General features: G+C 48.3%; 1 protein-coding gene and 1 long non-coding RNA gene across 3 annotated transcripts; one reads left to right on the forward strand and one right to left on the reverse strand.

Annotated features, from left to right (window-relative positions):
* Positions 1-5494: 5494 nt before the first annotated feature.
* On the reverse strand, positions 5495-7252 carry LOC144146041 (kelch-like protein 10). The gene is made up of 3 exons (XM_077677996.1): positions 7238-7252; positions 5710-7052; positions 5495-5603 (listed from the first exon to the last, which is right to left on the reverse strand). The coding sequence occupies exons 1-3, from the start codon at positions 7250-7252 to the stop codon at positions 5495-5497; spliced, it is 1467 nt and encodes a 488-aa protein (XP_077534122.1).
* Positions 7253-10637: 3385 nt separating this feature from the next.
* Positions 10638-45101, forward strand: LOC144179135 (uncharacterized). 2 transcript variants are annotated; one of them, XR_013324160.1, is made up of 5 exons: positions 10638-10888; positions 15199-15481; positions 22718-22805; positions 27086-27253; positions 44547-45101. It is a non-coding gene; the product is annotated as an uncharacterized LOC144179135 (long non-coding RNA). The 2 variants fall into 2 exon arrangements; XR_013324158.1 differs by lacking the exon at positions 27086-27253 and having other exon boundaries at positions 10641-10888.
* Positions 45102-71774: the final 26673 nt, after the last annotated feature.

The following is a 71774-nucleotide window of genomic DNA, read 5'->3' on the forward strand; positions in this document are numbered from 1 at the left end:
CGGGAGAGGGGAGAGAGGAGGACTCCGCTGAGATCGCGAGGCCTCTGTGTCCTTGAAGAGCGTTGAGACGAGCCTCGCCGGCAGCCGCCGAAATTTTGAAATGCGCCGAAAGGGACGCCTCTGACTCGGCTTGTCGAAACTTGTCACCGACATGGTGGCGCCTGACGGCTGAAAGGCGCACGCAGTGGCTTCGCCGCACTGCCGAGGAGTGATGCGGGAAAGTACGGCCTGGTACGGCGGCGCTGGCCGATTCGTAACAGCGCTCTGAACACGAACCGGAACTGAACAGAAAAACGAAATATCGGTTTCGGGTTCACGACATAAAGGCCCAACCACATGCACGCGTAAAACCGACGTACCCGCGCAACGACGTACGCCTGCGGCAGCATACGCCGCTGCCTTTACGCCGGCCGACGACGTCGGAGAGGGCGAGTAACCACATATCGCCGCAACACGAGCGTAAACCAATGCGCCGCGCAGTGTGGCTCGACTACTTCAGACTGAGCTTTGTGGCGACCAGTTCAACTACATTTTAACTCAAATAAAGCAAATAATGCCTATTCTTACAAAAATACGCATATTTAATACAGAAACAACTAAAACAATTCTTGGGACATTAAAAAACGTTAAGGATTAGTATTGTTACGAATCGGCCAGCGCCGCAGTACTTCCCCGCATCACTCCTCGGCTGTGCGGCGAAGCCACTACGTGCGTGCGCCACCATGTCGGTGGCAGGTTGCGACAAGCCGCGTCAGACGCTTTGCTCTCGGCGCATTTCAAAACTTCGGCGGCTGGCGGCGAGGCTCGTCTCCACGCTCTTCAAGGACACAGAGGCCCCGTCGATCGCAACGGAGTCCTCCTCTCTCCCCTCTCTCGGACTCAATGTTAGCGGAGGCTACCGACGACTAAGGCTATGTTCAGACTACCCACGCAAAAGCCATATCGTGATCTATGGACGTAAAAAAACGGCGTTTCACGCAGTTTGATTGGCTGAGACCTGAAACGATGCCATTCTTTAAAGTTATTACAACAGTTGCGGCGACAGTCTGAACCCGGCCTAACGAACACTGGAAAGAGTGTTGTGTGTGCGTGACGTTCGTGGCGTGTTCCCGCTTGTTGCGTTTGACCGTTACCGCTTTTGGGTATAAAGAGACCCCCGCAAGCGTTGTAAACCATTCCTGTTAGAGCAGCGAATCGATGTTGTCGCTCTGCTCGAGTCCTGTATTGTAACCTCGCCCGCGGGGGCATTGTTCTTTGGCTTCGGCTCACCTCTCGCTATGAAGTAAACAGTTACGTTAGCCTACGGCTTCTGGGCTTCTTCACGGCTGCAACAGCGGCTGGCCGCTCGCATCATACACGCTACCACTCGTATGTCGGAGGCCACGGAGATCGGATCGGGTGCCCCCGCCCGGTCTCAACAACTGGTGGCAGCGGTGAGATGGCAACTTCGTAACACCTGAAGCCAGCGGTGCGAGACCCCACACCACGGACGTCAAGGCGGCTTCGGACTTCGCAGAATTCACGGCGCTCAAGGGTGAGTGCGGGACTTTTCTTCACTGAGTTTTACCAGGCTTCTGAGGATAGCTGGTAGGGCGTGTGTTTTTGTCGCGTAAGTTATTCGCGCAAAACATTTTTGGAGCAGTGGGAAAGCAGTACTCTAGACCGGCCATGAATTTGAAGGCGTTGAAAAAACCGCAGTTGTTGGAGCTTGCAAAAGAGTTGCGCTTGGATGTTACGGACGCGCTGAGAAAGCCAGAGCTGATACAGGCTATACTCGCTGTTGGCGCTGACGATGACGAGCTGTCTGAGTGCATTGAGACGATCAATGGCAGGGAGACCGCTAAACGTCAGGCTGCAGAGGCTGAGCGCCAGCGTGAGGAACGGGAGGAAAGAAAGCGAGAACAGGAGCTCGAGAGGCCGAAACAGGAACAACAGGAGGAAAGGAGACGAGAGCATGAGCTCCTACTCGATCGATAAAAACGACCGCACGAGGAAAAGATGCGATGGTACGACCTCGAGCTCGAGCGCCTTGAACAGGAAAGAAAAGAGCTCGAGGGAGAGAGACTCCAACGGGAGAACAAGAAAACTGAGCATGTAATTCAACACGAGCAGGAAAAAGTAAAGCCTGAGTTTGAATTGTTGCTCGAAAAAGACCTCGTTGTCGAGGAAAGCACCGTGACAGCGCTGCCAGTAGCAGACGCTTGGGAGCGCGAGTCGGAGGCGACCGTGGCGGCCCAGCAGCGCGGCAAGGTTGCTGAGAGAGATAACGGCGGCGCATTAGCTCAGACTGTCGGCAGAGGCGGCAGAGGGCAGTGCTTGTCCACTGAGTGCGATAATGTGTCGGCGTTTGTTTTGGAGATCTCGGCGGAGTTGGCGGAGTGTAAGGACGGTTCAAATTCGCGGGAGGCCTTGGGAACGGCTACCGGCTTGAACGTGAACATTTCGCGAGATAGCGACGTTTCGCAGGATTGCGTAAACGATATGAGGTTACCGAAAGGCCGCAGGAGTCCGCTGAAACGGAGGTTGTTCCTTCACACGGTAGTGCGGAAACGAGCGAGGTGGTGGCAAAGCCTGCAGCCGAGGCAGCGAACGGTTTGCACGGTTCAGTTGGGAGTCGTGACGATCACGCCTCTGAGCAAGCCGATTCCGTCCTGCCATCAGCTCAGGTAACTGACCTCGAGCAACGGCCAGCCGAGCTCGTAGAGATTCAGGTGGCTGGGGCGGCTGAGCCGTCTTTCGAGACAGGGCATCCTGGTTGTAGTGTAGTTCTGGCAGTGAGGAAGGAGAACGGGAACACGCTTCGGTCTTCGCGTGCCGAGGCCGTCGCTGAAAGCGCGAGGGACGACGAGGTAGTGACTGTTGGGAACTACAAGGTGTCTAAAGAGCTCGTCGTGCCCGTTTCACTCCCAGCTGATGCTCCCGACGATAGGCCAACATCGGCTTAGCTAGTTGAGGTCCCGGTGTCGCCTATATGGCTGAGCCGAAGTCGGAAACCGACCAGCCTAGCGAAGTGAACGTAAACGCGTTCCGGTGTTCGCTTGCCGAACGCGTTCGCGAAAAGGCGAGCAACGAGGAGAGAGAAAAAACTTCCGCGCGTACTTGTGGCGCGCGTTTCAGTACGGGCACGCGGAGGGGCAAAGCCGTGAGCTCGCATCGCGCCAGGGGAACGCCGCCTCCAAAAAGGAGTGCGCGCCTCTCGTTTGAACGTTGGAAAAACTCGTTAGCTCCTCCGCGCGCTCGACCGTTGTCGAAGCGAACGGCCGGTGTCCTCTCACGCGGTCGCAGCGGTCTCTATCAGAGAACGGGCGCACCTAAAGTGCGATACAAATTGGGCAAAGCTCGGAGCAATGATGAGAGCTCGAATCGCAGCTCTCAGCGCGAGAAGTGGCTTGCAGACGCCGGACTTTTTCAATTTCATTGTTTTTCCTGGAGCAGGTTTTGCCCTTTACGATTACATTTCTTTTTGTGTGGGACATTTTCAATCACGCGAAATGTCACCTTTCAAGTTTGTGCATTTGTCTAAAGTACTGCTGGGCAAAAATATAACTAGAGTACTTAGTTATTAGCGTATTTTATCGCAACTAAAAGCCTGGTAGAGCTTCAGTGTGGATTTGTCTTCGCACTTGCCGGCGATGCGGTTGTGTCTTCCTGTGTTGTTCTGTTGCTTGCCTGACCAAGCCAGAGACGTTCTTGGGGAGCCACTACTCGTCCAGTGACTCGGCCGGTGAAGCTCCAGCACGGTGTCGTACAGCCCAGGCCTGGAGTCGAGCGTCTGCCGAACACTTCACTTCAACAGCATCCCTCCGGACAACGGTTGAAGACCCTTATCCATCGGGATCTCGGACCCCCGGCGGAGAAGCTGTTACGAATCGGCCAGCGCCGCAGAACTTCCCCGCATCACTCCTCGGCTGTGCGGCGAAGCCACTACGTGCGTGCGCCACCATGTCGGTGACAGGTTGCGACAAGCCGCGTCAGATGCTTTGCTCTCGGCGCATTTCAAAACTTCGGCGGCTGGCGGCGAGGCTCGTCTCCACGCTCTTCAAGCACACAGAGGCCCCGTCGATCGCAACGGAGTCCTCCTCTCTCCCCTCTCTCGGACTCAATGTGCGCGGAGGCTACCGACGACTAACGAACACTGGAAAGAGTGTTGTGTGTGTCTGTGACGTTCGTGGTGTGTTCCCGATTGTTGCGTTTGACCGTTACCGCTTTTGGGTATAAATAGATCCCCGCAAGCGTTGTAAACCATTCCTGTTAGAGCAGCGAATCGATGTTGTCGCTCTGCTCGAGTCCTGTATTGTAACCTCGCCCGTCGGGGAATTGTTCTTTGGCTTCGGCTCACCTCTCGCTATGAAGTAAACAGTTACGTTAGCCTACGGCTTCTGGACTTCTTCACGGCTGCAACAGCGGCTGGCCGCTCGCATCATACACGCTACCACTCGTATGTCGGAGGCCACGGAGATCGGATCGGGTGCCCCCGCCCGGTCTCAACAGTATACATACTTGGCAGGCACAAAACCCTTCCGCTACATTTGGCGTAAAACTGCCTTGCTCCCATAGTTGCTCGTTGCTTCGCGTGTTTTGTCCGGTTGTTTGGTCACCGTATTTTACAAATTACTTCGTTTTATCGCATAATGAATAGTTAACTTATTTATCAATTCACTGTCTTGTTATGCGACCTCACCACCGATAACATCACCGCCAGAGGTGCACGTCAACACCGTACGTCCGAAAGTTTGCGTCAATGTCTGGCGCGCTCTGACTTGGGCGTAACAAGCGCGTACCCATACATTCCGCGTACGTCGTTGCGCGAGTACGTCGGTTTTACGCGTGCGTGTGGTTGGGCCTTAACGGTTCGACCATCCCGTTGATGATAACGGGTGGTCATCACTTTCATTAGGGGCTTCTCTCCTTCACGCACCATCAACTTCGCAATCCCTCGCGCACTTTTCCCCTTCAGATGATTCAAACGGTATAAGCGCTCTCTTCGTAGTCACAACACGGTGAAACGACTGCGCCCCAATATTGCAGTGACATGTTGCTGCTGCTCAAGCAAGCAGGGCGCAAGGCTAGGCAAAAAAGAATGTCACGCTCTCGGCAGCCTGCAGGAGTCTTGCAGCATCGACTTTTCCCTTCCCTCCATGGGGCTGTGCAGGGCGCCTTGAGGGCGCGAAATTGCTCTACTGCGCACCGCTCAAATGTTCAAACCCTACATGTGCCCACTTGTAGCACCTCAAATGTGTTAAAATTTTGGCTGGTTGGTACATAATTGTAAGAATCAAAACAATAGCGCTTTAGACGGGACACAGGAAGAAAGCGGCGCGCACTTGCGCTGACAATATAAACCACAAGTTTTTTGTGATAACGGACACCATCTTTATACAAGCGAGGCGGGCCATGCGCAACAAGAAAGAGAAAATACAGCAATAGGGGACCTCAGAAATAGGCTTCTAAAACGCACAACAAAACGTCCAACCTTCGTGGGCCGTATGTCCTGTCAGCCCCGCAGCGCGTCCTCCTGGCTTCGCGGCACCGCGTCCAGTCGACGGTGCCCGTCGAATCCGCCGAACACGTAGACGCGGCCAACGTGCAGGACCATGCGGTGACTGCACCGAGAACCGGGAAGAGGGCACACCGGGCGCCAGCGGTCTAGCTCGGGCGTGTACTGCCCCACACTGGCGAGCGCGTGTGGGCCGCTAAACCGCCGCTCACGTAAAGTCTGCCCTTGAAGACGTGCATGCCTCCGCGTCGCTGCGTACCCGGTTCATGGGAGCCACCACGGTCCACTGGTTCGTTTGTGGACTGCAGCACTCCACGGTGTCTGTGCGCTGCGTTCCCGTGTAACTGTCAATGTCGTAGATATGTTCGCCCAGTAGAACGAGCGATGGATAGGCACAGGCCAAGTGCATCGGGCTGCGCTGCTCCCCGGTCTCAAAGGTGTCCAACCAGCGCACGGGCGTGCCACTTGTAAAGCCCCCGACCACATAGATATGCGTGCCGAATTCTGCGACACCATGATACGCCCTGGGCTCGAACTCTTTGTTTGACTGTAGTATCCACTGGCGGGTAGGCGGGTCGTAGGCCTCGATGCCGCAGCGTTCCTGTCCGCGTCTCCAGCCGGCCACACCGAAGAGCATCTCACACGGCATGCGTGGAAGCCAAAGCTCAGGCCTACAGTCGCCACAGTGGCTGCAGTTGTGCACCGGACCCGGGTCTTCAGCGGTGCTACGATGCGAAAAATCCGGTGCTTCGCAGCTCGCACTCTGCACGGCTTTCCACATGCTCGCCGAAATGGCTACGGTGCGCTCAGGTGCGGCCATGTAGCTCTCGGGTTTTAGGCCAGGCGAGCACCTGCAAGGACCCCGTTTCAGGGCGTCGTCCACTGCAGCCTGGAACAAACGGCTTTGCGCCAAGGAAGGACAGCGTGGCTGTACACGCTCCAGATCCTCTTCGTTACAAATGTCGATGTGAACGCACTTCGGTAGCACCGACATGGCGTCGATTTCGTCGATCGGGGTGCCGCTGCCGGAAGCCCACTGGTGAAGAGCGCACAGCAAGTCATCCTCTCGGACCACGTTGAGATCGTCAGAAGAAAGCAACTCTCGCAGCGAGGTCGGCGAAGTTTTTGGATACTCTGTGCTGGCCTGGCAGACGGCGTCGAAGTGCTCTCGCACGAACACCAGCACGACCTTCCGGAACTTCGGACTGTAGTAGCGCTGCGCAAGAGCGGCCAGACTTAGGCAACTGTTGATGCTCATGCAGCGAAGCAGCTGCTCCAGGCACACGTCGAGCGCTTCCTGCATGGGAGGCATGTCAGCGCCGTCGAGTATGTCCAGGGTGTTCTTGTCGTTGAGCGACAGCTCTTCCGTGAAACAGAAGGTGAGCAGCGCCTCTAGGACCGGCGCCCGCAACTCGAGAAGAACGATGCGCCCAGGCTCAAAACGAAACAGGGCACGAAAAAAGGGGCTTGTGGTGCACAGGGAGGCTCGGTGCGCCCAGATCTGGACTCCGTCGTTTGGACGAGTCACACAGTCGCACAACGGGTTGTAGGACCGCTGTATGACGGGAGATATCGGGCCATCAGTTTAGAAAGACATGGCTGCCGAAAGAAGGACCGCGCTCAACACGCGGCCGTGACGAATGATATGATGATGACGACGAGGAGGAGGATGGTGGTGTGGTGATTATGATGATGATACCCTCAAAGTTCCACAAGGGGGGATTGGCAAGGGCTAAATACCTTGCTGTAATTCATGAGGCCCTCAAAATACTAGTTTTTCTCTGGACGAATGGCCTCACACCACGCGTGCCTTCGGGTTTTCTCGTCTTTACTGCGGCACATACCCACAGAGGGGCATCACCCAAGGCTTGAAACAGCTGGATAATCGGTAGATGTGATTTCTTTCGCGGGACGAGGCCCATAACAGCAGCTTCTGGACAAATGAAAATTTATTCTCATCTCTGTCACTCACTTTTTAAAAGAGCCAGGAAGACAAAATACAAGTTTGTTTTATTCGAAAGATTTTGTGTTTTATAATGTCTCGAGCGCTTGTCCGGTAACAAGCGATACTTTATTCACTGAGAAGTTAATCTATTTAAGTTAAAATTTTCATTTTCCCGCTAAATCGTGCGTTTTCGTGGTTTGTAATGACATCACAGGAACCGACCGCTTTGCAGCCTAGGGTGCCTTGATTCACGCGTCCGGCGTACAGGGTGGAGACACTTAATTATACGCTGGCGCCGCCATTTTGGGACACTCGCTTTCCACCGAAACAAGTCATTGTATCAAAACCGCGCTAAAATTATCGCCGCAACGCGGTTTAGTGGTGAAGTTTGAATAATCTATCTGTTTCGCTTTGCTGGGTCTCGTGGGAAACGAAAAGAACAAAGCGTCGAGCACGTTGACCCAATCGCGGCGGAAGGGGACCGTTCAAAGGGTGTCTCCACCCTGTACGGTGGCGCTGGCATTGAGGTACCCTATGGCGACGCTACTGAACCTAGATGGCGCCACCATATTTTCTGCCTTTTTTTTTACCGTATTTGAACCTGGCTTTTTTTTTTTGTTCTGGGAAAAAATCGTTTCGTGAAACATAGTGCTCGCTCGAAAAATATGGTCACGTCACCGTTGCTTGCGTCAATTGGCCAGTGTCGCCTGAGACAACCCCAAAGCCCCGCAGTGCTGTGCAGCTAAACCAAGCACAGTGCGCGTAGTACTAACAGCAGTACGCTTCAGTACTTCTATGTTTACATGTGCTTTCGTAACTTCCACTGTTTGTCCCACCATTCTTATAGCTTTAAAAAGAATGTGCCCTAAATTTATAAGCACAAATAGTTCGTTCTCCAAGCTTATAAGCTCAGCCTAATTTGCGTTTGCTTTTGCCGGCCTCCGCCAATCGCAGAGCAGGCTGGTATGACATCATAGGTTCTGTTGCGGGAAATGACCGAGTGGGTCGCATGGCCATTCCCTTTTTTCCTAATTATAAAGCTTATTTGAGCAAAGTTTACGTTAAAACTGGTGTCAGTATGATTCTAACGAGGCCGTATTTTGAATGAACCAAACTTGTGTTTTGTCTTCATGGCTCCTTTAAGAACAAGAAAATGATAAAGAAATCCCGGGTGATCTCCACTAACGTGAAACCTGGGGAGGGGCGAAGTGCGCGTGACTATGATGAGCGTTCGCTTAAGACACAGTTCGCAGTCCCTTCCTGAGACGCACTTCGCGCCGCCGACGCAGGGGCTCATATTCGCTGCCGTCAAGGGAACCCACGAGTAAATGCTGCCTCAGCGCACTGCTGCTGCGCCAAAATATCGAATTAGGGCGTAGTGTACTCGCCAGCCAATTTTTCTTATTGTATGAATCCTGCACTCCGCTCCCGACTGGAAAGGCTGATGGAAGGAATGGGGCGGACCTTTTACGCCTCCACACCCCGCAGAAAGATCACGCGAACAGAAAACGACCCTGTCAGTGCGCGTTCCCGCCGTTGGCGTGTCTCGGTACACATTAGAGTCTCCTTCACAGAGGGGAAGGACACTGAGTTTCTTTTAAAGCGGAAACTTCCTTTGTGGGACTAATGGCGTCCTGTCGAAACTCGATGCATTTCCTCATAGGCTGGTTGGCCGACCGGAAAACTCTCATCGAAAATTTAAAAAGAGGTCCTGGGGCCTTCATATTTTGATATAGGACGGCTTATATTGCTCCTAAAAATGTCTTCCCAGCAATGCATTCGTGTTTTGTAGTGAAGCCGACTTTCAAAGAATGGATGTCAGCTTGGCCTTTGTAAGGTGGCTTCCCCACATTGCTTGTTCTGCAGGGAAGCATGGCCATCTACGGAGGGAGTATGAGGAGGGAGAAAAGTATGATCAAAAGTATTATGAAACAAATTACACGAGAATTACCCTCTAAGACGACTGACTACATGCGCGGAACCGAGCTTCTGTTGTGTTAAAACGGTCAGTTTAAAATTGGGAAAAAGGAACGGTTTTAGAATTAACTTTTTTAGATTGATTCTTTTCCATTGTTTAGGAGGAAGTCTAATCGTAAAACAACATTGTGCTTAACAGTTCATTCACGCTAGCTATGCATTTCGGTGGCTGAAACCTGCAACGGGGACTGTGAATCAATGCGCCAGCCAGAATTAGGTTCGCATGCATGACGCCGCCTTAAATCCGATCGGGTTCCAGACCATGTACATTTCAAGCAGATATACGCTGCTTAAAATGCACAAACCAATTAAGAGGCTTGCAGTAAAGAAAAATGTAAGTTGTATTAACCAAAATGCCAGACAACTGCAGTTATTGCGCGCTAGCGAAGCCCCAATATTGTCTGATTGACTGTCTGATTTTCAACCTTCCGTTTTCTAATTTTAAGCTTAGCAACAAACCAATGCCAGCGGTACGAATATATGACGGGCATAAAAGCGAAACAAGTAGTGCTATGGCTGCTCTAAAATAGCAGGAGCAGGAATAAGATCTCCGTACTGAAGGGGCCGATAAACCGTCCGGTTTTTTTTTTTTTTTTCATCGTAGAACACGCCCGTCAAATTATGGATTTTTCTATAGATTACCGGGCCTTCTCATTGGTTAAACGTGCTGCGCAGAGGACCAGGAAGCTAAGGAAACGTTGGCGAAATGCGGAAGTGGGAATCTTGGTACTACCCACCTAAAACAGCGGGTGCGCTAGCTCCAGGTAGACACCTCAGGTAACATATTGACCGAATGACGAAGTTTCAGAGGTAAACTTGACGGCAGGGAGGGCGGGGAAGGGTTCAGTGGGGGTCGGCGCTCCCTTTTCGCCGGAGCCCTTGGCGACCGCCCTGGTAGTCCATCCATAAGACCGGCACTGAATGCATCGGCACCTTAACCGTGGCTCAATGCTAATTTCAACTAGTGCGCTACGGTTGCATGCAGCTACAACCGATACCGCATAAATGCTTCAGCCAGCGCGATCAGAGGCGGCTAGCGCGGCCTTGTCGTTTCAATCTGTTTATTTTGGTGATAGCCACTGCCAGACTGTGCTGCTTGCAACATTGCAACAGTTGCAATGTTCCTCTGCTCCGCTTGCTTGCGCACAAATAGGCGTTTAAATTCTCGTGCCAGCGCGCCAACGCACCCGATTGCCGCGACCAAACTTGCCCTGCCGGCACAACTGTGAAGCCGCGATGTAAACACACCGCCAGATTGGGGACTGGAGAGGCGCGTGTTGTTCCGATGGTTCCGTCGTGGTAAACAACATAGGAGTACGAACATCGGTGCGTAAGCTTGAAGCCTCGCCGTGGGCCATCGTTTTCTTGTTTGAAAAGAAGGAAGGGAAAACGTTTTCATGTGCTCCTGTCACACGAGGAACGGCCGCTAGCAGCATTTGGATACGGCGGCAGCTGTGGACATCTCGCTGGTAAGTCGCCTGTCATCTTTCGATGCGTTTGTCAAACGCATGGTCAGACTTTTTTAATAGGGTTAACTGCGAAGTCCCCATGCCGGCACGCAGCACGTGCACGCACAAAGAGAAAAGCGCACACTGTCGTTTTATTTTACTTGTTCGTGGGTTTGGGGGTCATAAATTCGGGTTCTGTCGTGGGCCGGTTCGTAACAAAGACATGATCGTTCGTCGTGCGCGGCGTCGTTTCAAAGTAGCCTGGGAATTAATTACTTTGCTCTGGCGAAAATCAAAGCAGTCAGAGGGATACGGGAAGGAAGGTGGAGGAGATGCTGATATTTCAAAGGAAGCAAATGAAGGGGTTAATTAACAGCGACGGAATACGACGACGCCTTGTTAATCAATCAGAAGCTTTTAAGAAAGCTCCGTCGTATGATGATGATGATGATGCCGTGGTGCCTTCCCCCACCCCCCTATTGTCATTGACACCTTTTCCTCAGTCTCTCACTGACGCTGTTCGCGAGCTACTTTGCAGTGTCGCATGCTTAGTTCGGGAAACTGCCGCAGCCTGCACTTCCCCCGCCGAGTCCTCGAAGCCAAGCGCTACTGCTAGTGCTGTCTGAGGCACATACTCGCCAAGTTCGTCGCACTGAAGCACCAGATGTTCGATCGTTTCCTCGGAGTTCCCACACGCACGGCACAGCACACACGTCACTGTCGTGTCGAACACCTGTTGCCGCTTCAGGGTGCGCAGCGCCCCTGCTCTAGCCTCGAAAAGCAGGGCGCTCCCGACGCTATTATCGTACGGGCGGACCGCTTTGATGGAGTTCTTGTGTTCACGGTAGAGGGACAGAGTCTCCTTATCGGTCAGTGCTAGCTGCCATGTCTCGTCTTCCACCTCTCGGACTCTTTGTTGCACTGCCTTGGCGTATGCTCCGACTGATTGCGCCAGGATGGGGTCTCGTATGATGCCGAACTTTTGCTCCAGGTGGTAGATCCGCCGAGTCCATTGTGTGCGAAGACAGGTTGCCGACAAGTAGTCAAAGACTCTCCTCGCCCATCTGTCCCGGTGCATGTTCAACAGGCGGTTGTAGAAGTCCAGCTTGCTTGAGGCCTCCTGAGCAGCAAAGCTGGACCACCCTAAGTCCCCTTGGACAGCTTTGTTAGCCACCCTGCCATGGCATCCAACGGCCATTCGGCCGACTTCTCGTTGTCGTCTCTCAAGTACATCGCGGCCTCTCGCCGACAGGCACACCACCGCGTTTGCAAATGTCAGGGCAGGAACCTGAACCAGTTTCCACAGGTCTCTGATCATTACAAAGTGGTTGCACCCCCATAGGCACCTGCGTCGCATAGCAGCCCCGGCAGTCCGGGGCTGCTTCCTCTGGCCAGCCACGCAGCTGGAGAACCGGTCGAGCTGTGCTGCGCACGCTTCACCCGTCAGCTGCCCCGTGCGCGCGCAGAGCTTGTGCGCAGGCTTGCTCCCGAGCTGTTGACCGTCCGGCCGCTCGCTGGACGGCTGCAACGTCATTGTAATGGCCGCGCTCTTCTCGATTTTGGTTTCAAAATGGCCGATTTTTGCTGGCCGCTTGCGGTGTCCGCGCGCGTATTTCAGCAGTTGTATTTTGCATCTTGCTTTATTTTTAGGCAGACTATACGGAAATAGTGTTTTCAAGAGGTCGAAATTTTGAGTGCAGTTGGCCGTTCATGATGCCCCAACAACTAGCCCACCAAGCCACCCCCATGAACATCAAAGGAAGCGTCCTGCAAGACGAGAAAAGGAACGTAACCCGCCTGCGTTTCTCCACATCTCTGGCCAGAGCCGCACATGAGTATGTAAAGGAGATGCTATGAGCCCATCCATCGATTCAATGCACATAGAGTAGACCACGACGGCAATGTGGGTCAAACCCAGAATGTTCTTATTCCCTTTTGGATGATAATGAGGGGGTCTGTAAAGAATTGTTGCCGGTCAATCGCTGGCAAAGGCCACGTAATTCAAAACATTATTTTTCGTTGCTCCTAAGGAAGGGAACTGAGGTTGCCATAGCACGACAGATGTCTGCCGGGCATAAAAAGGGAAAAATTTTTCTTAGAAATGCGCTAACTCTTTCGTTGGTAGTAACTGTGTCATTATCAAGAGTAAGATCGAACACAAAAATTACGTGAATCATCTGACGCTCGATTTTGACACGGAGCCGGCCGATACAAGAAATGTGATACTGTGTTTTTACGTGACGGATATTCCTACACTCGCGTTAACGTTAGCTAAGGAAGGGGTGTGGCCTGCAGCATTGGCAAGTTTGCAAGAATAACAATTTCAGCTAGCGATTTTTTCTTTGGCGTGCAATCACGAGTCATTTAGTTGCCGTGAGCGATGTTTACGTTAGTTAACAACACTGTAGTAGCAGCTGCTGCTACAAATTAGCTTATGCAACAATCATGCTTGTCAGCACTGTCAAAAAATACATCAAAGTGTCGGATTCTGAATGACTGTATCACATTCGCCCATTTTCTCACTTCTGAAAAAAAAAAGTATTTTCTGTCCAAGTGAAGGACTTCCCTGTATGAAGAGCTGTGTTATGACAGATGACCATACTTGACGATGCAGCCTGTTACAAATTAGCTTTGGATGAAACACCGTGAGGGAAATGGGCGGGGTTCCACAAGTATAATTAAAACAGTCGGTGCCTGTCCAGCATAAATTTATTATTCTCTAATGAGATTTTCTTCTGCAGATTCTGATACGTGATACAGATTTGAATGACTTCGTGGATCTTTAGGCAGGGCAGGCTGTGCTGGGCAAGGCAAAACTGAAGCTGGCAAGGAAGTTGGCCCCCTCCAGCAGAAGTGGGTATCGCCCCTACTGCACCGGTTAGCTGCAATTAGGAGGTATTGACTCTATTGGACCACTTAGCTTCAATTAAAATGGCACAAAACAGTGAAATTTAATCGGATTTTTTTTAGTTAACCTATACGATACCTGTGGAGAGACGAGCCTGGTTTCACCATTTGAAGTTTGGACACCACAGGTCGTGCAGAAAAATATATGCAACACCAGTTTTTACGCTATTGGCATCTCATATCTTAAAGGGGTGCTGACACCAATTTTTGGTGTTAACGCAGTGGAACATACTTCAATTTGATCTGATTTATCGCGCCGACGGAACATCACGCGGAGTGGCGTACAGCAAATGGACATCAGCGTGACATCACTCCCCAAGAGGGAAAAGAAGTGACGTGCCGCCTGCCTCCGACGCTCGTCAGAAACTTGTGATGTCATTTCACGCGTGCGACCGGGCAAGTGGCGATTGGGCGTTGGCGCGTTCATGAAGTGATATTCTTAACCAGAGCTACAAGCATAACCGCTGCCCAGAAAGGCACTCTTGCCAAATAAAGTTCCACACGCAGGAAAGGAACCAATAATAAAGCCCAGAATCGCAGCAGAAGCGGCCATCAAATTTCCACCGCAATACTAGGCCTAACGCCTTCAGGCACCTCATCCGCTCAGCTCCGGTAAGGTGGCTAGAACCTTAGCTCCGTGGTGGGGCGGTCAAAACATTGCCTCCTCCAGCCTTTTCAGTATTTTGACGTCCGCACAAAACGGTCAGGTCATTCCGTGATTCTGTCACACATGCCCTCCGGGCTGGAAGCGCGGGAAACCAAAACTGACAATTTCCAGGCCGGTCAATGTAATCAGTTATCGTGCGCTCAAGTAAGTGCTGTTTCGGGTTCACCAGGTCGTTAAGCATTGATGAAATCAATAGAAAGGGAAGAAAATTTTGGTTTCAGTAGTCCTTTAATATACAACTGTAGCTGCTGGGGCGAGTATATTTGTATTCAAGACACTTCAGTCGACTAGTGTAGGCCCTGAGCTTCGCAATTGTTGTGCTGCCTGTTATTGCCTTCTTATAGCGTGTAGAGCAGAGCCGCTGCATATTTTGTGGCTACTCGAGCAGTATGTGAGCTCTCTGGCATATTTTTGTCGGTTTATGCACTACAAAACTTAAGAAAGGTGTGTAGGCCGATCGTACCTTGAGGACATATCAAAAAACAACTGTGACTTGGTCATCATCATCAGCATCATCAGCCTGTTTATGCCCACTGTAGGGCAAAGGCCTCTCCCATAGATCTCCAACTACCCCGGTCCTGCGCTAACTGCGACCAATTGATCCCTGCAAACTTCTTGATCTCATCTGTCCATCTAACTTTCTGCTGCCCCCTGCCACGCTTGCCTTCTGTAGGGGCCCAATCTGTTACCCTTAATGGGCAACGGTTATTTTGCCTTCGCATTACATGCCCTGCCCACGTCCATTTCCTTCTTGCAGCCAGGCAGACGGACGAGTGCCAGGCTGCACTCCTGGCCACTCAGATTGGGGTTGGCATTGCCGTCCACGCCGGCTGCCCAGCGAGTAGAAGCACGAGCCGCGGCCTCGTGTTCGGGGTGGACCCTCCCCTCACCACCGAGGAGATCCTGGCCAACCTGGACTGCGAGGCAACGGTGAGCAGCGCGGTGCGGAAACCGGATGGCGCAGTGCTGCTGGAGTTTGCTGCCCCCTCCCCTCCTCTGTTCCTTGCACCAACGTCATCAGCAAATCTGAGGTTACTGAGGTATTCTCCATTAACCCTTACTCCCACCTGTTCCCAATCCAACGTTCTGAATACTTCTTGTAAACATGCTGTGAATAACATTGGAGAGGTTGTGTCTCCTTGTCTGACGCCCTTCCTTGTAGGTATTTTACTGCTCTCCTTATGGAGGATGATGGTAGCTGTGCACCCATTGTAGATATCTTCTAGTATTCTTAAAGAATTCTTGTCTACACCCTGATTCCGCAATGCCTGAATGGCTTGGTACGCTGCTCAAATGCCAGAAGAGCTCTGGGCGCAAGTTTCCCGCTCATGAGGGTCAGGGGTAATGGCTGATCACCTGGTGTCAAACATGAGTAGCGTTATTTTACCCCATGTATGTCAGATTAAAGTTTGGTTTAATCTTACTGTGTGCTTAATCTTACTGTGGCCCTGTTTAAAACATGAACGGCATAAAATCTTTCTTATTTTAGGAATGACATGGCTAATTAGGTGAAGCTTTTCTACGAAAGTGAGCCTCCATGGTAGGGTAGAGGCAGTGCAAGGTTCTGTATCATTAACTGTGTACACACTCACTCGAATGGGTGCAAGCCGACGCCTTAGAGCATGAAACAACAGTTAACGAAATCATGCAATACCAAAGTGTTTTCGAGTCAGAAACAGAAAAACTTGCACGTGTTCTGCAAGAACCTAATCCAACCTCGAAAATGGTAATGCTTGTTTGTCTCAAACAAGCCTCGCAGGACTTGTCAGGCCAAAATAGATGGTATAATCTCAGAACATACTTGCAAGGCTGCACTGTTGCTTGCGTCCAAATGCAGAACAAAATCATGGAATAAACCTTCTTGTAGGCACTGTCAGGGCTGTGCATTTGGCTTCCCTTTTTTTTGCCTTGCCCAATTGAACACTTTTGTATGGTGCCTGGGAACTTGGTCACCTTGACACCTACTAGGGTGTCTTGGTATTAACCACATGGCGTCAGTCAGTGCCTGGGGTGCGAATGACGTAGGAAAAGGTAGCTGATGCATGTGGTGTGACGTATACCGCGCTTGAGTATGTGAGTGTGTTCTTTTACCACTGCCACGAGTAAATGCAGCTTGCTAAAGGGTTGTTAGAACAACTGAGGTGTGGGCAGGGAGAAGGAAAAGGCCGGGGATACTGAAAGTGTGGAAGAGTGTCCAATACAGTGTACACAGACAGGCATATACCTCGGTCTGTGTGTGTCAGTGTGTGCATGCATACATACATACATACATACATAATAGGAATACTCCCATTGCTTTGTTGTATACTGATATTTTCATAACCCGTTTTCTTGGAAGAATTGTTTGAGTATGGGGTTTAACGCGCCGATGCTACACAGGGGATGAGGCCCGCCATAGTGGAGGGCTCCCAATTAATTTTGACCTCCTGGGCATCTCTCAAACACAGGTGTTTTCGCTTTTTGACTCTATCAGAAAGTGGCTGCCCAGTTTTTTCTCGGAAGAAGAATTAGCCATTAATATTTTTAATGAGTTACACAAGATTATATATTTCGAGGGCCTTCTGCAAGTATATGTGAAGGAAGTTTGTATTGTTATGTTCTTAATAAAGTTTCTTTAGGGAACAGTTAGCATTCTTTTTTCTTTTCTCGAATGACAAATATAAAGGTAGGTATTTCGACTGCCTCGTGGAAGTATAATGGCTCCTTTTTATAGTGAGGCATTTTGCAAACTGAATATGGAGTAAGCATCTTTCATCCAGTCTGCGTATAATAGTAAATGTTTAGATAATAGCACTAGTCGGTACTCATTTTAATTAGGCATCCTGATAAAATATCGGGATTACAAACTGGCCCGCCTCAGCATATGGCTGAGCAGTGGCATCAGGATTAATAGTTGGCATGCTAAAGGGACATAGAAGTGATTTGTAGACATTGTGGGGTTACTTGTGCGGAATAAAGTCTAGAGTCCCTAAACCGTGCTTCGACCACTGCAGTTTCATTTATGCTAATTTCTTTAGAAGAAAAATCATTTCAAGAGTGGTGTTCCCTTTCTTTATCCTCCTTGCCGATTTTTTGACGTTTTCTGTGATGCATGACGTTTTTCTAGTCTGGCTGCGGCTTGCTGTTAAATTTCGCTGACCACACCAGGTGGCTAATCGATCCACTGTTGGGCCATCAGAAACTGATCGGGGAAGCGAAAACTGAGCCTAGCCATGATTTGTGCTCTGATGACTCTGGCTGTATTTTGGGAGTACGCAGAAGGTGTTAAGCTTAGTCAGGTCCGTGAAGTTAAAATAACTCCATACAGCACGCATGCAGTCCATATTTCGGTTTACGACGCTTTGCTGATTTTAGAGCTCGAGCTTGTATGCATGCGCAACTGGCACGATTGTAAATTATCAAAGGTCACTCTGTGTGCAGGAGAAGGTTTACAATAGGGGAATTAAAATCAGCTGAAACATTCTGCGTAAAGCATAGAACCAAGGTACGAGAAGCACTTTGCGAGATGAGCACATGCCTCATCGAGGTCACACAGCTACTAAACTAATACGGAATGCTTGTGGAGAGGAAAAAGGGGGTAACTGAGGCGACAGGAGGGATTGCATGAAGGGTAAAGATGCTACAAGTTCTCAAAATTGTGCCAGTGCGTACTAGGGGAATGAGCGGATGAAAGGAAAGGAAATCCACAAGAAACAAATGGGCCATCTTTGGACTCCCGTCTTCTCAAGGTTTCTGTTTTGAGAGACCAACTAGGGAAGAAAGTTTAAGATAAAATACGTGGTGGAGGGGAGATCGGAGAAGGTTTGTTATTGTTGCACGCTACGTAGTACATTTAACAAATCCAAGTACAGTTAAACCTCGATATAACGAACTTCAATGTAACGAAACCCTCGATGTAACGAATCACGGAATTTTTTGTAACTTCAAGTGTATGCACACCATGTATTTTCACCCTCTGTGTAACAAAGTCCCGTTTGCTGGAATTTCAATGTGACGAAGTTTAATGGAGAACTAGGCACGAAGTTTACGTTGTAGAGGTAGATTTTGGGAGACGCAAGCGCCGAAATGGGGTCTCAATAAAACGTGAACGGCGACACGGGCCGCCCGATGCCGCGGATGTAGCGAGCCATGGAGTCTGTGAGTGAGCCCCTTGCCTACAAACTGCGTGGCGTGCATACACGGCTGGCGCACTGTTTCTTTTTCTGTCGGAGCTTAACCATCTACGCAAGCATCAGTGTAACCGGCATGGAGCATTTTCTTCCTGCAAAAACGCGCCCCGCAAGCTACAGGCGCGCTGACGCAGCCGCGGAGACCACCCGCGCGATGTGGGTAGCTCTAGCGACCGCTTCTAACTGCTCGCTGAAACGCAGCTCAACGGGCAAACGAGAGGGGCACGCGAGAAAAAAAAGCGGATAACGAGGGCAAAATTTTGCACTGTAAAACGTCTTGCGCGCCGCTTACGAAAGCGCCCATCAAATATCATCCGCGGTGGTAAGCCTAATCGCCTCCGGCGGGGCCGCCACCGTTTTGCCCTTCGAATTCGCTCATGCTTGTTGGGTTTCGTCGTTCCAGCAAGCATTTGTGAATCTTTGCGAGTAGAGCCACTAAATAAGCTACGCTATTTGTGAGCCTTGTGCACGCATTTTTTATTTTTTATTTTTTCACACCCGCGTTTGCGATTGACAGGAAGTGACTCGTGCTGCGCGCGGCAGTGGGAAGAGCCTGACCAGTTTCGCCAATGGGGAGGCACGCACCCTATGGCGGGAGCTTCGATGCACTCGGGGATGCCGGCTGGCACAGCCAGAGACGATTAGGCTTACCGCCGCGGAGGATATTTGATGGACACTTTCGTAAGCGGCACGTATGACCTTTCACAGTGAAAATTTCGCCCACGTTATCCGCTTTTTTTCTCGCATGCCCCTCTCATTTGCCCCTCGAGTTGCGTTTCAGTGAGTGGTTATAAGCGGTCGCTGGAGCTACCTGCATCGCGCGGGTGGTCTCCGCGGCTGCGTCAGCGCACCTGTGACTTGCGGGGCGCGTTTTTGTGGAGAGAAAACGCTCCATGTGGTTCACGCTGATGCCCGCGTAGACGATTAAGCTCCGATAGAAACAGAAACAGTGCGGCGGCCATGTATGCACGCCACGTTTTCTTTTGCAGGAAACGTTTCACAGGATGAACCCATTATAACCGCGAATGTCAATGTAACGAAATTTCTACGTAACGAAGTAAATACGAATTTTACCGACTTTGTTAGATCGAGGTTTAACTGTATACACGCACGGAGACGTGCGCGTTCATGCACATACTGTATTCATGCACATATGCGAGCATATTTACTCACATAATGATTGCACATAATGGGAAACAGCGCAAAAACAAAACTTGGACAAGAAAGACAACGGGACGAAGCGCTACTAGCAGCTGAAACGTTTAATCGTCAAAACACACAAAAATATACACGCAACCTAAGCCACCGCCAACACAAAAGTACAGTACAATCTACAATCTTGTACAGTCACGGGGAACAACCACCAAAAACACTGCATACAACTGAACCGCACGTGTTCAGACTCCGAAAGATGCACGGTACACTTTATCAGCCCTTATCCAAGAAAGCAAACTCGGCATCTGATAACAAAACAGAAGGTTGGCTGACACAGGTATTTTCCTCTTTTTTGATGTAAAATGCTTCCATTATCTCTCTTGTTGCCCGCTTACGGTGTTTGTCAAGAACGATGGTGTGCGGTAGCTCCGGATGGCACGCGCATTCCTCGTGGTTTTGGTTTCCATCAGTGAGCGTGAGTGGCAACTCCGGACGGCCCGTGCACTTCTTGCAATGCATGGCCAAATGAGAACACGGTACCCCTTTCAATGAGCTGTTATGCTCACGAAGGCGAACGTTCAGGCAGCGCCCAGTCTGACCGATGTACTTCTTTCCACACTTGAAAGGGATACTATACACAACGTCCTTACCGGTGGAAGGATGTATTTCGGTGGAAGGTTTTTTAGAGTTGCTGGCCCTCTATCTGAAGTCTACTCTGGTGGGTTGGGGTGGCAAGGTGTACGTTCAGAAAGCAGGCATTTGTACTGGGTCTCGTGTTGCTCCAGTGCTTTCTAATATCTTTCTATGCAGAGTTGACAGATAAATTGAAAATGAGCTGGTAGACAGGAATCTTAAGTTTTTTAGGTATGTTGATGACTATCTTGTTTTAGTAAAAGAAGGCCAAGGATGTGGCGTACTTGTGGATGTCATGAAGTCCTTCAGGAAAAAAGGTTTGGGCTTACATTGCACGTTTGAGGTGCCTAAGCAACGTGAACTCCAGTATTTGGATTTATTAATTACTTTCCTGCCAACCCACACTTGCTGGATGTACCACTCAAGGTCTACCAAGAAGTTACTAAGTTACGGTTCAGCCCATTCAAAGCTGGTGAAGAACGATGTCACATTTTCATGGATTAAATCAGCTTTGAACAAATCCTGCGAAAATTCCATGGAACGGAGTGTCGCCGCCCAGGTAGACAGGTGAAGGACAGCCGGGCACCCAGTTGACTCTGCTCATTTGGCTTGGGAAAGGAATCGCCGGGAGATTCAGAAGGCTGGAAGCGTGGCCCGCGGGGAGCAAATTGAAGTGGGTTCAGTTCCTGATAAGACAGCTGTCATTCCTTACCTACACGGTGTATCACATCGGCTGAAGAAAGTGGCTTCCAGATATGGCGTGCGCGTCGTCTTTTCAGCCCAAAACAAGGTGGCTAAGATTTGCCCTGCGGAGCAAAGGTTAGCAGACAAGAAAGAAAAAATGACGGATGGTTGTGGGATAAGACATGGCATTAAATTTGTTGAGTGCGGTAAGGACGTTGTGTATAGTATCCCTTTCAAGTGTGGAAAGAAGTACATCGGTCAGACTGGGCGCTGCCTGAACGTTCGCCTTCGTGAGCATAACAGCTCATTGAAAGGGGTACCGTGTTCTCATTTGGCCATGCATTGCAAGAAGTGCACAGGCTGTCCGGAGTTGCCACTCACGCTCACTGATGGAAACCAAAACCACGAGGAATGCGCGTGCCATCCGGAGCTACCGCACACCATCGTTCTTGACAAACACCGTAAGCGGGCAACAAGAGAGATAATGGAAGCATTTTACATCAAAAAAGAGGAAAATACCTGTGTCAGCCAACCTTCTGTTTTGTTATCAGATGCCGAGTTTGCTTTCTTGGATAAGGGCTGATAAAGTGTACCGTGCATCTTTCGAACTCTAAACACGTGCGGTTCGGTTGTATGCAGTGTTTTTGGTGGTTGTTCCCCGTGACTGTACAAGATTGTAGATTGTACTGTACTTTTGTGTTGGCGGTGGCTTAGGTTGTGTGTATATTTTTGTGTGTTTTGACGATTAAACGTTTCAGTTGCTAGTAGCGCTTCGTCTCGTTGTCTTTCTTGTCCAAGTTTTGTTTTTGCGCTGTTTTCCATTATGAACCTATACCAACAAGCCCACAAGCTTAACTCGCAGTTCTTCTTAATGATTGCACTTGCGTAATGATCGCACCCCTGAAGTATGTCATCCAAGTTCGATTTTTTTTTATTATTATTATTTCCTGCGCCATGAACGCACCCTGAACTAGCTGCAGCAATATGTCGTATGTGTGCAAATTCTAGCTGATGATGATCCTGCTTACCTCTGTTTCCTTCCCTTTCGAAGAGGACATAGATGCGTCATTGTGGCAGGCTTGCCGATATCGGCAAGCATGCGTTCAATATTGATGAGGAAGAAACTCTCACTAAACGCAGATAATATACACACAGGACAAAGAAAAAAACGCGCTTAGGTTGCTGAGTCAGCCGCCATGACTTTTGATGTCCCGCCCTGTAACAGTGGCAGCCACTCTGTTGTCACCTCTTAGCTAACTCGTACCAGTGCGTTCGGTAATTCCTGAAAACAGGACATTTTGCGTCGCTTTGCAAAGTGTGGCGGCATTGTGCAGAGTTTTTATTATGTTTTTTTTTATTATTTTTATTATGTTCACGAGAACTATCGTAAAAATGTTTACCCACAACTTGCTTCCATTTTCTGTGGTCAAAAGTGTTTTGCGAAAAATTCACCCTGTGTAATGAACGCACCCCTAAATTTATACCAAATTTTTCGAAAAAAAAAGTGTGATCATTACGCGAGTAAATGTGGTACATGCCAGGCACACATCAGGTGTTTTAATGCGTAGATAACTGCTGTGTGAATCATTTGTTTTGTAGGCCCTTTGCATCTTAGGTGTTCATCCCCTGTTGCAGGTACCCAGCGAACGAGCTGGATCAGACTGCTGCCCAGAGACACAGCGTTCGGCTACCTCACTGATAACCTTACGGTCGGATTGTTCAGGTGAGAAATGCATTTTCAAATCTTTCTGCCAACTTCGCTTTACAACTGTAATCTGAAAGTAGTACAGTCTACGCTTCTTGCAACGGACCCTTTTAACAAAGTGTACTGTTGGGGGAGTTGGTAGTTCATTGTAAAAGATGCTACAGCGCGAAATAAAACACGGACACTGAAAGATGATGGGACGAGCGCTGACTTCCAACTAAATTTAATACGATGAACCTTGCACCTTTTATACACATTCTTCATGTTAACATAACTACAAAAAATTCTAATCTCTAGTATTACACCACGAAATCACAACACGTTCAATGCACTTGGCACAATCTGTACAACCAACAATTCACGTCATGCGCAAAGTGCAGCACGTGTTCGAAAGGAAGTCTATCTCTTTTTTTAACAACGCAATAGACGCCTGGCTTACACATTTACTGCCGTGCTGTAAAATTTTGTGCGCTTCAATAATTTCCCAAGTAGTTTGATTACCGCTTCTACCTATCACCTTGCACATTTCAACCTGATGTTTGCATCCACAAGATTTGCAATGCATGGCCTAAGAACCCATTGGTTCCTTTTTTGACATTGTTGTCGTGCTCCCTCAATCGGTCATTAAAGGCATCTGCCAGTTTGACCGACGTACACAGACCCACATTTCCTCAGGGGAATGCGATACTCCACACGATCCACGCATGGGACGTACTGTGTCCGATGCCTTACATGGCACCCACGTTCCTTCGCACCTGTTTTTGTAGTTTCCTTGGCGAATTTCACCAGCTTTTGGGGAGCGCTAAGCGCTACCTTCACGTCTACACGGTTGGTGATCTTCTTTAAACCGTGAGACAAGCCGTGAATGTACGCGACAACGGCAACCTTTTTCCTCTCACTCTTGTGAGCAGGCCCGTCATGCGCATCCTTACGATGGCAAGATTTCAGGTTCCTGAGGAGGCCTTCTGCCACCGATACGACCAGGCGGAGTGGGTAGCCAGCCGCTTGAATCCGACTGACCTGCTCGTTAAAGGCCGTTAGCACGGCATGGGGGCACGACTTACTTAAGGCGTCCGAGACGCACAGCCTAACTATTCCCCTTTTTACCACTTTGGAATGTACGTTGTCAAAAAAAGAGATAGACTTCCTTTCGAACACTTGCTGCACTTTGCGCATGACGTGAATTGTTGGTTGTGCAGATTGTGCCAAATGCATTGAACGCATGCTAATTTGGTGGTGTAATACTAGATATTAGAATTTTTCGTGGTTATGTTAACATGAAGAATGTGTATAAAAGGTGCAAGGTTCATCGTATTAAATTTAGTTGGAAGTCAGCGCTCGTCCCGTCGTCTTTCTGTGTCCGTGTTTTATTTCCCGCTGTAGCATCTTTTACAATGGACCCTTTTAATCCGGAAAAAAATGTCTGCTGTGTCTGAAGTATGCAGTATCCAAAGAGCATAAAGTGGGAACTTTGGCCAGTAGTGCATGTAAATGCTGTGGACAATTTGTACTTTTTACACGGCTGCAGCATCTCCGCACAGTGTTCAGGCGGGGTAAATGAATCGCCTAACGCTGTTTTTGAAGCTTAGCACCGGCACTTGGAAAAAGCCTATCACATGCGACTAAGTGCGCAGAAACGCACACTAAGCTGAGCAAATAAAGCGAGAATATAAGTAGAAGCAATTACTAACCAGTTATAAAAATCAGTCAAGGCAAGCAGAATTAGCCAGGCTCTTTTCAAACCCTTAGTGACGAGGCTGGTTTACCTGAAACTGTTTGTCAAACAATTCGGATCCTTGCCTGACATTCCCCTGAGGCAACTTCTGCAGTTTTAATTATCTTAGTCTGGTCAGTTAACCAGCTGATACGAAATAATCTGATGGACAGCAGTGAAATCGAAAGTTAGCCCAATTGGACTGTGCACGGTCAGTGGCTGATTGCACACGATGAATGGGAACCATCCCCCTGCTTGAGGCTTTTCTTACCTTTTTCATCGCACAGAACGGGAATGATGCATGCATGGGAATAGTGAATGCCGAACTTCATGGAGCCTGAGTTCTTTATTACGGAAAAAATCTGTCTAGGGCAGACTCAACCTCTGGGCACACCCCTTCGCGTATTCGAAAGCGCTGCTTTTTAATCTCACCGGCTGCATGTTTTTCTGCAGCGGCCTTGTTCTTGACGGTCGGACGGACCGTCTGCTTAGACAGGCCCGTACTTCTGGTGATGTCCACCTGTTTTTCACCATATTCGACAGCGTTAATTATGTTTACTTTATCCGAGAGTTAAATCAGCTACCCTTCCACTCAGGCTGCTGGTCGTACAAAAGAAAAAAAAAATTGCTACCGGCACTGGCTTTGCTCGGCTGTGCCATTGACGTGTTCTGCTGCGGCAATGTTGCCCGACATAGTAGTTCCCTTGTTAAAAGAAACAAAGAAAAAGATTATCGGTTGTCGGCACCGTGGAAGTCCGGTATTAATGTTCAGTCAAAACAATAATGTCCACCCGAAATTTAGTCTGTTGTAGCCGATAGTCTGCTATAGCTGGGTCTGTTATGAGCAGAGTGGGTTCCACTTAAAATGCATGGGGACCAAATAAACCGACAGAAATGGTCGGTTGAAACCGGAAGCCTGTTGTTGCCGGATCCACTGTAACGAGCGTAGATTGTATTGTAAACCCCATCTGTGGAGAAAAGTAGCAATTTTATATATTTTTATTGTAGTTTGGCTGCCTTTGAAGCAATCTTGCAGATTGGTTTCATATAGTAGCAGTATCCTGTTTGACATGACCACACAAGTCAGATGTTACATTTTCAGGAAATTTGCATTCTGAAAGCTGGTTTGCTGTTGTAAAGTTGTAGTACTTACACAACCGGCCCAATCTGCATTTATCCTATTTAAGTAGCAATTTCATTTCAACTGCTTCTATTTATTCTCCTCACTGCTTTGTAGCAGTGAACTTATTATTAGAAGTCAAGGAGCTACCATATTGACTTGAACCTGGTCGACCCCCAAAATTCGGAAGATCAGAAAATGAAAACAGTTACCTCGAATGCAAGCTGAATGGAAAAAAAAACGCCCTGGTTTGGGACCAGAACATGCACTTTTTTGTACTTGCAGCGCTCATTGTACCGTGTTCAACACTCACTCGTAGACATCGCTGTCCCCTTCCCTGCTCGGCTCTTCCCACAGCGCGCTGTTCTCACTTCCGTCCAGCCTGCTTGAGATGTCGCTGTGGCGGCATAGGCCTGCACAATTAGCTCGGCCAGAATTCTGTCCCGTGCCACGGCAACCCTTGGGTGGGAGAAAGCGCGCTAGATGCGCCTGGTAGGTATGAGTTGGTGGTTTTGGAGCGTCAGGGAATAGAAGTGCTAAGAAAACACGGACCAGCGAGTAGACACACACGACGCACTAACTGCAGACACAGCTAAATGCAGACACATCCACCTTTTTTATCGGCTGCGAGGGGGTCTTTGATCAAAAACTTTGTTTTTACAGTTATGATGGTAAAAATTGGAGGACATATGTAGTTTTTCATAATGATTGTAGATATCAAATTTGTTTTTGTGTAAAACAACTACGTTTAAATTTATTCAATTTATCCGGACATTTATATTTGATTTTTGTCAGCTTTTGTAAAAGAACTGTTGGAGTGATGCAGCCGAACAAGGTACCAGTGAACTGTGCACAAATCAAGGAGTGCAATAAGACTGACAGTATCATTCTATCTGATTTGTGGCAGAAGTTACGACCGCTTGAAGTTTGGGCTTGGTAGGTGGGAACCAAAAAAACCGGTTTTGCCTTCCAAGCCAAAACTTCAAATGGTCATAACTTGTGCTACAACCTAGATAGAATGATACTGTCAGTCTTATTGCACTCCTTGATTTGTGCACAGTTCACTGGTACCTTGTTTGGCTGCATCACTCCAGCAGTTCTTTTACGAAAGTTGACAAAAAATCAAATATAAAAATACGAATAAATTTAAACGTAGTTGTTTTACACAAAGACAAATTTTATATCTACAATCATAATGAAAAACTACATATGTCCAATTTTTACCATCATAACTGTAAAAACAGAAAGTTTTTGATCAAAGACCCATGTGCCCCCTTAAAGGCCAGCTGCACTCGAAATTTCGACCTCTTGAAAACAATATTTCGGTATAGTCTGCCTAAAAAGACAGCAACATGCAAAATACGACAGCTGAAATATGCACGTGGATGCCGCAAGCTGTCAACAAAAATTGTCAATTTTGAAACCTAAATCGAGAGGAGCGCGGCCATTAAAATGACGTTGCAGCCGTCCAGCAGGCGGCCGGACGGTCAGCAGCTCGGGAGCAAGTCTGCACGCAAGCTCTACGCGTGCACGGGGCAGCAAATGGGTGAAGCGTCCGCAGCAGAGCTCGACCGGTTCTCCAGCTGCGTGGCTGGCAAGAGGAAGAAGCCCCTGTCGGCTGGATGGTCACAGGTGCGTCATGGCTGTTTACGCGATCCGCCGGCAGGTGCAGTGTGGTCTGCGGCGGAGCTTTTTCAGACGCTTCTGACTGATTAACGAGGCGTTTCACAGGGCTACCACTCGTGTCCCAGCTGATTCGGGGTACTTACTATGCGTTAAAAATAAATTTGGTCGAGGTGAAATTTGAGTGCAGTTGGTTTTTAAGTGCTCGGTAGTGTGTCTTGCAGGTAACGTAGAGCTGGGTGGCATACATTTGTTTAACATGTCGACACCCTCCGAGATGCACCGAGCAGCTTCTCCTCTTCAGTGTTTTTGCAGGCAACCCATCGCACAAGTGTGGGGAGCTCAGGTCCTGTACGTTTTGGCTCCACAGCGAACTTGGAACGCAGAGCCAGAAGCTGCCGAACATCTTCAGGCAATTAAAGCCGCTCCGGAGCGTGCGCAGAATGCTGTGATGCTGGGCGCTTCGCTGGGGTGATGCTTCGTCGTTTCTTTAGTTGAAGCTGCGAGAAGAACTCTCTTGTGCATTGGGCTAGGTGTAAGTCATCCCGGGATGCTCTTGCGATGTTCTGAAGTTGCTCCCAAAGGAACAGCCAGTACATCCTGGCCTGCCTATTCTTGGCTTTTGGGATTCTGCATATCCTGACGCTGTGTCCCACCGATGGGGTGAATCCTCCGAATAGTTGGCCTACGTCGCAGAGAAGGGTGCGGATTCGTATGCAGTATAAGTCCATCATCTGCACTCAGCAGTGACAATGAGTGATACAACAGCAGGATGGTTGTGAGTGATGAGCGAGACAATACAATAGCACAACCCTTCATTTGTTGTCTCACTCATTGTCACTGACGAGTGCAGACCGCCGACTTACTCGTACGGCATTAGAACCCGCATCCTTTCGTGCGACATACTCCTGCTATTCCGAGGATTCACCCCACCGGTGGGACACAGCATCAGGATATGCAGAATCCCGAAAGCCCAGTTGCATAGGCAGGCCAGGATGTACCGGTTGTTCCTTTGGGAGCAACTTCAGAACATTGCAGGAGTATCATCAAGAACACATCAGTTTCTCCGGGACTACTTAAGCCTAGCCGAACTTACAACAAAGTTCTTCTGGCAGCTTCAACTAAAGAAACGATGAAGCCTCGCCCAAGCAAAGCACTCAGCATCACAGTGTTCTGTGCACACGTTAAGGAGCAGCTTCAATTGCCTGGAGATGTTCGGCAGCTTCTGGCTCTGGGTCCTAACCTCCTGCACTTGTGCCGCAGGTTGCCCCCAAAACTACTGAATAGGAAGAAGCTGTGCAGTGCATCTCGGAAGGCATCAACGTGTTCAACAAAGGTATGCCGCCAACCAGCTCTAGATTATCTGTAAGACGCACTGCTGAGCACTTAAGCATCATGACCTGCGCCTACTCCCAGCCGATTCGCTGTTCTGTCTTCCAGGACATGCGCGTGAGGCTGTGTCTGCAGTTAGCGTCTTGTGTGTGTCTAGTTGTTTGTCCGTGTTTTCTTAGTGCTTCCTTTCCTTGCCATGTGCTACCAACAGGCCCAAACCAGCACTCTCATGGAGCATCAGCCAGTCGTCGTAATGATTCCACAGCTTGTCTTTAGCGGTGAAGCCCAACCTCCATTTCAAAATGTGCGATTTTGGGTGGGTCCCTGGAATAAATCTGTCGGCTTGACATTACCAGAGGCACCAATTTGTCCACACGTGATGAAATAGCATTTGGTCAGTGACTGAATTTGCATTTACTGCCAGCAGAGTATTCGGGGCAAGCACGCGATATGGAAAAATCTGCATGGAGTTGAAAACGACTCTCCGTGGTTGGTGCTTGTTGACGTTTACTGTCAGTTATCCCTCAGAACACAAATTTGCAGTTTCTTATCTTCTGACTCACTACTGTTGCCATGCAAGCAGGAAGGAGGTGCGATGTGCTAGAATCGTGCCCTGCAAACTTCCGCACTACGAGCCTCCTGCATTGCACCGCCACCTAACATTTTTGAAATGAAACAATACCACACCTGTTGGAGACTCCGTCCGAATAGAGTTCTACTAAGGAGCAACACTAGACCTCTGGAAATACCCTCATATGGAAACAAAACTGGTCGGCGAACATCTGGCGGTGTGTAAGGCCGTGTTTGTCGGAACTGATATCTGGTGACTGGGTGTTATCTTTTGACTTGCATTGGAAGTTCTTATCGCAGAAATCGGGTCATGGTGCGCTGAAATCAGGAGCGGCATACTCTTTTCGAGGATCAATAGCGGACGCTGAAGGCACCATGGCAGAGTGTCTTGAAATTGGGTAACTGCGTGGTAGCCCCAAATATGAATTTTGCGATGCAGAAATAAAACCGAAACTGTTTGTAAACTGTTTGTGAATGGTCCTGTGGTAAGTACAACTACAACATGACGTAGAGCAACGTGTAAAGGCAATAAAACTGCCTAAAATCATAAATAAACTTTGCAAACAGGCACTTTTTGATATTTTCAGCTGATATCAGTGATTATTACTATCAAAGTGCAAACCTGATGATTGAAAATGATGTTTTGATTCACCATTCGTGCCGTGTTAATGAAAACCACACGCTGATGCAGGGAAATCACGAGCGGCACGCCTTGTTTTTTGGTAGCAGTGACACGCGATGACCACGCTTTTTTTCCACCCCAGGTGATGCAAACGCGCGTCAAAATTCACGTTTGTGTTGCAAAACTGAACACAAAACTGATTTTGAAAGGGCATTTTCTGAGCTAACTCCAAATAGCTTTACTTGTTCCAGGAACGCCTAGAATGCTATGAAAAGGGGCTCCCTAAGTATCATTCAAATTGAACGATTCTGAACAGGCGTGGTAACGAAAGAGTTTGATGGCCACGTCAAGCAGTTGTAGCTGGCTCGCCGTACGGCTGTGTATTACTGCAATGTCTGTACTCCCTTCTGGAAGCACAGACTTAACGACACCTGTCAAGTGGCCGTGGTAGGATTTCAGAACCAGTTGTGACTCCCCGGCACAGCAGAGCCCCGGCACGAGGTTGCCAAATGATGTTTAGCCAATCCTTCGCGAGGGCACCACCACTCGTCCACCCACTCTCACGAGGTCACACGACGACGTATTTAGGGAGAACTTGCCCACCTGGAAGAGTCTTCCGCTTAAAAATAGTGTAGCGCAGCAGCTTTCGCCCATCGGATGTGCAACACGACATTGTGGTGGTGTGCTTGCTTATTGTAGCCCGCAGTTCTCACTTTCACTTGTTTAGCACCCTTCTCATTCACTGTGGGGGCCACAAACATGTCAAAATACACTGGGGTCTGATGGGAGTTACCGATCTGGCCCAGTCTCTACTCCTTTCCCAGTCGCTTCTTGACAACAAAGTGCCGGAATGAAACTAGCTTCTCCTCGAAGTCTGGGGGTAGGTTTTGCCCCATAGACATCCAGCTCTAGGGGCTGAACCCAAACAGTTTCATAAAATGAGTGACCAAGGCCCTGATGGCCTTGAACTGAGTCCACACGATGCCTCACATATTTGCAATCTTCCTTGCCTTCGCTTGTATTATCTCCATTGTCACAAGCATTCCACCTTCTCTTTGCTTCTGTGTAAAGTCGGCGACACTCTTTTCCACCTCGTGGCGTTGACCTTTCTTGGGCCTTTGAGAAGGCCATTTGCTTGGCAGTGCAGGTGAAAAAGTTTGTTCCACTGCTTCCGCCATCGGCACACATTTTTATCAGCCATGCTGGAGTTGCGTTGTGCTTGGAGGTTTGAAGTTTTCTTTGCCTTCAAAACTACCTTCCGCTTAAAAACTGCACCTTAGTGGCACCACTTGGTGTGTGCCCTTGTGCTGCAAACGCAGGTGCTTCTCGAAGTCAGGTGGCGGTATGCACAAGCAAGTGCGGGACATTGAGAGCTGTGTCCACAACGTTTGAACAAGCAAAATGGAGCCTTACCTGCAAAAGACAGAATCAGCCATATCCCACGCAGTGCGTGCTCCCTGCTCTCCTCTAACCTTGGACATAGAAAAGAAGAAAACAGGCATCCTTTTGTTCCCGTGTTCCGTTTGCATGCACGTGATAACTGTCCTTGCTTGACGCCCCTTGGAAGATAGCCCCTCTGTCCTGCCGTGGTAAGCTGTTTCTATTATAACATTGTGCAGATAAGAAACCGCCCTTTTCCTTTTCGAACATCTGGAGGTAGCGAGCCGCGATGCCGAGGGTTGCCCCTACCTTTGCGTGGTGCTGATAAGCAGCCGCCTTAGGCGTGGCGAACGTGAGCCTGGGTCAGAAAAAGAAAAAAGTAAAAGGAAAAGAAAATCCCGTTTGTGTTCTCATCACTTTGTCCCACAGCATCAGTTCATGGATGCTAAGAAACGTAGATGGGCTCCCTCAAAACACACGCACAATGAAGTTGAAGCAGCGCTTGCGGTTTGTAAGGCTGTGTAGCAGCTCGTAAATCCTGCAGTAGCGTGTGATGTGGAAAAAAAAAAAGTAAACAAAGACCACGTTGCTATTTTTAAGAGGCCTTCTTTTGAATGATGATCAACAAAGAATGAAAGGTAGATTGCGATGTGATTGGATTCGCGCATGTTTTGTTTATAGTGTGGTACCACTTGTAGTGTGGAGTTTTGTGGCTCTCGCGGCATACGTTATAAGCAGTCTACGCTGTAGTAAGACGTGTGTGCAATTGGCAGTGAACACAACCACGGGTGGCGCTGCGAAGTGCGCCTCCGTGACGTCGGCTTAGAAATTCGCGCACTTCTCGTCTGCTTCACTTGGGGTCGCCCTCCCTGCTTTTTCTTCGCACTGAGTTGACGTCTGATGCTTGTCCACACCAGATTTTGCGTGTGTGTAACTTTTTATCTTAATTACAGACTTAAAATCGCAAAATCTAAGTAGCTCACGGCGTGAGTTGAAGTGTAGCTTTGGATACCGCTACGGAAGAAACATTGCCGGCATCTCCATATTCCTTGCGAAGCCGGTCGTGTGCGGAGCGCGAAGAGTTGGAGCTAGGCCTCAGCTTCTGTATTCAGCAATCTTTTGAACAAAGGGAACAGCCAGCTTCTAGTAACCGAGAACAGCGAGATTGCAAGACCAAAACAAATACCAGGCTTTCAGGGCTGTCGCCGATGGCAGAAGGCATTAGGATTCCCGGTAATCACATGTAAGGTAGGTACAACGGTTTTTGCAATCTTGCTGAATTCTCGAAAGTGTTTTATCACATCACTTTACGTTGTCATGACATGAAGGAATGCCGACGTGCACTATGGGCTGCAAAAACTGTAGGCTGAGATCCAAATAACCCCCTGTGTGTATAGGTGTGGGGTGGTTTTATACCAGTATGGAGCCAGTATGGAGGTTTAATGAGCAACACGAGTCACATCTACGGTAAGGATACAGTAACACTGTTTGTTCAGACCTGGAGGGATATTTCGGTACATTTCCCACGGCCATATCTTCCCAATATTCAGATATGCGTTACAGGAAAACTGCACTCTAGAGGAGGATGAAGAGAAGGAGGAGGAGGATGAGAAAATTTTATTTAACAGTAAAATCGAGCTGATTACTGGGCCAGGTCCTCATTCCAGGACAAGAGAGCAAGATTAATTTTCTTCAATTCATAGAACACCATCCAGACCAGGATTTGTTCTTCACGCCTGGAAGGGTTGGAATACAATGAAGTGCTGCTTGGAAATATTCATCGGTTTCGATTCTTGTCACATATGCACACATACTATTTATTGCATTTGTTAGCTGGTATATCAAGCCTTCAACACCGTAATCATGTCATAATTAAGCAAATCTGTTGGGCAAGTTGGTGCATTATGATTGAACAAAACAGAGCGCGGCTTGGACGACGACGGTAAAGAAGGACGACGGGACAAGCGCTTGTCCCGTCGTCCTTCTTTACCGTCGTCGTCCAAGCCGCACTCTGTTTTTTGAATCGTATCATAATTGTTCGGATTGAAAGTCAGTTCGTTATGATAAAGATGGTTACAATAGAAGTTTGCGGGACAAAAGCCGCCTTCGAGTACTCTGGACAACGTTGTCTGGGGCGCAATCGCGGTGCTGTAGCAGAAACCTTCTCATTGCATTTGCATGTGAATAAACAACTCATGCTGCAGATATGCACCTTCTTGCATGCAGCCATTACGAAAGCCAATTTGTGGAGAAGGGAATTTATGCCATAAAAAATGAAGGACATATCCACACAATTTTTGTGAGCCTCCCAGACATCCCCAAACCTAGTGATAAGACGTTTGTGACGGTGCAGAAAAATGAATGCCTTGGGGACAGAAAAAAAAACATTCATCTGATACAAGTCAACAACAACGAAAGAAATAGAAGACAGCCGCTTTATTTGCTGCTGTGCAATGTGCGTGTAGGGGCCCGCTGCTTGGTACGTAGCATTAGACTCTTGAGTCTTCATAAGAGCATCTCAAAACTACCGTAGGGTAGCCTACGCATTTTGAATTATCGAGGAGCTCTGAGCGCTAAACCTCGCGATTAATCTAGAAAGGACGATTTACACCTGATCTTAAACTTCTGATTGATACTCTGAAGAAAGTTGTTCTCTCTCTCCTCGTGTATTGCAAACTGTGGGGGATACAGCTTGAAATTGTTCAGATGTGCCAGAAGCTGGCAAAAATAACTGAATTACTAGAAATATGCTTTTTAATGGCCAAAATCATCAAAGCGGGCGATTTCCAGCACAGGCACTGCTGCCCCTCGCAAGCGGAGTCTAGCAGACGACAGCGGCGTGAGTCCCTAAGCCGACATCAGAGCAAGGGTGTGCCACTCAAACATATCACCGCTAATTGGTGGGCTGGATGTGTATTTTTTATCTACCCTATTATCTTTCTATGTGGATTTTTTTTAGGTGTATTTATTTTTGTGCCTCTATATATACCTTTAAAAGTTGAAAGAATACAGGAAAAATATACTTGATTGTTTTCAAACTAGCATATTTTTGTTCCCAATCGTTGCCACACCTTACATTCTATACCTCTAAATAATGTACTTTACAGAAATGCTTGTCACCATCTTATCTAGATCATGTGGAAAAAAATGCCCAAGTTGCGAAAAAATGTGATTTGGCTTGTAACCAGTTATGAATTTTATCCCGATGCTTTCTGTGCAAAAGATGCTGAACCGAGTGAGTTAGGCAGAGTTGCTCATTTTATTTTTTTCACGAAAGAAGCCCGAGACACTTGGGCTCTTGTGCGGCACTTAAATTAGAGGACGAAGTGGTCTGAGTGTGGGATGGACATTGGGTAATGTTGTGTGCAATTTTTGTTTTGCAGTTAAAGTGCTTTCTGGCAAAGCCATCTTCATTGCGAATGCTCAGCAGAAGACGGTTGTAACGGTTTTAGGGATGTCCCCCATCAACTCCGAAGATAAACAACCTTTGTTGATACCTTTCACCTAATTGCTTCCACCTTCACGTCGTACGCTTATAGACTTCGCTACTCATTCACATTCACGGAGTGAAATGGCTCATTATTTTTTTTTTGCAAATTGAATATTTTTTTCACACAATCTAGATCTGCCATTGGACCAAAAACATTTTTTAATAACAAAATACCTTAAGGCAAAAAACAAAGGTATGGCACTTCTTGGGAGACAAATGTTTGCTTGAAAGAAACGTTTGTTATTGTTGTAATTGTTTAAATTCCTTCAATGCGAAGATATTTGAGGCACAAAATCATTGTCTCAGAGAGCGAGGAGAGCTGTGCAAACTGCATAAAATTGTTTGCGGAGTGGTGTGACAAAACTGATTTTTTAATAATAAAGAAATGGTTCGTACCTTCATGCTTATTTTTCCCCAAATTACATTTAACAACATTTTTTTCAACAAATACTTAAAGCAAAGATTGCGCACATAGCTGTAATTCTTTTTCCCCAATCAGAGCGGAATGACTGGCCGTAGTGGGCGCAGGTTCAGTTCCAATCGCAGAGGCCATTTTTCTGGTAGAGTCGACAAATGATGGTACCACTGTGTCAAGATTTCAGTGCACATTAAAGGTCGCCAGGTGGTCTAAATTTATTTGAAGCCCTGCTCCACTACGAGCTGCATAGCCACGGTGTAGCTTTAATGGGTAAAATCCCCAAGCTTTCTTAAAAATCACAACTCTTGGGCCACATAAGGCACGTTTGGCATGAAATGACTCCTTGTGTGTAGTTAGACTAGGGACAGGCGGCATCAATATATAATGGACCATGCTGGCTGTGAGCAAAAACTCGTGGTGCCCTCCTTCGTGGCACATTTTGTGTGGCCAGTATAGTTGAGTGCACGTGTCCTCTTTGTAAGTCAATGCATGTCAGTTTTCTCGGCTGTTAGATTGATTATATCTTTAATGTCTGCCGAATTCTCGACACACGAGCGTTTTAGCTTTTCGCCTCCATCAGAAAAGCAGCCACTGTGGCCAGGATTGAACCCGTGGCGAGGATTGAAAGCAGCACAGTGCCATAGCCACTGCGGTGGGCAGTTTTATCAGTTGTATTTGCCATTCTTCGATGCTTAGCAATGTAGCATCGGGTAGAGCCTTTCCAGAGCGAGCAGTGTGATTGTTACGGTGGCATGTGGTGGAGCTGTGTAGCTGTTGGTGACCAGCTTCGAGATAATGTATGCCTTAGGATTTCATCTCATTCACTTTGTATTGAGTGCAAAAGACCAGTCGACCAAGTCGACGATGAAAATTTATGCGTGACTGGAACGTTGCTTTGTAGTATGGGACAGGCAGCTGATATAAAGCAGCAGAACCGCTTCGTTGCTTTATTAGCCTTAGAAAAATGTACTGCTGATGCGATATAGTTGTTTTCCCAACTGAATGTGTGTTTACAGGCTATGAACACACAATGGTCTTCGACGTATTCACATTGGTCGCTCAACCAAGTGAACTGGTGACAGATTCAGCAACAATTTCACCAGGCTTTCATGAATGCCTACAAAATTGAATGCTCACAAAATTGTATTTAGTGGCTCTAGGTTACACTAGAGCCACTAAATAAGCTACGTTTTCTAGTGGCTGTGGGTTACGCTAGGCCATTGTTGTTCTTTCCCAGTGGGAAGCAAAGCAGGTGTTTTCCACCTTCCAGCAGGTATAGAGCAGCACGGCATTGCTACTCGGTCTGGGGTTTAAAAACTCACTCGCATCGTGTCACACAGCCACACTGCGCTCTGAAAATCATGGTTTATCGAAGCTTGCACGCACGCAGCAACACAGAGGCAGCAAAATGTCAGAGCCCATGGGTCTGCGGGGTAAACAAATGTCACGTGACGCGGTTCGACCAATGGCCGCTGTCGGCAGCATACAACAATGACAGAACAGAGGGCCGATACTCTGAAACCTGGTCTTGTGGCTCTAGTGTGCACCGCGTCGGCATGTGTATCATGTCACAAGCTTTGGGACTGATTTCATGCTACCCAGGCAAGTGGAGATGGCGGAGGCCACGGTTAGTCTGGGTGGAAAAGCGCGCGAACGGATCCAAACCACAATGGTGCGACGAGAACACTGATCTCACGAGCGCCCTCCTGTCGTGGCGGCTGCCTCAGTGTTCGTTGTGTGGAAATCGAAACTGGCACAAATAAACGAGGCTGTAAACAATTTAGGCAGCGAGCGAGCGTCTAATGGGCCATTCTGTGGTTAGAGGGCTGGTAGACACTAATAGCAGCAAAAAAAAACGTAACATGAAAATTTTATATAGTCAAGAGTTTGACGAAAGTTCGTCTGGTCAGGTATCATGATGAGGACGAAATTCGGTCACTGACCAAGTCAAGGTGAAAGCACAGAGACGTTTCGGAACCTGCACGGGTTCCTTGATCACACTAAGCAGGCAAAAGTCGCTTCTTATTCTAAAATGTGACGTAATGAACGGGTGTAGCTTGCCGGCAGATTGCCATCTGTCCTATTGATAGTGTCCTTGGTCTTTTGAATGAACACGGATTCCAAAAGTAATCTCGTGGCTGGGTTCTTTTCCTTTGCTATTATAGCGGCGTTATCCCAGTCGATGGAATGACCGTGATCATCGGCATGCTCGGCCAGGGGACGCTTTCTTGTTGCTGCCCACGTCCCTTTGGTGTTCCTTTAATCTCCTTCTGAAGTTGCCAGTTTTGCCAATTTAGTGTGATCAAGGAACCCATACGGGTTCCGAAACGTCTGTGTTTTCACCTTGACTTGGTCAGTGACCGCATTTTGTTCTCAACATGAAAATTTTGTGACTACCGTATTTTCCGGTGTATAAGTCGCGGTTTTTTTCAGAAATATTCGTTGGTGCGTCTTATCCACCGGTGCGACTTATGTATGGAATAATTCCAGTTCACGGCGGCCGCGCGTGGCCAGCGCACGTTGAGACACAGCTCTATGGTGTAAATTAATCCCAAGTCCACAGCTACGGCGTTTCTCATAGCCCATATGTCGCTTCGGGACGTTACACCTAAGCATTTGCAGCTTTATCTAGTCAAAAACAATGATAATGGCGTGCGACAACCGCACGCCACTTCATGCCATGCACAGTAACTACAGTTCAGAATAAATTCAAAGTAACATCACACTGGGTTGCAAAAACAAAATGCAGCTTATGAATTATTACAGAGAGTTACTCTGAAGGAGGTAAACGTGCTGCTAATTTTTAAAATGACAGCTGACTGATAAGTTTCGATTTTCGGGCCGCTTCCAGTCGCGTCACTTCCGTCCGCCATGACACCTTTATTGCGCTGATTTATGACATCACGCAAGAGACGCGCAACGTTTGGAGAGGTGGCCAAATGGGTCTCCGACTCTTGGTACTCCATTTTTACCAAAACAGTTGTAGCCGGTCCGCAAGTGGTAACGATGTTGGTGAAGAAGACATTAGATAGCCGGAGGACGACAGTGATGTGCCCGCGGAACTTCCACTGAAGACATACTGAATTATTTGTTAGTGAGTCTGAGGAAAAAGACTTCGATGGTTTTGCCTAAACGCTGTCCGTAAGTACATGCCATCTCTGTGTATCAATAAACCATTTTTGAGAAGTTGGTTCAGTGTAGACTTTGGGTGTTATATGCCCGTGTCTAGCCCTCCCTACCGGGGGATGCGTTCATAGGCGGCGGCTGCCGCAACCATGTACTTTCGCTGTACTTTGTAACGATCTAATTTACTGTGAGTTTACCTAATTAACAAGTGCGTCTTATATACCGGTGCGTCTTATACACCGGTGCGACTTATATACGTTTTTTTCGGAAAAACTGACATTTTGAGGGGGATGCGACTTATACAAAGGTGCGACTTATAGACCGGAAAATACGGTACTCCTTTAAGTTATGTTTGTTTGGAGGCCGGCATGCGTCACATTCTGTGATGAAGTTGCAAGCTGAGATTGCTGCAGAGACTGGTCATGAATGTAACTCTGATGCACCACAATAGGGACAGGAAAAACCTTTTATTGCTAACAAAACGCAAACATCCTGCAATGAAAGCTTGTTCTAACTTTTTTAACTTGAAATTGCACTTAATCCAAACTGACATCCAGGTCCCAGCAGAACACTGTCTATTTCAGTGTGTAAAAACTCCCGATAATTCGATAGTGTCAGCATTCACAACAGTCAGTTCGGACTAGCAGCCCCTGGCTAACACTGCTCCTCAGATATAAACATTGACCCATGGTGAATACAAAGCATCGCAAAACCAAACCAAATTTACTAGACACCCAATACAATGAGTGAAAAGCATAAGCAGGTGTACATGAACCCACCACGGTGGCCCAGTGGCTAAGGCGTTGCGTTGCTGTGCACGAGGACAGCAGCGCAATGCCTGTGTCCCGGCCACAGCGGCCGCTTTCCTGATGGAGGTGAAAAGCAAAAACGCCCGTGTGTACGAGATTTCAGCGCACGTTAAAGATCCCCAGATGGTCAAAATTAATCCGGAGCCCTCCGCTACGGCGCGCCTCATCGCCTGCGTTGCGTGGGTGCGTAAAAACCCCACAATCGATCAATCAATCAGGCATGCACGAGGTGCAAAGTTTTCTTGCCTGGCAGAGCCAGCAGACGCCAGGGCTCTTGTGCACGCTGTAGCAAGTTTTCATTTGTGCAGCGGGCGCTGCCAGTGTTCGGCCCGAGCCGTTGCAGGTTTTTGTAGTGACTGATCGTTGGGCCTGCGATCAACTACAGCCGCAGAATAGGCTGGAAAAAGCTGACCTCTCAATTTAGATCCCGCCCCCTAATTCAAACTGCACTTCACTTGAAGCAGTTTTTGGTCCCCTTCAAGTTCAAATTAATGAGCTTCTACTGTATTTCATCATCATAATCATCCTGGTTGTGTCCACTGCAGTGGCCTCTCCTCTCCCAAAGATTTACAGCCCAGTGGCGTAGCCAGGGGGGGGCTGACCGGGCTTCAGCCCCCCCCCCCCCCCCCGAAATTTTTCCGGCCGGCGCCGGGCTGCCTGTTATGCCTGGTACGTCGCCTGTGAACAAAGGCGCATATCCTTCAGACGTGCCACTATTGAAAATATTCACGACTCAATGCCTGTCCTAACGCATTGGTGCTTACACAAAACGAAACGCCTGGGCCAGGATAATTGCGTCGGAGGGGTGCAGCTCCAAAAGCGCTGGCAGCCCTCCGGTACACTCAGCGCACGGGACGCCATAGGCGTACGTTGTGTCCCTTTGAGTGTGGCATGTTGCCACAGTACAGAGAATAATTGGCTGGCTGAGTCGTTCTCAGCAGAGGAGATTGACTCTTCACGGTATGAGCAGGGAAGCAAGGAGTGGTCCGCACTAACCGGCGGCGTGACAAAAAAGAGACCGCCGGCCATTTATGGGTGAAGACTGGTACGATGAAGGGCCGAAAGGGAAAAGACGATCTTTGTATGTGAAAGCAGAACCACATGCAAGCGGCGGTGGCAGACAGTCAATACTCCGACAAGTTAACTGAAGGAAGCGATGGGTCTGCGAAAGGTGTGCTTTAGCTGGATGAATGTAGTGGGTGGGCAGAGGGCCTTTGTGGGTGAGGCGCACCGCAAAGTATGCCCCTCTCCCGCGCTTCACCCCTCCTTCTTTTTCACGTTTCTGTGAAGCCCGGGAGGGTGTTGGCGTGGGATAATTGAATGGGCTCAGCTTTCGTGCACTACGCGTCCCCTTCTAAAAGTTTACGGTGTTGCAAACAATCATTTTCTCCTCCGCGGTTAGGCAGATTCTTTCGGCAATATTTTTCGCTAACCTAGGAAACTGGGGAAAAGCGAATAGACAAAAAGGGCACGCTGCGGCTCGCCGGGCCAGTTCCAGACTTTATCCTAAACGTGGAGGAACGACGGTCACCAGCCCTGCCATAGGCAGACGGCGGTCGCGACAGTAACAAATACCCGATGGCCATTTTTGACCTCGGTCACACGTAAATCCTCTCCATTGCGTCCACGGCCGAGTCACAACAACGGCAATATGCCGCAAGGACAGAAGCGCCCTGACTTAGGGAAGCTCACACTCGAAGTAGCCAACACAAAAGAGGCCTCGAATCGGAAGTCATTTTCTTCCACTGACTGACCACTGATTTATCCTTGCGTGATCACTGATGCCTTTTATTATTTAACTAATCGCTTCCTAATATTTACACGATGTCACAGTACCTTTATGTCTGCGAGCCAAAAAATTTATATCTCATTTTATTTCTAATGCAATATTTCCGTTTGAATTGGTTGCTAGAAGCGCCCACTATGAAGCGTGTAGGTAACTTTGAACGAGGGAAAACGTAAATTCAACTCATATAAATGCCTATATATCCTATGATGCACAAGTTGGCGAAGGTTACTGAAAGCGTATCGGGACAGCGTTAAGTACATGAAGACTTACCGCTGTCCAGGAAGTACATGAACAGTTAAAGCACATAAAGAGTTAAAAATATATTTGTTCTCGCTGCAGTTTTAGTAGTTTGCTTCATTGACAGGCACGGAACTCCATGTGAGGTAGGCGCTGTTGCATGGTGTGCCCGTTATCGCGACTTTTGTTACGTCGTTTCATACCGACGCGTGCATCCACTGCTACACCCAATTTTAAAATCATCATTGCAGTGCGCGCAAGTGAAGGACCTTTGTACTGGTGGCGAAGAAAGGGAAGGGCCTTTCTTGTAGAATTTTCCTTTATCTCTTCCTGTCCTCCTTTTCTTTTTTTTCTTTTTTTTTAAAAGTTTTGTTGGCTCAAGGGTATCGTTCTGTCAATGCTCAATCGGTTTGGCATGACGAACGAATGTAAAAAAAAAAAGCAGGCTACAGACCACAGGCCCGCTCGGGAACACCAGCACACTTCCGCGCTCCCGCCCCGCCTTCACATACGGATGCACGCTGATGTGATTGTGCGTGGATCCACTACGTCCTAAATGTTGCATGAAGGAAATTTTGAGCAATAGTCAGCATTACTTAAGTAACCAAAATGACCGAGGAATTATCATTGTAAACAACTTTGTAATTTTTTGCCAATATATTATGTCGTAGGCTGAAACCATGCTTCAGTTTGAACATCACGGTCGATGTCAACCAAGCGAGTTCCATTACTGTCCGTTTCATGCTGAAACACGGTAGTCCGTAGAATTTATGTACGGGGGACCATGCCATTACACACGTCTTCTTGGTGCCCTGCGGGCAACAAAATGCTGACTCGTTTCGAGCATCCACCAAAGCCTGAAGGTCATGTGCTACTAATTCCCTGTGTTAGTGCTCCCTGTTTTCTGGTGGACGAAGAAGTTTCCCAGCATGGTTTCTATTTCCCGATTCGCCAACTAAAACTACAAAATTCCTATGCGTCCTATGCAGTCCCGCCCATGCTGTTTTATCATTTAGCTTTAAAACCGGCAGTATGTACTCGGCTGATCAGTGGCAGTGCACGCGTCTGCTAAAAAGTACGTCCTTTCATTACTAATGTTTAAAACCAGAATGGTAGGACCTCATTATAATTCTTTCCTCAGATTTCACGACAAAATTCCAAACACATCAAGATTTTGCTCAACTTGCACAGAACATGCCTAACCGCAAGCGTGTGGTCAGACAACTTTATTTTTTCTTGCTAAATTTAAAGTTACTTTGCAGCGACCTGCTCTACCTTATCCAGGAGTGGTACCTACACATATGGCCGCCTCAGAACAGTTACTGGATAGTACATGCCTTCAGGCAGACTAAGGACATTTGTGCACGAAGCATTGAAAACTTGACAGAAAATAATGCAACCATTTAAGAACACCAAGGCAGAGCTCATTACAGCAGACTCAACATTTGGGCTGTGCCAAAATGTTAACAGGATCGACGTTGTTACAAAGCACCAGCTTCTCATGTCCGGCCGGGAGGCCTGGTAGAAGCTACGAGATTAACTGCGTTACAGACTTGAAACAGAAGCAGAAATTTTAACTGGCATGGCTTGACAATTGCCGATGACTGAATTATTCCGCTTTGAGTGAGTGCTTATCCTGCCATGTTCGCGTAATTTTCGCCGTTAACAGCGCAGTTCTGGTGCGTGATGTCTGTGTGTTTAGGGTTGGCATTTGCTGGACATATTGGTAGTGGTATAACGCTTCTTGTATGCATAATTCATTGCCTGTCGTTTTTTTTTAAGATAAGACCTGCACTACACATAACGTAAGTGCGTAGACTTCACAGAATGAGCTCCATTGGCCGTACACTGGAAGCGGGTGTAGAATGCTTGTAAGCAAAACATTTTCCACAACAGCAATTAAATAAAGAAAAGTCTCGTTCTTACGACCTACGCCATTTTATTGCGGTTGTCACACTCATCATACTACGCACGTTGAAATAAAGCAACTAATAATGTGAAACTATGGTCATTTAATGCAATGCCTACACAAGGTGCCCGTGCGTGCAATATACGTCCCGTATCACGGCCGCGGATTTGCACCACGCGGTCTGCGCATTTTTTCCCAGTTTACAACTTCATCTGGCACTAAATACCATCATATTCGACACCTATATCATGACAGATATATCTTAAGTGGGCCATATGAAGACAAAATACAACCTTGTTCAATTTGGAAGAACTAGCCTTTGGTATCTCACTCAGCTCCATTCCAGTCAAAGACGCTTTTCAACTGAAGCAATGTAAGAAATATCAAAAATTTCCAAATTTCGCGCTGCACTGACGTAATATCGGCAGGAGTGATGCAGCTTAGGCCAGCACTAAAACGCAGTTCTGAGTGTGTTAAATGCACGTTAGAATTCAAATGATGAGATCAATGGAATTGACGCCCTTCAACAATCGTGCGATCATGTTCCTTGGCGGTGGCCGGGGTCGTCGGGCTCCAATTGTACAAGCAAGATCCTGTGATGTCATATAGAAATTGCCGGAAAGTGCGTGGGGAGTCGCCACTGCTTCGTATGTTTCGTGATTCCAAAAAGAATCACATTGCTGTAGCCACTCTAGCGCATAGAGAACAAAAGAAAACTGCTAGTTTTGCGGGGAATTGTCCTTCAAGAATGAGTTTTGCGGTATACATCACCATTGTAGCGTTTTAGTGGAGCCAGATGCTACAAAGAAGAAAGAGCTCCAGTGAAGTTGAAATTATGACGTTGAGGCTAAAAGACCAGAGGTCCTATAGTTGTATTCTCAGGCTTGTAAATCTGTAAATATTTGCACTGCGGAGCTCATCTTTTGTTTGTAGGCTCATGTGGCCATAAAACTTAAGGAACAGGGAAATTTTTTTCACTCAAAGTAACGTTTTTAATTGTAGGATGTCTTCAATTCTTGGCCTAATAATTAAATCAGTAATTACTTGCACTACCAGCTCTATTTTTCGTTTATGGGCTCAGGGGAGCCGTAGAATTTAGTAGAACTCAGCAAGAACATTTTTGCGCTCGAAAAAAAAAGTCGGGATTGAAAGGGTTAATATTTCGATTATTCCTTTGAAGTTTGCGATAAGATTGGTATCATTTCTATCGGGGCAATGCAGTCTGTGTAATGAACCAAACGTGTATTTTGTCTTCATAGCCTTTGAGGGCACTTGAAAACTACTGCGCATTTTTTCTGTCGGCGGGGGGGGGGGGAGGTGAGGTGCTTGAGAAAAACTTGAGCCTCCCCCGAAAAAAAATCCTGGCTACGCGCCTGCTACAGCCTCATATTTATACTTAATTTAATGCAGCACTGTTGCATTCTTGATTCAGCCTAAACTTTATACCAGACTTGGTCTATCAGTTTTGATTACTGCACCATATTGTTGCAGTTATTTTTGGTTCCTTTAACAACGGTGTCTGCCTTGTATTTTATTTTTGGGACTTCAAATTTTGAATAGGTCTTTATGTAAACAGTGTTTTTGGATCTGGCTGATTTTTCTTTTTCATTGCGTTTTCAGGATGAAGTTCCCATTTCTCCCTGCCTGCAGTTCTCCAATGATGGTGTTGGTGTGCGCACAGATGGCCAGCTTTTTTTCCTAGTAGCCTTGCTGTTTATAGGGCTGGGGTGCCTTTTTGCGTATTGTTTGGACATTTAATGTGAAATACCCCAAGACAACCAACAGTTTTCAGATTTTTTTAGCATGCTTTAGGACTTGCAAGTACCAGGCCATGTGGGAAGGCCTTCGATCTAATCATTTTTTATCGCATCAGTCATGCAGTTGCCTTAATGGCTATAAAGTGATTGTACGTAATTTAAATAATCTGATTAGTAATGTTAGTTCTGTTTTATGTTGTAGTTCTATGCTTTTGTGTAAAACTACACTTTTTCCAGTTTGTATTATGATCATTAACTAAAAATAAATTTGTGTCAAGATTGTTGCAACCATTTTTTATTCTTGCATGACAATTTCCCACTTTCGTACGGTGTGAAAGTACAGGGGTAGCAATGAATCATGTACAGTAATCCCTCATTATAACAAAATCGCTTTAGCCAAAATATTGCTTTATTTGAAATTTCTTCTGGTCCCAACCCAAATGCATGCATTTTCGGCCGCATTATTCGGAGCGCACGAAGAGCTGGACCCCCTTAGAGCGAAGTGGCGAGCAGAGGCGTCGCTGAGCGGCGGCGACCCAGCGGCGAGTCAGGCAGTCAGCATGGTGGGTTAGCAAGCTGGTGTTTCCCCTGCGATTTTCTCGAGCCGGTCATGCTCGATTCGTGCCATCCGACTTTAAACAAACGGTCCGAATGCGTGGTAGGGTGATTGAATTTTCTTCTTAGATTGGTCAATGGCGTGGACGTGACGGTTCGGATCACTGGCACTCGAAGCGTAGAATCAGCAGTGTCGTCAACAGTGGGGTGCCGAAAAACTCTTGTTTTGAAAACTTCACGGCTGCACACCTCCGGAAAAAAATTTCCCAGTGATCATGCAAAACCTTAGTGCAAAATTGCTCATTTTTCATGATTGCGCTTGTACCTACAGTGAGCGGTTAATTGTTGTTTTGTGAGCTAAACAAAACAACCTCAGACTCGAGCCATGGAATTTGCGACGCTTTCCAGCACGAAACCATCTCGTAGCATTCTGTTAAACCTGCACCAACCGCACCCCCGCCTCCCCCTATAAAAGTGGCCAAGCCTTTTCCTCCTTATTCGCGGTGTTGTCAAATTGGAAAAGGGGTTGCTCACGCCCTGCAAGAACATGGAACAGCCAAAGCTCACTGCCTTTTTTGCACCTGAATGAAGTTTTGCTTCACTGAATACATTATACATTATAATACAGCTTGGGGATTGTATGCCATAGCATCTACATACCGAGTGGTAGTTTGTTGGGCATATTCAGTCGAATGGTGGTGAGCTCTGGCTTGACTGTGGCCGGTGTGGTACTCTGGATGCATATTGCGGGGTATGGGGGCGATGCGCAATTGCTGGCGGATTGGGAGAGGGATTCGTTCCTTTTGGTCATGGCGGGCTTGAGCTGAATAGCAGAGTGTGGTGAGCAGGTTCCGGCCAGTGGGTGTAAGGGTGAGCCGACGTAGTTGCGTGGCTTTGTGGGCTTCAATGAGTTCTTGCCATGTATTGTGGAGGCCCAGTTGGAGTAATTTCTTGGTTGCTGTAGTAGAAGGAAGGCCGAGGGCTGCCTTGTAGGTTTGGCGGATTAGAATGTCGAGCTTCTTGATTTCTGCAGTTTTGAGGAGTAGTTATGGTGTGCCGTACGTGATGCGACTTGTTTGCAGTGCTTGGATGAGTTTTGTGGTGTGATTGTTCTTTAAGGCCGTGTCGTCTTCGTGCTACTCAATGTAGGGGGTGTGATAGCTGGGTTACTGTGCGCTGTAATGGTAGGATTGTTTGTGACCCGGAACCGTCTTGTGGGATATTGAGACGTAATATGCGAAGTTGAGAAGCATGGGAGATTGCTTGTCCATTCAAGGTAACTATCGGAAGAGTAATTTTATCCTGGAAGTGAGGAGAGGTCCGTTTCTGGAGAGTCAGAATCGATGATTTTTCGGGTGTGCATGTCAGACCTCTTTGTTGCATGTAGTCTTGAATATGTGGCAAGCTTGCTGTAAGGAGTCTTGTTGTTCGCCAATAGAGCCAGTGGAGGTCCATAGTGTCAGATCATCCGTATAGATTGCGTGTTTGAGGTGCGGAAGGGCTTGCAGCTGCGGAGGTAGGTCTTTCATTGTCAAGTTGAACAGTAGAGGGGAAATTACCATCCTTGGGGCGTGCCTTGTGGTTGTGTAGGAAAAGGGGCAGTGCATAGGTGGCTTAACCCTACTGTGGCTGTACGATTTGGCAAGAATGCTTTAACATAGTTGTATGTATGCTGTCCGCAGTTTGTCGAATTTAGTCCGGCGAGTATGGCTTCATGGAACACATTGTCAAATTCGCCTTTAATATCAAGTGCCAGGATTGTATAGCGATTGTGAGAAATAAGGTGATCGAAAAGGTCTTCTTTTGAGGTATAAGAGTATGTCTTGCGTTGTGAGGTGGGGACGGAAACCAAACATGGTGTCGGGGAAGTGGTGATCATCTCCCCGCACGGGGCACCTTGAGTAATCTTGGTGACGGTACTGGCGATACCGCGGACCCCGAGCCCCCAAACATAAGCTGGATCCAACCGTGGCGATGTGTTTATAGGTGGAGGGTTAGAAACCACGAACGGTGGCCGTCGGAGCCCAGGTCAAGCTCCGGCGGATGGGTTCCCTGTCTGTTCACCAGGCAGGGAGCTCCGGGACCTCTTTGGCTACCAGGGTAAGGTCAAAGAAGAAAGTACCCCCGTCTCCCTGCTTTTATACTATGCTATATGGCATTTTCAAAACCCCCCCGCAGACGTGATCGGCCCCCGAAAAGGGGCCGCACCGAAGTTTTTCCACCTCTTCCTGACTTGACGCCTCCGAAACCGAACAACTATCCTCGCTTCATCGTGATGGAATCTATAGACCAATCAAAACCTCTTGCTTCACAGTCGGTATTTCTCATTTCAAAGTTTCTTGACAGTATTGTTGGAGGGTCGTATAAGGCCAAAAAACATCGAACCGGTGAAATTCTTGTTGAGATCAGTAGCCAGGACCAGGCCAATAAACTTCTTGCACAAACCAGCATCGCCGATCTGCCAATCCGAGTCACGCCCCACCGCAGCCTAAACAGCTCCCAGGGCGTGATTTCTGAGTATGACCTACTAAATGAATCTGAAGCTGACCTGCTGGAGGGCCTTCGTAGTCAGGGCGTAACAGCGGTCAGGCGCATAACCATCCGCAGAGACGATAAACAAATACCGACAAAGCACCTCATCCTAACCTTCGACAAGTCCACCCTTCCAGAATTCATCAACGCTGGTTACATCCGATGTTCAGTCCGGCCGTACATCCCGAACCCGCGGCGGTGTTTCAAGTGCCAACGGTTCGGGCACGGCACAAACTCCTGTCGCGGCCGACTTACCTGCGCAAAATGCGCCCAGCACGACCACCCGTCCGACAACTGTAACGTTCAACAATTTCTTTGCGTAAACTGTCAGGGCCCACACGCGGCGTACTCCAGAAAATGTGAAAAGTTTCAATTAGAGAAGAAAATAATCAACATCAAAGTCACTGAAAACATCACCTTCCCAGAGGCGCGGAAGAGGTTCGCCTCTTTCCCCCTGGGGAGGTACGCCGACGCAGCTCGCCAGGGGGCGGAGCGGCGTCTGGTTTCGCCGGGAACCCAGTACCGCGAGTCGGACTTGGTCCCGCCCCCCCCCCCCCCCCCCCCTGGGTTGCCTCTGGCAGCCCAACCCGCCTCCGCACCGCTCGCTGAGCCAGCAGCGGCTGTGGTGGCATCCACGTCCGGTGGGGATGCTGCTGCACCCACCGTTTCCCCCTCTCCACCGGCCCGAAGCACACGCGAGGGCCCGGACGAGATGGAGACGGAGGCAGTCGCAGCGACCCCCTCCCCCGCCTCACTGGCTGTGCCATCTGGGGTGCTCCCCACGCCTTCGGCACTGGCAGTGCAGGCAAAGAACACCCGAAAGGGTACCATGTCAAGGGGGCCCAGTCCGCTGGGCACCCCCTTGCCTTCAGATGACGACATGGACGTCGAGCCCTTCCGGCTTTCATCGCAGCGGAAGGAACGGGCTGCGACGTCCAGGTCAGTAGAGAAGGTCAGAAAACCCCTTCCAAGAGTGCAAGCCCCGAAAGACCCTACATAAATAGTCACACTCCAGTAGCTCTGAACACATAATAATGGGAAGAGAAAATATTGTTCAATGGAACTGCAGAGGCCTTCTGAATAATCTTGACGACGTTTATGAGATTCTGCATGCCAATCAGCCAAGTATAATGTGTGTCCAGGAAACACATCTGAATTCCAAACACACAAATTTCTTGAATAGTTACATGGTATACAGGAAAGACAGGGATGGCTGCACACACTCTTCTGGCGGTGTTGCCATAATCACCCGCAAATCCTTAGCATGCCACCCTGTCACCTTGAACACCGTCCTTGAGGCTGTAGCCGTCCGCACAATAATATTTAATAGATTGATAACGGTATGCTCCATATACATTCCTCCTGATGTTGCACTTACGAGCTCCGACTTCGAGGCGCTGGTAGACCAGCTGCCCGAACCATACATCCTTACAGGCGACCTTAATGCTCACAACTCTCTTTGGGGCTCTTCCAGAACGGATGCCCGAGGTCGCCTGATAGAGAAATTCCTTACATCTTCTGGAGCATGCCTTTTCAACAATAAACAGCCTACATAACATAACATAGGTCACAACACATACTCATGTACAGTCGAACACGGATATATCGAACTCCAAGGGGATCGCGAAATAGTTTGATATATGAAAAATTCGATATAAAAAATATGGGCTCTGAGACCTCACCTATGGCGGACGATCACTTACCGATCGTCTCATTCAAGAATGACAATTAATTCCGCACTCACGACGCAACAGGACGCTTTATTTCGTGAAAAAAAAATCGCTGATCTTGGCCTGCTTCTTCGTCCTGGAAATGAAATTAAAGGTGCTGGTCTCGATCTTCTCGAGGCTGCACAACTAGAAAATTCCAGCAGTACGCTGCGCCTTCGCACACCATGCTCAACACGCACGCAAAAGAACAACAGCGCGCACGTACCACAAGAACTTTGAAGGTAACAATTCCAAGGCTGTCTGAACGGACTCCAACAAAGCACTCGCGATGGTCACCTCCGAGAGAAACAGTGTTCTCCGAAAGTTGCGGTGCAACTCGCCAAACAGCAGCAACAGCAGCAAAATGCAAAAGAAGGAGGAGGCCGCCAACGCCTTCGTTCTCTCTTCCCTTTCCCGAGACGACAACGGGGGAAGACAGACTCAGAGAGAGAGAAAAAAAATCTTTTTCGGCAAGCCGGGGAACGTACGCAGCCGAAAAAAAAAAAAAAAAAGACGTGCGCAGTCGGGGCATCCCTACTTCACACTGCCACATTTTGCGAGCGTTCGGGCTTGTGTGCCTAGAGAGATTTAGCATACCGGGCTCCGTCTGCTAACGCTACGGCGGCCGGTAGCGGGGCCCGACTGGGCAAGCGCAAATTCGTTCCGGTAGGGGGGATTAGTTGCGCAAGCCAGTCTTCGCCATGCCCGCGCATTCCTCCATATCCTCCTCAACCTCAATCGGGGGTGCAGCGAACGCCGAAGAGCACCTTTCAGCTCGCGCGGAGTTCGATATACCCAATGTCGGGAAAAATACGGTTCGATATAAACGTACGAATTCCTATACTTTTACACAGAATTTTCAAGGGGATAATTTATGAGTTCGATATAGACAAGAATTCGATATACCCGTGTTTGATATATCCGTGTTTGACTGTATTGACTTGGCTATTGGCTCCGCAGTTCTCTTTCCTCTTGTCGAGTGGGGAGTGGGAACTGACCCATATGGCAGTGACCACTTCCCCACCTCACTAACATACATAGGTAAAGGCCCATGCAGTCAATCTTCCCATAATAGGTTCAATGAAGCACGAGCTAACTGGAATACATTTACAGAGACATCCAAACTACACCACACATCCATAGGACACCTACACGTTGAAGAAGCTACCCAACTGCTCACGGCGCACATCCTCGACGCCGCCGAAAAGTCCATTCCCCACGCCTCTGGTGCCCCGCGCAACCAGCGGAGGCCGTGGTGGAATGAGGACTGTAGGTGGGCGCGAGAGGCCCAGAACAAGGCGTGGGGTGTCCTTCGTCGGTACCCCACGTCGGGTAACCTTATTTTGTTCAAACGGGCCAAGGCGTTAGGAAAACGTGTGCGCCGTGAGGCAAAACGAGAGAGTTGGCACACCTTCTTGACATCCATAAACTCTTACACAGACACACACAAAGTCTGGACGCGAATACGAAAACTAAAAGGACAACAGACACACAGCCTTCCCCTGGTTAGTACAACAGGGGACACACTGGAAGCTCAGGCTAACACACTTGCACAACACTTCGAACACGTGTCCAGTTCAGCACACTACACAAACACTTTCATAAAACACAAAACATCTGTAGAAAAGAAGTCCCTGCGTGATCACAACAAGTCGCACACTTCTTACAATTGTCCTTTTTCAATTCATGAGCTGAAGGTTGCTCTCAGCACATGTAAGCCTTCAGCTCCAGGTGCAGACAAAATCACATACACCATGATACAACACCTACACCCAGACACTCTTGAAACACTCCTACATCTATACAACAACATATGGCTTTCGGGGCACATTCCTCGCTCATGGAGGGAGGCCATAGTGGTGGCTTTCTTGAAGGAAGGAAAGGACCCTTCCTCTCCCGCCAGTTATCGTCCCATTGCCCTGACAAGCTGCCTGTGTAAGCTCTTTGAGAAGATGATAAACAGGAGACTCGTGTACTTCTTAGAGTACCATGGTCTTCTCGAGAGCTGCCAGGCAGGCTTCAGGGCGGGGCGATCTACAAATGACCAACTTGTCGCTCTTGAGTCATACATAAAGGACGCTTTCCTTCACAAACAGCTTTGCACAACGGTGTTTTTTGACCTTGAGAAGGCATATGACACCGCCTGGCGCTACGGGATCCTCAGTGACCTGAAGTCATTTGGTCTCTCAGGGAATATGATGAACATTCTTGGTAGTTATTTGTCCGAAAGAACTTTTCGTGTGAGAGTTGGTATACGCGCACTCTCAAGGGTTCATGTACAAGAAAACGGCGTTCCGCAAGGTGGAGTTTTAAGCTGCACTCTTTTCATAGTTAAAATGAACTCCCTTGGGAAGGCATTGCCACCTACAATTTCTTATTCCATGTATGTAGACGACGTCCAGGTATCTTTTAAATCATGCAATATGTCCATCTGTGAGCGTCAAGTCCAGCTAGCTGTCAAAAAAACTTTCCAGCTGGGCAGACAAGAATGGGTTTCAACTTAATCCAGAAAAAAGCACCTGTGTTGTCTTCTCCAGGAAGCGTGGGATCCATCCGGACCCAGACATTACACTTAATGGCGTTTCGCTTCCTGTGAGGAAGGAACACAAGTTTTTAGGAGTGGTGTTGGATGAAAAACTTACATTCATACCTCACATTAAGCAATTGAAACATAAATGTCTAAAGGCTCTCAACATTCTTAAAATCTTGTCCCACCAGTCTTATGGAACGGACAAGCAACTCCTCTTACGTATTTTCACAAGCCTAGTGGGGTCCCGATTGGACTATGGAAGCGTCATTTATGGGTCTGCAACAAAAACGGCACTGAAAATGCTCGACCCAGTGCTGCATCTAGGTCTTCGCCTTGCATGTGGTGCTTTTCGCACTAGCCCGGTCGAGAGCCTCTACGCCGAGTGTGATAAATGGTCCCTATATCACCAGAGGATTTACATGGATTTGTTGTATGCCTCGAAAATCATGGCCCTGACTAACCACCCTTTTAATTCCACCATTAATAACACATCCTCACAACAACTGTTCTTAAATCGTCCATCCATCTCTCTGCCCCTTTCACTTAGGGTAAGAGAGGAAGCCTCTGAGCATGAGGTACCCTTTTTAGACATTCACAAAACACCCATCACTGATTTTATACCACCATGGAATCTGCGCCCTGTGCTCTGTGACCTGTCTTTTACGCATCTTGATAAGAACAGGGCACCAAGAATTGCGATTCAGCAGCATTTCATGTATCTGCAGGATAAATACAGGGCTGCAGAGTTCTTCACTGATGCTTCCAAAACGTTCACTGCGGTGTCTTGTGCTGCTCATGGACCCAATTTTGAAGGAGGTAGAGCCATGAATGCAAAGACAAGTATTTTTTCGGCAGAAGCATATGGCATCTTTCTGGCTGTAAATCACATAGTTGAACATAATATTCCTAAATCTATCATCTATACTGATTCGCTGAGCGTCGTCCGTGCATTATCATCCGGAAAGTCATCGAAAAACCATGTAGTTAACCTTCTCTTGAAATCAATTATGCTGGCGTATTCTTCAAACCTTGAGGTGACTGTGTGTTGGGTGCCAGGCCACTCTGGCATCGGCGGAAATGAACTGGCGGATGAAATGGCCGCCAATGCTGCACTCCGAAACACAGTAAACATAACAACACTTCCTTACACAGACCTCAAGCCACACATAAGACAGCAACTCCGTAAAACGTGGCAAGCAGACTGGAGCGAACAGACAGACAACAAACTACACGTAATAAAACCACACTTGGGACAATACACTACTGACTCACACAACAGGCACATTGAAGTTACCTTAGCTAGATTACGGATAGGCCATACACATGTGACGCACTCGCACCTGCTCACGGGTTCTCCAAGACCCCTGTGTAGCAGGTGTGGGGAGGGCCTGTCCGTGGTCCACATACTCATACAATGCAACACACTTGACACAACACGACACAAACACTTCAGAGAACTGTACAGACAACATATTCCCCTACACCCATCGTTGTTTCTGAGTGACGATGCCATGGTTTCTGTGAAACGCGTGTTTAAGTATTTGTCAGACGTGAAGTTTTTAAACCTCATTTCTTATCATGCATAATCAAATCTGGCCCTATACACCAGCCATCACCATTATCTTTTTTTTTCCATCTTACAATGTCCAGTTTACATGTTTTATAGCTACCTTTTGTGGTAATCCCTTCTTTTCATTAAATGACTTCTCTGGCGCTCTTTGCCCTCGTCGGCCTTGCGCCATTAAACACGAACCATCATCATCATCATGAAGTGGTGATCATCTTCTAGGTATCCAGAGATGCGGTTGCGAACGAGGTGTTCAAAGAGTTTTCCCAGGCAGGAGGTCAGGGAGGTGGGGCGGAGATTGTCCAACTTGAGGGGTTTCTTGGGCTTAGGTATAAGGGTGATGTCTGCATGTTCCCATTCTGATGGGATAGTGCCTTGTGCCCATTGTCCATTGAGATAGTCCAGAAGGTGATCCAGGCTATCATGGTCTAGGTTTCTGAGGAGTTTATTTTGTATCTTGTCTTTGCCAGGTGTTGTATTGCGTGTGAGTTTGTGAGGGACGGCTTCGAGTTCGGATAGCGTGAAGGGGACGTCCAATTCTGGGTTAGATTGTCCTGTGTACACGGGAAGGGGGGGTAGGGAGTCAGATTGGGAGCTTGCATAGCGTTGCATGAGGTCGTGAAGTATCTCTTGTTCCGAGCCCGGGTAGTTATGGACGAGGCGATGAAGTTGATGAGTTGTAGTTGTTTTCGTTTCTCGTGTGCCCATCAGCGTGCGGAGGATATGCCATGTTTTGCGGGTCCCAAGTGTACCTTGCAGCGTGTTACAGAACTGATTCCAGTTCAGTCTGCTTATGTGTGCGGCGTACTCGGCTGCTTCCTTTGTATGCGTTTGATGTGTTATAGTTTTCGATTAGTGCGGTGTTTTAGGTGCGGTGTACCTTAGGACAGCACAATGTCCATCCGCATCCGTGCGCATAGCATTTCCAATTGCAAAAAATCACACAAACACCGGCAGGATTCGAGCCTGTGTCTGGTAGACCAGACAGAGTTAGGGCCAGTCGTCTTACCCATTGGACTACGACCGTGAGTTAGTACCCGTGAGTCAAACGGCTCACTCCCTCGCCTGTAACGGTGCGGAGTACCTTAGCACCTCCCAATGTCTGTCTGCGTTCATCCGTGCGCACACCACCATGAAGTTAAAATCAAGCGAACTTCAATTTGAGCTGTGAGTTGCAGTTTCATTTAGGGAATAATTAAGGTGCAACTCACGGCTCAAATCGAATGATGGTCAGGGCGGAAATCGGATCTCACTCGGGGCACAACTTGGATGTCATTTCGAGTCCCCGTACTTCGCACGCTCGCCATCATCCATGAAGTGTAGGTGCTGCCATTTTTTTCCAGCGTTTCAGTTGTCCTGCGCGGGCATCCCACAGATGTTGCAAATGAGTATCTATTGCAGGGTGGTCAGGGGTAAGGGGGATTTCCGTAGTGTACTTGCCGAGTCTGGTAATTAGATCTTGGCTCCATTGTCCTATGCCTGTGATTGGTACATCTTGTTGATGATCGCGGTTCTTCCAATTGGTTAATCGGGCAGTGACAAAACAGAGTTATGCGCATTTCTGATTGGTGATTGTCAGCGCAAGGAGGTAGTGGTCACTGCCTATAGTGTGTGTCGTACATTCCCAATGGGCGTCCTTGATATTTTTGGTAAGCGTGAGGTCAGGGGTGGTGTCTCGGGAAACGCTGTTCCTTATTCGAGTTGTCGTTTGAGGGTGGTTTTGAAGCGTAAAATTAAATAGCTGGATGGCCTCTTGCAGTTTGGTGCCTTTGATGGTATTTTGTCCGTGGCCTCAGGCCATGTGCGGGAGGACAATCAGCGGGCAGTGTTTCGCACTGGTCGTGCCGCGTTTTAGTAGGCCATGAATTCCGGTAAGCAGATGCTCAGGAGGACTGTAAATGTTAAGTACAAACAAGCTTGGTTGGGACTTGTGGGCAGGGAGAACTTCTATAAACGTGTGGTCTATTGTGCTTAGTATGGTTAGAATCTGCGCAGTAAGGATCATGCGGACGAGGATTGCTGTGCGGAAGTTTGGGTTTGACGTATAAGCCATGTAGTCGCGTAGCTGATCATGGGGAGTGCCGGTTTTTTGTAACGAAGTTGAAGTTCTTTATTCCAGTCAAGTACATTGGCTGAGGAGGCGGGAAAAAAGGCCGCTGTACTAGTGGCTTGACGGAGCTCCCACCCCCCACAACACAATCAGTAGGGACGAGGCAGGGAAAAAATACAAAATACAAAGTGCAAGCAAAGAAGAAGCAAGCAAACAACAACAAAAAGAAAATGCAAGTGCAATAAAATATTTGTTTATACCAATTACATCAAATCAGGGTAATAATGCTGTATTGTAAAATCAAAAACATATTCTGGAGGGTACCATAAGACGTAGAGCGAATGGATAAATCATCGAAATCGTATTTGTTTAGCGCTAAAGGAAAAGTGTACGATAGAGTCTGGAGAACGTAATTTGTGTGAACAGGTTTTATGTGCCAGTATTCATCGTGTCCTGTGTAATGGGAAATTAATCTTGTGTAAGCTAGCGCTGTCATACAGGAAAGTAGCTTTGTTTTGAATTTGAGTTTTCTATAGTTGGAGAAGGCGAAAGTCGTGAAAGTAGAAAAAACTGCGTGTAAAAGACAGGACCGTGACAAGTAGACAGGACAAGCTCAGTTTTTTCTACTTTCATGATGCTGCACCAACTAGCCCAACAACATGCTGTACTAAGCGAAAGTCGTAAGGGTGATTGATGTTAATAAAGCGGTATTTAGAAAACAAGAGACTGGAAGATGATAAAGGTGGAACACGAGCAATTGCCCGTTAAGCCTGTTTCTGTAATACTAAAAGTTTGTGGCTATATTTTTGGCAGTTGCGGTCTCCCAAACTAAATGACAGTAGTTGAGATGTGACTGAAATACAGTGGATTCTCGGTGATACGAATTTCGTTGTGATACGAATTTTCGAAATTCCCCGGACAAAATGCATTGTGTGCAATGTAAAAAAATTCGGATGATCCGTACGCATGTATCACTCCGGTGCGGGTGATACGAACGCGCGAGCAGACGACTGCGGCGTGGACGGGAGTGTTGGTGCGGCCGTGCGGCCTTGGTTGTGCGCGGGCACAAAGCATTAGTACTCCCCCGTTGACGGTAATCCTCGTGAGGAGGTCGGGAGGTGCTGTTCCGAACGAACCGAACGTTTCGCCCTGTCGACGTCTGTTCTTTCTCCCTCCCTTCTTTTATCTACCGCTGCAATCTCTTCTCTCTGTAACTTTCGTTACCGCTGGATGCAGCTCGGGGTGCCTCTAGTTTCCTTTTTTTGTTGTATTATACTTCTTGAATAAACCGCGGCAATCGAGCGTTCCCGCATTTCTGACGGCGAATACCCTCGCCATTTTGCCTTCTCCGCATCCCTCGCTTCCGTCTATGCCCCGCGCTCTACCTATCCTGTTGTCGCCTTGCCGTGTTGCCTGCGCCACTTGCGCGTTGATTATGTTGAAGCGTGAACCGTATGGAGCGTTTTCTGCTCACGAAAACACGCCGCAGGTGCGCTGATGCCGCTGCGAATACCACCCGCATGCTGCGCGCGGCGGCAACATGGCGGCGTCACCGGCCGCGAAGTGGTGCGGGTAGCTCGACCGACCGCTTCTGATCGCTCTTGATGCCACTTAAGAAACAAATGAAGTCCCTTGTACAGTAAAGGAGTTGATAATGTGGGTGAAAACGACACTACAAAGCATCGTCCGCGCGGTTAGGGAAAGCGCCGATCAAATATCCGCCACCGTGGTAAGCCTAAACATCTCCAGCGGGGCCAGCGGGCTGTCCGGAGCGCTTTCAAACTTCCGCCGTGAAAAGCGCGCCTCCCCAATGGAGCAAGTCGGCAGGCTACCCCCACTGCCGCGCGCGTCGCGCATCATTTTCCGAGCGAGGTAGAGAAGAGAGAGAGAGAAGTGAACTTTATTGAGGTCTCCGGCGGAGGTAGCAGGGTGCCACGCAGGGCCCTCTTGCTACCTGACTGTGGGGGCAGTCATCAAGTCGTGTCCCGTCGCTTACGTCGGGGAATCCAACGCTCTCCGCGAGGCTTCAGCCCCTGGATCGCGTCGGATGCATCCCTGCGCGTTTGGCGAGCGAGAGCTGCCTCGATCCGATGGACCTCCTGTAACTGTTGCACTGAGTCCTGTGCTAACACGGCTCTAGCAATGTCCTTCGACAGCCTGCCTGGGTAGGCAGCCGCCTCTTCTGGATGGAGTTCACAATCCCCGCGCCAAATATCCGCCGCGGTGGCGGCCCAGCCAGCTGCTGCGCGCGCTTTCAAACTGCCGCCCTGAAGAGTGCGCCTCCCCATTGGCGCAAGTCGGCAAGCTCCTCCCACTGACGCGCATCATTTTCCGAGCGAGGTAGAGTCTGACACAGGGGCGAAATCGTCGACACGGGCGTCAAAAGAACGCGCGCTCATCGCCGACGCGACGCACGCACACAAACGCAAGCGTTTGAAAGCGCGCGCAGCAGCTGGCTGGGCCGCCACCGCGGCGGATATTTGGCGCGGATGATATTTTATAGTGCAGTTTTCTCCAACACTGTCAGCTCATTTTTACCGCATGAGCAATTTAGTTTACATCTGGAGCTGCGTTTTAACAAAAGGTTAGAAGCGGCCGCTGAAGCTACCTGCACCTCTTCACGGCAAGAGCCGACGCCATGTTGCCGCCGCCTGCCGCATGCGCGGCACATTTCCATTTTTTCTCGTTTTCTGATGATACGAATTTTCGGGTGATACGAATATTTTTGCCGACCCTTGAGATTCGTATGACCGAGATTCCACTGTAGTGCATGGTAAATCAAAAGTTTAGTGGTCATTTATTATTTATTTATAGATACTGCTGTCTCGATACACGAGACATAGCAGAAGTGGGTACATCAGGAAAAGAAAAGAACATACATTAAGCTACACCACATAAACATAAAACGCATTTAAAAATATATTACGAAATATAGTTAGGCAGTTCTTTCAAAAACAGTTCAATTGGTTTTTCGCGCAGGGAACCATCTAGGTTGTTCCCAATCTCAACAACGGCTGGGAAAAAGGAATGCTTAAAGCAATTTACAAATGGCTGGAAGGGAACAATGTTGAGTGGGTGAGATCGGCGCGTGGCTCGTCGTGCTGAATGACCAAAAGTAATCGGTGCTTCAATGCAACTGCGGCTGTGTACAATCTTATGTAGCAGAGTGATGCGATCAAGTGTGCGTCGAAAAGCAAGGGGTTCCAACGACAATGAGCATGCGTGAGATGAGGGAGAAAAATTGCGGTCATACCGGCCAAAAATAAACCGTATTGCTTTTTTCTGTATGCCCTCGAGCATATTTATGTCAAGTGCCGTACAGGGTGACCATACCGCTGAGACGTACGCTAGCAATGGTCGGACGAGCGATTTGTACGCGGTTTATTTGCAGTCCTTGGTAGAGTGCTTGAGTGTTCGTTTTATGTATCCCAGTTTTCTAAGTGCCCTAGCGCAAATTGTTTCGATATGATTGTGCCACTTTAGGTTTTGAGTGTAGGTAACACCAATATATTTTAATGTATTCACAGAGTTTAGGTAGTGCCCATTGTAACTATAACTAAGGGGCAGTATCCATTGCCCCTTACGAAAATACTTACTACACGCGCAAGGCTTGTTTGGATTTGCGCAAAATGGCTGTCCCAGAGCATAAATTGGTTGAACTGTACTCCTAAGCTTTTAAAAACGTTAGCTATTTCAATTACATCATTCCCAAGCCTGAGGTGATCAACGATGTTGTACTTTACATTTTTAGCTCTAAAAAATATTGCTTTGGTTTTCAGTGAGCTAATATTCAGTGCATTTTTCACGGACCATTCATGTAATTTATACAACAGATGATTAGCCTTAAAGGGAAGCTGAAGCGCTTTGCGAAAAATTTGAGTTAGATTAACAGTTACATAGTTTCTTGAGCGCTGATTCCGAATATCACATTGAAATTTATCGTACATGAGTTCAAGTGGCATTTATCTTGCAAGAAGCGCGGCCCCGTTTGAAAGACACGCGCTTTTCGTCTTTTGACGCCCCTGATTGGTTGCGCCCGTCATGACGTCAAAGGAGGACACCCTTCGGCCGCGCGGGTTGTCGGAAGCATTGCGAACGATCGCACGGTTGCCTTTGCGGCAATTTAGCTTGCAGTTTAATTTTCGCACATGACTGGAAGTTTCTTTTATAATTTCCCGTGCTATTGGTTCAATTATCGTGGAGCTTAAATTTGCTTTACACGACAGAGAACCCCAAAGCAGTGACTGTGACGTCGACTAGTGGGTTCCATCAAAATATTTGAATTAGGCAACCAGCATAGGGGGATTTTATACCTTATGTTAATATTAGGTACTTCCTTAACTGTTTCTTATTATACACAAAACGATTTATGCCGAAGATTAATGGGCGTTTTATAAACAATCAACCAGCGAAAAGCACGTGCGTGCACTGCGCGAAAAAATAGCGTTCATGCGCTGTAAACGTATATGCGAGACACATCTTGCCGGTACACGCATAAACCGACAAGCAGACTCTGCTTCCGCATTTCCTTTGTTCGTTGTCGCCCACCCTCATCCCCGTACACAGACCCACACGCGCGCGCCATTTCGGCAACGGCGCTACGGCGCCTCCGCGATTGCTAGCTGCACTTCGATGAGTGGCGTCTTACTGCTTCACATGCATTTATTCTAAAAACACTGCAGCATACTAGTGCCTGCTCAGCATGATTGGCTGTAGTAGGGCTTGATTTTCGCTTGTGCGTTGCGTATTCTGCTACAATATTACGGCCACCTCGTTATAATTAACAGACCAGTCGGACAAGGCAGTTACGTTGTAGTTACATTACTTTAGGTAACAATCACCAAACGTTTGTGATAATGAATCGTTGGCCTGTTTCAGCATTTCTAGATTTAAGCATTTACCGCGCTAGTCGGACAGAGGCCGTATATTTACTCTTCGCTCCTAATTTTTTTAGTAACATCATTATAATATATCACCGACTATTACTGGAGCACACTTGAGGTTCAGTGACAACAAGTGCTTGCCAGGTTATAATATGCAGCCACACGGAATCTTGGCAAAAAATTAGGCCCCCCAGTCAACACAAATTATGGCACGGTGGTGGTTCGGAGTGGTGTTTTTTTTTTAATTCCAGACAAACATCACCTTATCGTGACATGTATACTTGCAAAATAAGTAATCTGGTTGTCTTGGTTCTTTTACTTTGTAGGAATACTGTTTACCTCTTAGCAGGGAGAGAACTTATATCAAGATTGGCCCCTTGTTTTAGTTTTGCCAAAAAATTGTTTTTTTGAACACTGTCCTGAGCCCATAGGGAAAGAAAACCGACGCGTTTAACGAAACAAGTATTTCCTGAACAAATGTGACTTGGTTTCTGGAATGGAACGAAACATCTCCGGCCAAAGTACAGCAGTATTACCCATCCTTCCTAAATCTAGAATCTAATGTGAACATTCACGTCCGTCGCATAAAAAAAAAACCGCATCGGAGTGGTTTACAAAGTATTTAACGTGGTGTAGTATATTCTCTGTCATCAAGAACAGCCACCTCGGCTGTCGCTTCCGTATGTTATCAAGCATCCCGGCGTGGCATTATTCTGCTTAGGAATACGGCATGATAACGTATGCCTCGTTTGGCGTTCGTGCATACTTTTTGAACACGAAAATTGTACAATTGAGTGCTATCAACCACAACAACAACAAGTATCATTCACAAGGAAACACGGCGAAAAGAGCATGGCCGAGGCGGCCGATCCGGCCGGAAGTCCAGGTATGACGTTTTTCAGCCGGTTTTCGCCCGCGCTCTTCGGTCTTCCGGCATCGCGCGGCGAGATGGGGGCGGGGCATCGGGCCACTTTTGTTTGCTCATTGCGCCGCTTCTATTGCATGTATTGCGAAAATATTTCGTACACATGAACTATTCAATGTGCACTTGCTGCTAGTCGACTTTTCTTTTAATTCTAAAACCGCTTCACCTTCCCTTTAAGTACTAAAAGGTTAGTTAGTCTTGGATAAAACCAGCGCGAACTCAGACGAAGACGAAGGAAGTGTACCACAAGGACAGCCGCTGGTCTAACAAGTAAATTTTAATATCAGAAAGGGTGAATATAAATACTGAACACAAACAATAAAGTAATAAAAAGACTGCGCATAGGCGAAACAAGTTTGCAAAGGTCACGTTGATACCACAATTAGATGTACGCATGTTACAATCAAGGCACACGCAGATACGCAATCTCTTTAGGATGGAGACACATGCTTGTTTGGATTACACACTTATCACCTCCTTCTGCTATGTGGAATGCATGCCTCCATGATTTCACGGGTTGTTTGATTACGGTGCCTAAATAAAATGTTATTGGCAGGAAAATTAGGTTCGCATTGGCTGCACTTTGCGCAGTGCGAAGAAAGATAAGATGATACAGGGCCTTTCAATGACAATTCATGTTCTCTCAAACGCACGTTGATACAGCAGCCAGTTTGCCCAACATAGGTTCGGCCACAAGGCAAAGGAATGCTGTACACAACTCCCGTTGCGCATGCGACATACCGGTTCTTGTGGTTGACACCACAACCAACCCCTTTCTTACTTCCCTGCTTAATCTTTCTGTCAAGCCTGCCACATACAGAACGCAACTTGTTGCGGGCCGTGATAGCCACTTGCACTCCATAGCGATGGCCCACTTTTTTTAGGCGGTGTGTGATCGTATGAATGTATGGGGCGGCCACACCACAAACAAGGACGTGTAATATTCCTGGGCGACGCGCACCTGCCAGAGGTTCACCAGAGGGTGCTCCAGCTAGGACCAAAGTTCTGCTTCCAGCCACAACCACGCCCGGTGGAAAAGGTGGCTCTGGCTAGAGGCGTAAGTGCACATGTTCCGGACAATGAATGATACAGGTGCATAAGTGACTGCATGGAGGCCGTCGGGCGAGAGAAAAAACCTGTTAAGCGTTCCCCAATGTCTTTCCTAGTTGACCACCTCGCAAGCTATGAGCTTCGGGTGCTTGGGTCGGACAAGGAGAGTTCCTTTGTTGTAATGCCTGGGGCTCTTTTTGGCCATAAGGCTTTGGCAGCAGTAGAGAAAAGCTTTAAGAAAGCGGGTGTTAACTTGATGGAAAGAAAGAAAGAAGCATGCTCCTTGCTGATACACATGAATTTGGGCAAGTTGGCCGAATCGGGTAAAAAAGGCTAATAAGCTTCACCTTGACGTTTTCTACACAGCCAAGACCCATAAGCCAGGAATCCCATTTAGGGTAATTTTTACCTAGCCACAGACGTGGCAGTACTGTGTATCTGGGTTTTTACAGAAGTGTCTTTCCACTTTGCACGTTGATGATGCCTTCCTTGTCCCAAATTCCCATGCTGTAGTCACGTATTTGGAAACGCATCACCTTTCTCACTGCTCTGCTATTAGCATAGATGGGGAAGATCTGTTCTATTTGCTTCCCCATGCTGATCTTTTGCCCGCTGTGAAGGAGTGCATTACGAATGATAACGACGAAATGGCATTTAAAAATCTAAGCGGCATACCTGTTCCAGCTTTCTTGGAACTTTTGACTTTTTATTTAAACTCTTTGGTTTGCCGGGACGGTGTAGTGTACACGCAGAAGTCGGGAGTATGTGTCGGCTCGCGAGTGGCTCCCATTCTAAGCGACATTTTTCTTGCCAAAGTTGATCGCTCTCTTGAGAGGGACCTACTAAAGTTTTCCGTTACGTAGACGGCTACCTGGTTATTTTTGAGGATTCCGCCAGCATAAGAGCGACTGTGGATATTTTAAAGGTATTTATGCAAATGGGTTTCGGACTCAATTTTACGATTGAAACTACAAAACAGGATGGCATCCAGTATCTAGATCTCTATCCTCGGTTTGATAAGGAGCATGTCTGCTGGATGTATGCGCCACGATCGGTCAAGCCTTTGATGAACTACTCTTCCGGCCATACCAAGCTTGTAAAAAACACTATTGCCTTGTCATGTTTTCGCTCAGCCATTTCGAAATCGTTCCAGCTCTTGATGACAAACAGCTTCAATGAGCACGTTAAAAAGTTAGGGAAGGCGGGATTTCCACAGCATCTCTTGTCATGGTCGTGTGAAAAACTTGTACAAATCCTAAAAACAAAGTCCGGCGGCCGGGATGTTGCTGAGGACACATAAAAGCCTCAAAAAGTTGCCGCCATCCCATACATCCATACGATCACACACCGCCTAAAAAAAGTGGGCCATCGCTATGGAGTGCAAGTGGCTATCACGGCCCGCAACAAGTTGTGTTCTGTATGTGGCCAATGTGGCAGGCTTGACAGAAAGATAGAGCAGGGAAGTGAGAAGAAAGGGGTTGGTTGTGGTGTCAACCACAAGAACTGGTATGTCGCATGCGCAACGGAAATTGTGTACAGCATTCCTTTGCCTTGTACCAGGCTTCGCAGGAAATTGTGCACAGCACCCACATCTGTTGGACCCAGTTCCGACAAATTCACTAATTTGGCAACCTCTTTCACTTTAGCAAGCAAGCTCTCATTTTGCGTAGCACAAAGTCCATGAATTACAAAATTCTAGCGTTTCCTCCTCCATTGTAAGTCGTTAACAGCTCGTTTGAGTTGCTCAGTTTCATTTTTATGATTATCAGCCTCAAGAACGTTCACGCGCTTGCGCAGTTCCTTTAACTCTGCATCCTGCCTTGCCATGGTCACCAACACTTCGTCGTATTTGGCAAAGATCAATGAGATATTCAACTGCTGTTGAATAGAGAGCAACATTTCATATAGGTCGCTATCGGCCCTTTCCTTCGGTGCACCTGTACCTCTCAGTCGCGAGGAGTAGCACGCTGCGCACTTCCAAGCTTCAAAAAAGGCATCACCCTTCCCCTTAACCGCCGCTTCAGTGATACCGAAACATTTACCAAGATGATAAGCCCTCGAGCACTCCGAGCATCGCACAGAACGGCCTTGCGCATGAAGCGCTTTAGAACAGCCACCGCAAACATTGTCAGAATCACCCATTACACATAAACAAGTTGCGAAACACAGCAAGAATAAAGAAGAAACGGCAAATATCACATACGTCGGCAGCAGCAGGGCGGAGTGGCGAATAAAAAAAAAGTTACAGTAGCACTTTTCAGGCTGAAACAACAGAAAATAACCAACCTGCATCAGGTAAAGACGAAACGTCAGCCCACGAAACGTTCGCTGCCACCGCCACTGCCGATGATGTCCGATGATGTCCGGTCTGCTCTGTTGAGCGAGCGGAAGAAGTTGGTCGCGTTTATTGGTATACGAGTGACAATTCTGCTGCCATACAAGCAGTGTCTTTGGAGCTACAGTGGTCTTGTGGTCAGGGGGGAAATTAAAAGGAGGAGTCCTCATCGTTGAATCAGGTAGTTCCAAATTTGTTCAGGGTCAGGAGGCAGGGGATGTTGCTTGAACTTCTTGTGCTTTTTGCCCTGGGGGTGTTCTAGTTGGCCTAATCGTTCTTTACAGTTTTGGAAGCAGTGTTTCATTCTGTTTATGCGGGAGTTTATGGTTTTGACAGCGTCTGACAGAAAGGCCTTGATACTATCTGTGGCGAAGTTTATCAATTCTTGCACTTGCGGTAAGGTGGGGGGATAGGTGTAAGCAACGGGTCATTTTGGATAACATCACCATGGGAGGGGCGGGGGTAGAGAGTTGTGATTTTTGCATTGAATTGGAGGTGTTGTTCGCCGTGATGAGTTTTTTCAGTTCAGTGATTTGGGCTTGCATTGCATTAATCTGGTCTGTTTTTTGAGAGAGCTGATTTTTGAGGCGTGTATTTTCTTCTCAAAAGAGGGTTACGGGTTCTGGAGAGGTGGTGTTGGTTGTGTGGAGGGCAGTTGGAGCAGTATTTTGTGGCGGGGCAGCAGTGGGTGGAGGAGAGACAATTGCTGACCAGCTCACCTCTGTTAAGTCAGCGGGAGCCAGTCTTGGGTAGTCAGCTTGCGTCAACGGAGGGCGCTTGCTGGCGGTAATGTGAGCAAGTTCACAGAGTTTGCACCAGGGCACACAGTCATGGGTCGAAGCGGGGTCGGGGGTGTGGCAGTGCGCACAAATGTTCCTGTGGGGATCGGGGCAGATGTATTGATGGTGACCAAGTTCGCCGCACTGACCACAGCACTGATACGTACTGCGGTAAGGGCGACAGTGAGTTAAAGCACTGTACGCCCTCACGCAGAATGGAACGTGAGGTCTATCGAAAGTAATAAGTGCTGCATGCGACTTCCCGCGCATTCCGATGTCCAAGACGGGTGGTCCGGTGGTATGGATGGCCATGCGGAGTTCATGCGTGGTGGTGCCTGGGGTGATGCCCTGAATGACGCCCCGGGAAGTACCCGGAGGGGGCTTCATGTAGGCCGTAACTTCGTATGTAGTAGAGCCGAGTTGGATAGCGACAAGAAAACGGAGGGCGTCAACGATGGCTTCATTGGGAGTGCTATACCGCAATGAGGTTGTTTTGGGCTTGGGGTTGTACCGTGACTTGGGAGTAGAACTGTGCGGCTAGTATGTGCTGGCGACTTGCAGGCTGTTGGTTATTTGGTTGGTGGTCCAAGCTCTTACCCAAAGGCCCGAGCGTGGGTGAATAATAATCTTGTAGTCTGTGGCAGGCAGTCGGGGAGCAGGCGGTGCACGGGAAGCGGAAGGGTGAACGCTGCATTCAGGGCTTCCTTGAGCTGTACTCGGAGGGTTGAGGTTCTCGAGGGCTTGTCTTGTGCGCAGTACTTGTGTCCAGGGGTCGCCGCGTGGCAACGACTGTCCGCGCAGGGGTTCAAATGCTGGTGCGTCGGATGCTGGTGTGTCCGAAGCTGGTGCCATAGTGCTTGAAGGAGGCTGCACACGGGGCGCTAGGTGTGCTGCCGGCGCAGCTGCCGGGAGCCGAGCACGTGCGAAGAGCGCGACCCAGCTGGGGCTTGCGAGCTAGGCCTGATAGGCCTAGCGAAGTGAGCGGCGTGGTCCGATTTTTGAAGGGTGATTGCTGACCAGTGGAAGTACGGATTCTGTTGCGGGGGGTGTCCAGGTGATCCGCGTGATGTAGCCATCCTCGTGGTGTAGGTTTTACCGCGAAAACTGGAAATTACCGGTCAATATAGCAATCAACGCGGGAGCCGAGGGGAAGCATGTATACATGACGCGGCCCCCATCGCACCATCTAAAATGGGCTTTCTGTATAAATGTACACTTTGTTTCCAGTGGCCCTTTTGTTGCTCGGATTACATAATCCTCTCGGTTTTTTCACCACAACTGTACATTTGACATATCTTTTGTGTGACTAAGTTTGATGCAGTTATTCGAAGTGCACGATGGTTAACCAGCTGCTCCTGCGCAATATATTTACAGTTGTTCATTTTCTGTGAAAATCTAGTTTTGCCCTATTTTTACACCCCGAACGTGTTGCAGGAGAATCGGGTTAAACCCGATTTCTCCTTGGATGGACGTTTTCGAAGTGGCGATCTGCACAATCGTGGGCTGACGTTCCGCCGTTCTCAGCCAGTACTTGCTTGAAGCAATCCCCACAAATACAGCTTTCGAAGTCATTGAGTATTGACAGGATTACAATAGTGCTGTGCCCTTAGTTCGCCCATTTTATCAGTGGACCGTATTAGTTTTGTGCATTTTCTGGTTGTGTGCGTTGTTTGTACCGCCTTTATAGTTGCCTGGTCACGCCTTGTGTTTTCTCTACTTTTCTTTCTCTCATTTTCTCCTTTAATATGTACCGCTGTCCTTTCTCTCCCTTTCATTTCCCGTATCCCCTCCCCACTGAGTAGGGTAGCCAACCGGACATTATTCTGGTTAACCTCCCTGCCTTTCCTGTACTATTCCTTCCTTCCTCCACTGCTCACTACCCCCAGGTTGGCAGATGCTGCACTGACATTATTGTGTCTACCCAATCGAAGCTGTGATATGGAGAGAACTTAATTCCTCCCATGCAGCTAAGATGCGTTCAACGATGGGTCAGGTCTCGAATGGAAACCGACATGTTCCTCATACAGACGATAATGTACGTAAACAAGGATGTGTAAAAAAAAACAATGACCAGCTTTTTGTGGATAAAATGTTTCGTTTCTTAGCTTATCAATGCTCTTTACTGTCATCATTACTCATTCATTTGCTAGAGTGTTTGCTAGAAAACCCCGATATCCCACTGATTACAAGTTTGAAACAAACACCAATTTTAACGCGTTAGAGCTAACAAGCTCGCGATGTCTACTGATAAAATGAACTGAATGTATCACTTAGTACATATAGAAGTTTAACCCGAAAGGCATTCCTACGCAGGGGTCAAAACTCACCATATGGCAGTGGAACTGTAGGGGCTACAAGAACAAGGCCAGTTCATTGGCTCAGTACATTGCCACGGCTCAGGGGCTCATTGGCTCAGTACATTGCCACGGCTCAGGGGTCATTAGATGTCATTACCCTTCAGGAAACAAACTCCCCGGCAAAACTTCATGGCTTTATCTCATATGAATACGGACCCTCAAGTTCTCATCGGCACGCAATAAGCAAACGAATCACAGCTATACAGCATCCGCTCCAGCAGTCAGAAAAATTGCAATACTAACGGAAATTGTCCAGAGGAAAGTTAAAGGGGCGCAGAGCGTTTACTTACTAAACATATATTGCCGTCCAAGAGGCTAAGATGCAAACCTCTCTTTTGTCATCAATCAAGCAAAACGCATTGCATTGCCTAATCCCCTCCTAATCGCGGGACATTTTAACGCGGCACACCCTTTATGGGGGTACAGCTACACCAACACGAGAGGAACCGCTTTGCATTCCATCCTTGAAGAGGAAATCTTCCCCCTGCTGTCGGACCAGGATACTCCCACGCGCATGGGTAACAGCGTCTCCAAAGACACGTCCCCTGATCTCCATCACTACGGGGAACGTCGCGGCTATGTGGTCTCGTCGTCTTTGTAGAAGGCGAGAAACTTGGCCGAACTGTACCACCCCGTGTTGCTGCACCACAGAGCTGCGCAGGAGTGGTAACGCTCCTTCCTCCGCTGCCCCATATTTAGAATACATTAGAATGTATTTTATAATGCAGCGAAACTTTCAGCCCGTGGAGGCGTTTAGGCAACCCGCTCGCTCACGCACGTACCGAACTAGCCCGTCGTGCGCGCCGAGAGAAGGTGGTGGTGGTGAAAAACGTTCTTTACTGAGCTCAAGGGGTAGGGAAAGGGGTGTGGTCAGCCTCCTTCGTCCAGGAGGCCGCGGGCCTGCGCTGAATCCGTGGCTCGTGGCACCAGCGCGAGTTGACGCTCCGGCGCCGAGCTGGTCAGCGAAGACTCCCACTGCTCAGGGGATGGGGATGAGATGGGGTGAGGGTGGTGGGGACAGGAGTATACTAGGTGGTAAGTTGAGAGTGGGATGTCACACTGTGGGCAATTGTAGGGGAACAGAGATGGGGAGATGTGGGACAGGATGGTGTGGTTGTAGTATGTCTCGGTTTGCAGTCGCCGGTAGATATACGCTTGATGGTTGGAAAGAGTGTGATGAGGAGGTGGGTATATCCTTGTGTTTGTGTAATGAGAGAGAATGGAGCTGTATGTGAGGTCGAGTGGGGTCAGTGCCTGTGGGACAGGTGGGGCTTGTCCGGTTCTTCCTGGCCTTGCTGTTGGGAGTGCCCGGTTGAGGAGGTCGCGGGCTACGGCGTGGGCCGCCTCATTCCCTGCAAGGCCGGTGTGGCCTGGTGTCCAGATGATAGAGATGTCGATGTCTTCGGGGAGGTGTTGTAGGATCTGGATGGCTTGAGGGGGTGCGAGGCCGGCTTGGTATAGGCGGCAGGCTTGTTGGGAATCCGATATGATGGTCAAGTAGGGTTTTTGTTGGTGGGTAGTGGTGGCGTGAGCGATGGCTAGCGCTTCGGCCGTTGCTACAGGTAGGTTCCGATAGGAGGCTGCAGTTGCTAATTTACCAGTTGAGTCGAGGACTACCAGGGTTGTGTGCTTGTGGTCTGTAGATCGAGCAATGTCTGTGTACCGTGTGTGAGGGTCTGAGCTGTGTCGTTTTTCAAGGAGCCTCACCCTGGCCTCTCGGCGTCCCCGGTTGTAGGTAGGATGCATGTGTTTTGGAACAGGATGGACCTTGAGGCGTTGACGGATGGTAAGAGGAATACGTTGCGGTGCTTGCTGTGAAGAAGGGGTAGTGCGTCCGATGTCATGGAGAACTTTTCTTCCTGCTGGTGTCAATATGAGTCTCTGGAGGTGTGATGCGCGCTGTGCTTCCAGCAGTTCACTTAAGGTATTATGCAGGCCGGATTTGAGGAGACGATCGTTAGATGTGTGGTTGGGAGGCCGAGGGCTGCTTTGTAGGCTTTTCTGATGAGGGTGTCCAGTTTGTTGATTTCCTGCGGTTTCAGGTTGACAAATGGGGTGCCATAGGTGATGCGGCTGACTATCAGCGCTTGGATTAGCTTGCAGGTATCGTGTACTTTAAGTCCGTATGTAGAGCCTCGTATTCTTCGGATGAGGTGTGTTAGCTGTGTGACTGTTTTTTGGAGTTGTGGTAGAAGGGCCGCTCCGGAGCCATCGTAGTGGAAAGGTACGCCGAGCACGCGGAGCGTGGTAACTTGTGGGATGGGGGATCCTTGAATGACGACTTGGGGATCTGGGGTAGTGGGAGGGGGTCGGCCTCTTGTGCGGGAACGTAGAATCAACAGGGCCGATTTGTTAGGTTCTGCTGTGAGGCCCCTGGGTTGGAGATAAGCAATGGTGGTGTCGATGGCTTGCTGGAGTGCGTCTTCTTGTTCTCCGCTCGAGCCACGTGTCGTCCAAATGGTTAAATCGTCCGCGTATAGGGCATGACGAATGCCGGGGATATTGTCTAGTTTGCTTGGTAATTGGAGGAGTGCGATGTTAAATAGCAGGGGTGAAATTACGGACCCTTGTGTGGTGCCTTTGGCCGGTGTTTCGAAAGTTGGGGATTGTATGGGTCCGAGCCGCAACGTGGCTGTGCGGTTTCCCAGGAACGCCTTGACGAAGTAAAAGATTCGGTGGCCGCATTCGGTATGGTTGAGGTTTTCGAGAATGGCTTGGTGTGTTACGTTATCAAAGGCGCCCTTAACATCTAATGTGAGTAGGGCCTTTGGAGTGTCACGGCTGAGGTGGTCTAGTATTTGCTCTTTGATTTGTATAAGGATGTCCTGCGTAGAGAGGTGCTGGCGAAAGCCGAACATTGTTAGGGGGTACAGGTGTTTTTCTTCTAGGTGGGTAGTTAGGCGTTGATGTCCTAAATGTTCGTAGATTTTTCCGAGACATGATGTCAGGGAGATAGGTCGGAGGGTGGTGGGTGATAGAGGCTTGTTAGGTTTCGGGATTAGCGTGATGTCGGAATGCCGCCACTGTTCTGGATAGGTGCCCTGTTGCCAGTGATGATTGTAGTAGTCAAGGAGAACTTGGAGGATATCTTCGCTTAGGTTGCGGATGGTGCGATAAGTGATGCGGTCCTTACCCGGCGTGGTGTTGCTGGTTAGCCGGGCCAGGATGGCTCGGAGTTCGGCCAGGGGGAAGGGAGTGTCAAGGGCTTCGTTAGTTGGCCCAGTGTATTGAATGTCCGGTTAGGAGAGGTAAGTTGCAGGATCTCCGAAGAGGTGTAGCTGTATGGATTGCAGGAGGTCTCTTGGGGGGAGGGCACTATTTTGTATGAGTTGTTGTATCCGGTGATTCGTTTGTTTGTGAGTCGAGCTATTGTCCAGGAGAGATCGCAGTAAGTGCCACGTTTTCTTAGTGTGTAGGGTTCCTTGCAGTTGGTTACAAAAATCGTGCCAGTTCTGGGTCTGGAGTTGGGCTGCATATGTCTGGGCTTTCTGGGTCAAAATGGCAATGCGCTTTTTTAGGGTTCGATTGTGTTTTTGGCGTTTCCACCGCTTTGTGAGGTTCCGCCGAGCATCCCAAATATGCATAAGATGGGGGTCTACCGCAGGTATGTCTTCCGTGAGGGCAATGAGTTGGGTGTGTTTCCCGACCCGTTGCTCAAGGGCTTGGGTCCAATCTTCCAGGTTTTCGCCGATGGGTGGGAGGTCTGAGTCGTCCTTGCGAAAGGCTGGCCAGTTGGTAAGATGGGCAGTGCCTTTTCTGCGCGGTTTTCTTTCGAAGGGTATGCTCGTCGATATTATATGGTGATCACTACCAAGTGTT

Source organism: Haemaphysalis longicornis, unplaced genomic scaffold, assembly GCF_048455015.1.
Source record: "Haemaphysalis longicornis isolate Haplotype H1 unplaced genomic scaffold, Haemaphysalis longicornis Haplotype H1 scaffold_1, whole genome shotgun sequence".
NCBI classification, from domain to species: Eukaryota; Metazoa; Arthropoda; class Arachnida; order Ixodida; family Ixodidae; genus Haemaphysalis; species Haemaphysalis longicornis.

Excerpts from the sequence above, each read along its gene's own strand:
- LOC144146041 (XM_077677996.1), bottom strand. Across the intron at positions 5,604-5,709 it reads TCTTCAAGGGCAGACTTTAC|TCACCGCATGGTCCTGCACG; the intron begins GTGAGCGGCGGT and ends TTCTCGGTGCAG.